Raw genomic sequence first — 72,089 nt, 5'->3', positions numbered from 1 at the left:
TCTCTGCAGCTGCTTAGATCATCTTCTTTTCCTAACTGTGCCTTTTGCCACTCTTTTTTTTTTTTTTTTTAATTTTCTTGAAGTTCTTTCTTCAAGAATACTTTCTTCTGTGGATTGAACTTTTGGTGTACCCAAATTGTCATTACCAAGCCTAGGGTCACCTAGAGACACTTCTTCATTATTTTCTAGACGTTTTGTTGTTTTCTATTTACTTTCCAGCATGTTTCTACACCAGTCTTCTGTGTGCATTTTCTTAAGTTCAGGCACTCCCAGAAGACGCTCTCTGACTGACGCAGATGTTGCGGTTTAATTACAGCACAAATGTAGAAAGTTAGGACGAAGTTTCTCCTGCAAATGCATTCATTTTCAGGATTATATAGTGCAGCTCTTTTACATTTCCATATAAATTAGAATCAGTTTGCCAATTTCTCCACAAAAAACCTGCTGGGATCTTGGTTGCGATTTCATCAATTGGTGAGAATTGGCTTCTGCAATTCAGGAAACAATTGCTGCTTCTGCCATTGGCTTCCATGATCTTGTGTTCAATACAGCAGCTTTGAAGTTGTTATTGTCCAGTGTTCAGGTCATGTGCATACTTCCTCAAGTTTGTTTTTAAGTAACTTGTAATTTATGTTTTTATAAAGGAAATCGGTTTTTTCAAAATTTCATTTTATTTAATGCATAGTTTTGGTGTACACATGATTTTTATATTTTAAGCTTGTATCCTACATCTTACTGGATTATTTTATTGGTTTTACATTCTGTCTTTTATGGCCTTTGAAACTAAGTAAATCAATGAATCCTCACAAAGAAAAATGAGAAAAATAAGTCTTCCTTTGTAATCTGCAGCATTATTTTGTCAATTCCTTGAGCTTCACTACACTATCTCAAATCTTCAACAAAAGGTTAAATATGAGAAGATAGTGTTGGCCTCACCTTACCCTTAATCTTGGTAGGCAGGTAATCAGTCTTATACATAAGATGTTTAGTTGAAAGTTTATTCTAACTTTTTTCATTGTTGAGGAACTTCTCCTTTATTTCTATTTCTCTGAGTATTTTAAATAATAATGCACAGTCAATTATGTTACATGCTTTTTCTGCCCCTATCAAGAAGATTGTGAAATTGTTTTTCTTTTTTAAAAAAACACTATCTTGGGTATATTCCCAATAGTGGTATTGCTGGGTCAAGAGGTAGGTTGAACCCGACTTTCCTGAGAAACCGCCACACTGCTTTCCAAAGTGGTTGCACAAGTTTGCATTCCCACCAGCAATGGAAGAGAGTGCCCCTTTCTCCACAACCTCTCCAGCAGAGGCTATCATTGGTGTTTTTGATTTTAGCCAGTCTGACCGGTGTAAGATGGTATCTTAATGTTGTCTTGATTTGCATTTCCCTGATTGCTAAGGAAGTTGAGCATGATCTTAAGTGACTTTTGGCCATTTGAACTTCTTCTGTTGAAAAGCCTCTGTTCAGCTCAGTGCCCCATTTTATAATTGGATTGATTAACCTTTTACGGTCTAATTTCTTGAGTTCTTTGTATATTTTGGATATCAGACCTTTGTCAGTTGCGGGGTTGGTGAAGATCTTCTCCCAGTCAGTGGGTTGCCTTTCTGTCTTAGTGACAGTATCCTTTGCTTTACAGAAGCTTCTCAGTCTCAGGAGGTCCCATTTATTCAATGATGTCTTTAGTGTTTGTGCTGCTGGGGTTGTACGTAGGAAGTGTTCTCCTGTGCCCATGTGTTGTAGAGTACTTCCCACTTTCTCTTCTATCAGATTCAGTGTGTTTGGACTGATATTGAGGTCTTTAATCCATTTGGACTTGAGTTTTGTGCATGGTGATATATATGGATCTATTTTCATTCTTCTACAGATTGACTTCCAGTTTTGCCAGCACAATTTGTTGAAGATGCTCTCTTTTTTCCATTGTATACTTTTAGCTCCTTTATCGAAAATCAGGTGTTCATAGGTTTGTGGGCTAAAGTCAGGGTCTTCTATTCTATTCCATTGGTCGACTTCTCTGTTTTTATGCCAGTACCAAGCCGTTTTCAGTACTGTAGCTCTGTAATAGAGTTTGAAGTCAGGGATGGTAATGCCTCCAGACAATCCTTTATTGTATAAGATTGTTTTGGCTATCCTGGGTTTTTTGTTTTTCCATATAAAGTTGATTATTGTCTTCTCCAGATCTGTGAAGAATTTTGATGGGATTTTGATGGGGATTGCGTTGAATCTATAGATTGCTTTTGGTAGAATTGCCATTTTTACTATGTTGATCCTCCCAATCCAAGAGCAAGGGAGGTCCTTCCATTTTCTGGTTGGGAATATACCCAAGAGATGCCCAAACATACAACAAAAGTATATGCTCAACTATGTTCATAGCAGCATTGTTTGTAATTGCCAGAACCTGGAAACAACCTAGATGTCCTTCAATGGAAGAATGGATGAAGAAAGTATGGAATATATACATATTAGAGTACTACTCAGCAGTAAAAAACAATGACTTCTTGAATTTTGCATACAAATGGACGGAAATTGAAAACACTATCCTGAGTGAGGTAAGCCAGACCCAAAAAGAGGAACATGGGATGTACTCACTCATATTTGGTTTCTAGCCATAAATAAAGGACATTGAGACTATAATTCGTGACTCTAGAGAAGCTAAATAAGAAGGTGAACCCAAAGAAAAACATATAAGCATCCCCCTGAATATTAACCTTCATCAGGCGATGAAAGAAGACAGAGACAGAGACCAACATTGGAGCACTGGACTGAAGTCTCACGATCCAAAGGAGGAGCAGAAGGAGAGTGAGCACGAGCAAGGAACTCAGGACGGCGAGGGGTGCACCCACACACTGAGGCAATGGGGATGATCTATCGGGAACTCACCAAGGCCAGCTGGCCGGGGACTGAAAAAGCATGGGACAAAACCGGTCTCGCTGAACATAATGGACAATGAGGACTACTGAGAACTGAAGAACAATGGCAATGGGTTCTTGATCCTATTGCATGTAATGGCTTTGTGGGAGCCCAGGTAGTTTGGATGCTCACCTTAATAGACCTGGATGGAGGTGGGTGGTCCTTGGACCTCCCACAGGGCAGAGAAACCTGCTTGCTCTTTGGGCTGAGGAGGAAGGAAGACTTGATTGGGGGAGGGGGAGGGAACGGGAGGTGGTGGCGGGGAAGAGGCAGAAATCTTTAATAATTAAATTAATTAATTAATAAAAAAATCAGCAAGAAAAAAAAAGAAAAAAAAAGAAAATAAAGTATATGAATTATAAAAACAAAAAAAAAACAAAACAAAAAAAAAAAACACTATCTTTTTTTCATTTTCCATATAATCCCAGTTCCCACTCCCTCCCCTCCTCCCATCTCCTTCACCTTTTCCCCACTCTACCCCCATCCACTCCTTAGAGAGAGTAAGGCAAATTGCTTGAGGAAGGACCAAGGCCCTCCCTACTATATCTAGGCTGAGCAAGGTATCCATCCAAAGAGAATGAGTTCCAAAGAGCCAGTACAAGCAGTAGGGATACATTGTGGTACCACTGTCTGTGGCTCAGTCATCTGCCTTAGCTATAAAGCTGTCACCCACTTTCTAGGGGCCTAGTTTGGTCCTTTGTTGGTTTCTTCCCTGTCTGGCTGGAGTTGGTGAGCTCCTATTAGCTCACGTAAGCTATTACAGTGGATATCTCCATTATGGTCTTGACCTCTTTGTTCATATTCTCACTCCTCCCACTCTTCAACTGGATTTTGGGAGCTCAGCCCAGTGCTCAGCTGTGGCTCTCTGCCTCTGTTTCCATAAGTTTCTGGATGAAGGTTCTATGGTAACATTTAAGATAGTCATCAATCTGACTACAGGGCAAAGCCAGTTTGGTACCCTCTCCACTATTGCTTAGGGTCTTAGCTGGGGTCATCCTTGTGGATTCCTGAGGATTTCTTTAGTGCCAGGTTTCTTGCTATCCTCATAATGCCCTCCTCAATCAAGATATTTCTTTCCTTTCTCTCTATCTCTGTCCTTTCCCCATCTTGACTATCCTGTTCCCTCAAGTTCTCCTCCCTGTCCATTTCTCCCCTCCTCCTTCCCTTCCTGCCATCCCTTCTTCCCCCACCCCCATGTTCTTAGTTTCTCAGGAGATCTTGTCAATGTCCCCTTCCCAAAGGGATCTACATATGTTTCTCTAAGAGTTCTCCTTGTTGTTTAGCTTCTCTGGGGTTGTGGATTTAAACTTGTTATCCTTTTCTTACAGCTAGTTAGTATCCACTTATGCATGAGCATATGCCATGATCATTTTTCTGGGTCTGGGTTAACATACTCAAAATGTTTTTTTTTAGTTCCATCCACTTGCATGCAAATTTCAAGATGTCATTGTTTTTACCGCTGAGTAGTACTCCATTGTGTAAATGTATCACATTTTCTGTATCCATTCTTCAGTTGAAGGGTATCTAGGTTGTGTCCGTGTTCTGGCTATTATAAATAATGCTGTTATGAACATAGTTGAACAAATGTCCTTGTAATATGATTGAACACCCTTTGGACTTATGTCCAAGAGTGGTATTTCTGGATCCTGAGGTAGGTTGATTCCCAACTTTCTGAGTGATTTTCATACTGATTTCCAGAGTGATTGTACAAGTTTGCATTCCCACCAGCAATGGAAAAGTGTTTCCCTTACTCTGCATCCTCTTCAGTATAAGCTGTCATTGATGTTTTTTATCTTAGCCATCCTGACAGGCTTAAGATGGTATCTCGTGGTCATTTTGATTTGCATTTTCTTAATGGCTAAGCGCTGTGGGAGATCCTTTGATCAATAGCATTTAAGATACCAGGCTACTTGGGTGTGATCTCCTTTACTATAAATACAGCCATAAAGTGTGCACTCACATTCTTGCTTCCTATGTCTCTTTACCATTCATGCAGAGACTTCATCAACTAGCAGGGATAGACCCAACAGAGATTATAATTCCTTTTACTGCTGATAAAATTAAAAAATTATGGGAAGACAATGAACCATGGCAGAGAGCTTGTGCTATTTTTGGGAAGAAATTAATAGCAATTATCTTAAAAGTGATAGAATTAACCTTATAAAGAGAACTACTTGGATTCTTCCCCAAATTGTACATGATGCACCAATAACTGGAGACCATACATTTTATACCGACACAAATAAATCAGGAGAAGCAGATTACAAACCAGAAGAATTAAGTAAGTTGGAACAAGTTCCTTATAACTCTGTCCAAAAGGCAGAGTTATATGCTATTTTAATGGTATTAAGCGATTTTAAAGAACCTCTTAATATAGTTACTGATTCATTCACAATATACAGAAAGAGTTGTTTTGCATATTAAAAACAACTGAATTTATACCAAATAATACAGAATTGACTTCATTATTCATTCAGGTTCAAGACATAATCAGGAATAGGCTTTGTCCCATATACATAACACACATCCAATCCCATACAGGTATGCCAGGTCCTCTAGCTCAAGGTAATGCAGAAACTGATCAATTATTGATTGGAACTATGTCTCAGAATTTTCTAAAAAACATCATGTCAATAGCAAAGATTAAAAGAAAGAGTTTTCTATTACATGGCAACAAGCTAAGAAGATTATAAAGAGATGTCCTACTTGTTCTTTCTATAACCAAACACTGTTACTCACAGGGAGTAACTCAAAAGGTACTTAAAGGAATAAAATCTGGCAGATGAAAGTGTTCCACTTTAAAGAATTTGAAAAATTAAAATATGTATACCACATCATTGACACTTATTCAGGTTTACAGTGGGCAACTGCCTTGAGCTCAGAAAAGGCTGAATCAGTAATCACACATGTATTATTGGAAGCATGGCCATCATCGGTATAACTGCACAAATAAAGACAGATGATGGTCCAGCATATGTGTCCAAGAAAATAAGTTTTTTGTTTATTATAATATAAAGCATATTACAGGTACACCAAACAGTCCTACAGGTCAGGCAGTTATAGAAAGATCAAACTGAACTATAAAGGTTATCTTAAACAAACATAAAGGGATCGAAAATACTCCCAAACATTGATTGCATAATGCTTTATTAACCTTGAATTTTCTTAACGCTAATAAGAGAGGGAAGAACAACAGCAGAGAGACACTGGGTAACAGGAAAAAAAAACTCTAAATTAAATCAAGGATATACTGACCTCACAATGGAAACCAGGAGATGTGTTATGTTGGGGAAAGGGTTTCACTCTTGTTTCCAAAGGATAAGAAAAGCTGTGGATACCATCAAAATTAATAAAGATTCAGTTTGAAAAAGAGAAACCTCTTGAGAAAGAGAAATGACAGCTCTTCCACAGAGGTGACAACCATACAGGTGGTAAGAAAACCTTATAAGAGTTGGGGCAGGGTTTTGTTCTTGTCTTTGCAGAAAAATCCTCATCTTCAAAGAGTTGAGAGACCTTGGACATCTAGATGCCTAAAGATGAAAAGATACCTATTTAGAAAGAATCAACAAGCAAAGAGAAAACTGACTTATGATGCTGTATCATCTGCATGGTAAAATTTGATTATCTGCACATGTATACACCTCTAAGTAAAATTAAGAGCTGGCTTTGGAGTTGGACAATGGCTATCCTTCTCTAAATTTAAGCATATTGTTAAAAGAAATATTCAGAATTTCTGTCTCATGTCAGGAGTCATCTGGTATGGGACAGAAAGAAGATAGATTTCAAGGAAATATTTTACTTTTCTCCATGTCCATTTTTTGTCTATATTGTATCTTTCATTGAATATATGTTTATATGCACAATGTTTAAGTTTTCAACAGTAGATTTTCCTGCAGTAATCTTCAAAGCTTCCAGGAAGATTGCTCCTGGCAGCACTGATCTATTCCTGAGAGTGTTGAACACCAAAGGGGAGTTTGTTTTCTTCTTGGCACAAATGACCATTGGGCAAGGAACTGCCCATGCTTTGGCCAATGACAAAGTGCATCATGTCTGGACTGGCCAAGCAGGATACAAGAAATGCTTCTTTTACTTATGTGGATGTTCTTGTATTTGGGGCACAGATGTTCAGGATTGAGACTTTATCTTGATGGATTTTTTTTCCTGTGATGAGTATAAAGTGTCCTTCTTCATCTCTTCTGTTTGATTTTAGTTTGAATTCTGTTTTGTTGGATATTAGGATAGCTACAACCACTTGTTTCTTAGGTCTATTTGATTGAAAAAATCTTTTCCCAACCCTTTACTCTGAAATAATGTCTGTCTTTGAGGTTGAGGTATGTTTCTTGAATCCAGCAGAAGGATGGATCCTGTTTTCATATCCATTCTCTTAACCTGTGTCTTTTTTATAGGTGAATTGAGTTCATTGATATTAAGAGATATTAATGATCAGTGATTATTTATTTCTGTTATTTTTTGGTGGTAGTATTTGTGTGTTTCCCTTCTTTGGGGTTTGCTGGTGGGAGGTTATCTGTTGCCTCTGTTTTTGTGTGTAGTTAGCTTCCTTGGGTTGGTGTTTTCCTTCTAGTACTTACTTTCTGTAGGTCTGAATCTGTGGATATGTATTCCTTAAATCTGGTTTTGTCATATTTATCCATCGATGGGGATTGAAAAACTTGCTGGGAATAGTAGTCTGGGCTTGCATCCATGGTCTCTTAATGTCTGCAGAACAGCTATCCAGAACCTTCTGGCTTTCTTAGTTTCCACTCAGAAGTTGGGTGTCATTCTGATAGGTCTGCCTTTATATGTTACTTAGCCTTTTTCCTTTGTAGTTCTTAATATTCTTTCTTTATTCTGTTTGTTTTGCATTTTTATTGTTATATGGCAACGGGACTTTTTTTGGTCCAGTTTATTTGGTGTTCTGTAAGCTTCTTGTACCTTCATAGGGATATCCTTCTTTAGGTTGGGAAAATTTTCTTCTATGATTTTGTTGAATTTATTTTCTGTGCCTTTTCTGGAGTTTTTCTCCTTCTTCTCTCCCTATTATTCTTAGGTTTGGTCTTTTCATGGTATCATAGATTTCCTGTATGTTTTGTGTTCATAATTTGTTGGTTTTAACATTTTTTTGACTGATGAATCTATTTTCTCTATAGTATCTTCAACATCTGGGATTCTCTCTTCCATTTCTTGTATTCTATTGGTTATACTTGTCTCTGTAGTTCTGTTTGTTCACCCAGATTTTCCATTTCCAGAATTCACTCAGTTTGTGTTTTCTTTATTGCCTGTATTTCAGTTTTCAAGGCAGAAACTTGGAGGTAGGCATTGATGCAGAAGCCATGGAGGGTCCTGGTTGTTGGCTTGGTGCACATAACTTGCTCAGTCTCCTTTACTATAGAATTCAAGATCACTAGCCCAGGGATAGTACCGATCACAAAGGACTGGGCCCTCCATCAATCACTAATTAAGAAAATGCATTTTCTCAACTGAGGTTACCTTCTTTCAGATAGCTCTAGCTTGTGTCAAGTTTACATAAAACTAGCCAGCACACACACACACACACACACACACACACCTATATATACACATTCACATATACATGCATATATGCATATATACATATGCACACACAAATCTATATACACACATATGTATACACACAGACATATCAATACACACATAGTCTATACACACACTCATATATGTGTATACATATGTGCATATCTACATATGCACATACAAATATATACATACATACACATGTAATATATGCATACATACATTCATATCAACACACACACACATATACACACAGGCTTTCCTGATTTTCTCAGATATTCTCCTGACACATTTATCAAGCCTCTGGAATACTAATGCAATATAAACTGTTCTTAATGGTTCCAATATAAAAAATCCAACTGTTCTTATAGAAATAGTCCTCCCTGTTAGGGGCTGAAATATCAATAGTCAATCAATATTAATTTTATGTTACAAGCTTTGAAATACAACTGGGGAAGACATTTCAACAGGCCTACACATTCATAAGAAATAGGTAACTGTCAATATGTCATGAGTGACGAGGTCATACGGATTTAAGACTCCTGGATGTACTGTGAAACTGGAGCAATCCGGGAGACAGAGTCAAGTTTATTTGAGAGAACAGGGCACAGGTTGCTTAAGTCATTTTGTTAATTGTCTTCCATTAGAATTTCATACTTGGAGATGAAACATAAAGTTATGTTTTAAAGGGAGAGGTTTATTAAATACAATATTTGGGGATGCCATCTCCTGCCTCACATTTGGACAGGTCAATTTTGAGCTTTTCCAAAATCTCTGAGGCATTTTGCGCTGCCTACAGAGGCTGCGTTGTTATCCATGGTCTTCCAGGATTCGATTTCCTTGATAAGGTTCCATTTCTCCCTGAAATATGTATCAAAATTACAAAACATTTAATGCATGCTCCATAGCTACCCATTGGCAGCATCTGACTTCTTTCAAAATTAAAATTATATTTTTATATGAGTTCCAGTTATTGGCATCTTGAACTAATATTGAAGATTCACTACGAGTAATCAAGATGATAATAACTTTTTTTACTTAATGTTTTTAATCCAAACTATTTTTTTTTTTTTTTTTGGTTTTTCGAGACAGGGTTTCTCTGTGGTTTTGGAGCCTGTCCTGGAACTAGCTCTGTAGACCAGGCTGGTCTCGAACTCACAGAGATCCGCCTGCCTCTGCCTCCCAAGTGCTGGGATTAAAGGCGTGCGCCACCACCGCCCGGCCCAAACTATTTTTATAGATATTAGTAAGGATAGTAATCTAAAGTCATGGAATTAGAACAAAAGGATCTAGTTTTCTTTTGTTGGATATTACCAATTTTTAAAATTTAGAATGAGAGTCTAGTTGAAGAAGAGAGTATATTAAATAGTTCTTAAAATGAGCTTGTTTACAGCAGTGACTTTTGGGCTAAGTTCTATGATGAGGCGTGATGAGATATTTATTGCTTGGGATCTTTTCTCTTTTCCCTCAAGTTGTATGACTAAGGATGGGATTCTAAATGCACCCAATACATATTTTACTACTTTAATATTTGATATAAACCCCAGCAGCACAAACACTAAGGACATCATTGAATAAATGGGACCTCCTGAGACTGAGAAACTTCTGTAAAGCAAAGGACACTGTCACTAAGACAGAAAGGCAACCCACTGACTGGGAGAAGATCTTCACCAACGCCGCAACTGACAAAGGTCTGATATCCAAAATATATAAAGAACTCAAGAAATTAGACCGTAAAAGGTTAATCAATCCAATTATAAAATGGGGCACTGAGCTGAACAGAGACTTTTCAACAGAAGAAGTTCAAATGGCCAAAAGACACTTAAGATCGTGCTCAACTTCCTTAGCAATCAGGGAAATGCAAATCAAGACAACATTAAGATACCATCTTAAACCTGTCAGAATGGCTAAAATCAAAAACACCAATGATAGCCTCTGCTGGAGAGGTTGTGGAGAAAGGGGCACTCTCATCCATTGCTGGTGGGAATGCAAACTTGTGCAACCACTTTGGAAAGCAGTGTGGCGGTTTCTCAGGAAAGTCGGGTTCAACCTACCTCTCGACCCAGCAATACCACTATTGGGAATATACCCAAGAGATGCCCAAACATACAACAAAAGTATATGCTCAACTATGTTCATAGCAGCATTGTTTGTAATTGCCAGAACCTGGAAACAACCTAGATGTCCTTCAATGGAAGAATGGATGAAGAAAGTATGGAATATATACATATTAGAGTACTACTCAGCAGTAAAAAACAATGACTTCTTGAATTTTGCATACAAATGGACGGAAATAGAAAACACTATCCTGAGTGAGGTAAGCCAGACCCAAAAAGAGGAACATGGGATGTACTCACTCATATTTGGTTTCTAGCCATAAATAAAGGACATTGAGACTATAATTCATGATTCTAAAGAAGCTAAATAAGAAGGTGAACCCAAAGAAAAACATATAAGCATCCCCCTGAATATTAACCTTCATCAGGTGATGAAAGAAGACAGAGACAGAGACCAACATTGGAGCACTGGACTGAAGTCTCACGATCCAAAGGAGGAGCAGAAGGAGAGTGAGCACGCGCAAGGAACTCAGGACCGCAAGGGGTGCACCCACACACTGAGGCAATGGGGATGTTCTATCGGGAACTCACCAAGGCCAGCTGGCCGGGGTCTGAAAAAGCATGGGACAAAACCGGTCTCGCTGAACATAATGGACAATGAGGAATACTGAGAACTGAAGAACAATGGCAATGGGTTCTTGTTCCTATTGCACGTAATGGCTTTGTGGGAGCCTAGGTAGTTTGGATGCTCACCTTAATAGACCTGGATGGAGGTGGGTGGTCCTTGGACCTCTCACAGGGCAGAGAAACCTGCTTGCTCTTTGGGCTGAGGAGGGAGGAAGACTTGATTGGGGGAGGGGGAGGGAACGGGAGGTGGTGGCGGGGAAGAGGCAGAAATCTTTAATAATTAAATAAATTAATTAATATAAAATAAAAAAAATTGATATAATCTGGTTTGCAATTATCAAGCCAAAGTGGAACAAAAAAACTATGGTTTCTACCTCCCACTTAAAAACATGTCAAATGTTTTCATTTAGGACAATGATGGCCCCTGTGCAATATGGTACAAGAGTGAATTAATTATTAGTTACCTCTATTCTTACAGCTGTAAGCATCCTTATCAAAAATATGGACTAAGTGTTCACCATTGTGTGCAAGTGGGTCTTCCGGCCTCTTCTCTAGCTATGGGATTAGCAGAAGGTCAAAATGGAAGTCTATTAAGAGTTTTGTCATAGACATTTTACACAGCAAACATGGGTGTGCATTATGTTATTTTTGTTGTTATTTTATTGAAAAGTTACTTGAAATTTTAGATTGAAACAATAATCGTTTACCATATCGCACGGTTTCTAAGGGTCAAGGAACTGGGTAGCTGTGGCTGGAATTGCTTCCTTACATTTGCAATGCATAACTTGACCCAGGCCGCTGTCATTTGCAGGGTTCACTGGAGTAGGTTAACTCCCTGTAATTATCTGGAGGACCCAGACTCAGTTTTTTACTAGACAGAATTTTTTTCCCATAAGGCTGCCTGAGTGTCCTCAATCTATCAAAACTGGCTTCTCCCATCTGTCTCAGAGAAAACAAAGTGGAACCCACCATGTTCTTTATGAGCTTGCTCATCTCCACTTTCACAGATTATCACTTCTACTGTGTTCTTTCTGCTGCCCCCAGCACACTCTGCTACAACACAGGAAGGAACTAGATCACGGGAATGCGTCAATACCACGAGGAAGGGAAGATCCAGTCATCACAGAGCTGGAGGGTGAATTCAGTGTGAGATGACAGACATGACAGACATTTTCTACTCCTCTTCCAGATCTCTGTCTTCTACCTTGTAATTTCTGAGACAAAAAAAAAAAAAAAAAGCAACAAAAAACACGGTAGTTACAAACCAGAAGTCCTCATATCACATAAATAACCTAAGTATGCCAATAGAGTAACAGAGCCGCTTGCTTGCAATTTACCACAGCAGATTTCCCGACAACTCCGTCTCGAGTCTAGAAAGGATCCACATGTAAGCAAATATCACTTACTATCTTACTGAAGAAAATGCCAGGCTGAGTGTCTTTGTTGATAATGACAGTTTTTGTAACTATCCTGTTACTTATTCGGCTATCGCCGTTGTTTCTGAACACGGTTAAATATCTTAAAGCTTATTGTGACACAATACAGATTTCTCATCACTTGAACAGGTCTTTTCAGCTCATCTGCATATTGTAGGCTATTGTAGGCAATGGAGAAAAACATAACGGGAAGAAGTCTTCCTACAGAAACTTTCCCATTTGTGTTTTCTGTAGTGTTTGTCAAGATGGTCTTTCCAAGTATTTTTTGAGACTCACGAATGGTCAGTATCAGAAACATCCTAATTCTTTCTTATTTATTTTCTTGTCTGTCTGTCTCTCTGTCTGTCTGTCTGTCTGTCTGTTTAAAGGTGGTTTTCAGCCATGGTAGCCATCCCCCAGAAACTCACCAAGAAGACAAATACAAAGGGAAAGAGGAGGGATACTCGCTGGACGTTCTCTAGGCCCTTTAGGAAGCATGGGGTTGTTCTTTGGGCCACCTATGTGAGAATCTACAAGAAGAGTGGTATTGTAGACATCAAGCGAATAGTCACTGTTCAAAAGAGGAATGCCCCATAAGTGTTACCATGGGAATATCAGAAGAGTCTACGATGCCATCCAGCACGCAGCGGGCATCAGTGTAAACAAGCAAGTTAAGGGCCAGATTCTTGCCAAGAGAATTAATGTGCAGATTGAGCACAGTCAACACTGCAAGAACCAAGAAACCTTCCTGCAACAGGTGAAGGGAAAGGATGAGAAGAAAAGGGAAGCCAAAGAACAGAGCTCCTGGGTTCAGCTACAGCGTCGGCCTGCTCCATCCCGAGAAGCACACTTTGTGAGGCCTAGCGAGGAGTCTGAGCTGTGTAGCCCATACTATACGAAATTTTGGACTAAAACCAGACAAACAACAACAACAAAACAAACAAACAAAAAAATCAAGCAAACAGACAAAACAAAAAAGACACCTGAGATCCAGCTTTAAACTTTGGAACTGTGCTTCTGCAAGGTCTTAGATGATCTCAGTGTACACTAAAGTAGGGGAGGTGCTGCCCTTAAAGTATACTTGATCTCCTATTTTCTTTTCTTTCTTTCTTTTTTCTTTTTTTCTCTTTCTTTTTCTTTCTTGGTGCCGGTGAGCTGAAGATGGAAAGCAGGGCCTGTGTTTGCCAGGCCAGGGCTCCACCAGTCAGCTATATCTTTCTACTTTTTGGTTTTGCTACAGGGACTCACTCTATTATTGCCCAGCCTGTCCATGAACTCAGTCTCTAGACCAGACAAGTTTAGAATTTGTGATCCCCCTGCTTCATCCTAACTACACGCTTCAGTGACAGACCCAAGCCACCAGGTTGGGCTTGCATTACAACTTTTAGACTTAGTACAACCCTGTTCTCCACACGTCCCTTAACCGTGCCCTTCGGAGACTGAGTTCCCATGCTGTCTAGGAATACGTCTCTATTGCCTGATCATAAAGTGCATTTCCAATATGAAGCTGTCTGTTCCACATCCGCAGAGCTGTAGGCCAGTGTGTCCTCTAGGCACCCTTGCCCGGTTGCTTCCTGTTCCATGGGAGGAAAGAATCTGCAGGCCGGGACTGCGCTTCTGAGCGAACAAGTCACTGCAAGCCTCCTCAGCGGGCGCCCCTTTAAAGTGGTCTTCAATTTTAAATGTCCCGGGTCTCTCCTCAGTGGAAATCATAAAGCAGCTTCGGATAAACAGCTTTCTCCCTTTTAGAAAGTTGTGTATTTATCACAGTGCAGCCAATCAATGGATTGCAAAAGGTTTATAATTTTTCTGACTCCCATGGGGCAATCAAAGGCTAAATTTTAAAGGATTTGTAAATGTCAACTTATAATACAAACTAGGTTGGCCCCAGGGCCTGAGATCAGAGCCATAATTCACCGTGTTTACAAATGATATCATTCCGTCTAGAGCGCTCACTGTAAACTCACCGATAATTAGAGGAGAAAATGAATCACACCCAGGCCCTCCTTTTCTTCCCCCGTGTCTGAACTGTCGTGACATATGGATTCCCCATCAGCCCTCAAATCACACACAAGGCCTCCCTAGAAGGCAGTCTTGAAATCAATAGGCGGCCAGGCTTTCGGATGACACACGGAATGACTATAGACTCTTTAAGGGAGGGGGAGCAAATGGCTTCACTCAATGGATCCCCTTTGTCATCTGGGTGGATGGGAGCATGTCTGTGAGCTTTAGCAGAAAAGATCAAAATATTGCATTCCTGCTAGGTAACTCGCACGTTTGAGAAGTCATTCTTCTTCAAGGGATTAGTTTTCTCTTTGTTGTTGCATTTCAGCCGGTCCCCTTCCTTTGTGGTCAGAAAGGCGCCATTGTGTACAGCAGCCTCTGTGGATAGAAGGCTGCATTCCTTTGTTCACCTCTTACTTACCTCCTGCTCTGGCTACACCTCTTCTCTCTTCAGTCATTTAGTCTCCAAGTCTGCATTCTCATTTTCTTCTGACCCCTTTTAGATCATGCAAATAAGAAGGGGTGAGTGGCATGTGGCTCCTTGGCACCCTGCCTCCCGCTGCCAGGTTGTGCAGTCTAGGGACTGCAGAAGTCTTCAGGTGTCAAAAGCTGCCACTGAGCTTCATGTCCAAAGCATAGTGCTTGTGACAACTTCAATGCAGCAAATCTCTGTGTATCCGCTGCAGCCAAAGAGAGACCGTACGTTGGCTTTTAGAATATTGGATTCGGTTTGGATTGTATTGAGATAGAAAAAAAAATGTAAATATAACCAAATCCAATTTTGGAAGAGTTAATAAAGGTTGAAGAAATAAAGAGACAAAGAGAAGTAGGAATGAAAGATGTGTCCAAATTTGTATTCCTATCTTGATGACTGTGTTAGCTGGTGCATTAGAGATATTGTGTGTGTGTGTGTGTGTGTGTGTGTGTGTGCCTTTCCTGTGAAAACTGATTTTTCTGCCAAAAGGTATAAATAACTATCAACCCTCAAGTCTATGGATAGCTGGTTCTGATATATCCCTGGCATTTTGGGCAAGAGCCTGTTAGAGATTGTAAGTCCAGTTGAGAAACAGGGCATGTGGATGGGGCAGCAAAGATGAGTTTGGAGAAAATTATCCTTGAAGCTCTAAATCATTGTACCTTGTTTAAAAAATTCTTGGAAACCGGTGTGTTTTAGAATGTTTTCTGGGATATCACAAGGGAAAACCAGCTATAAGAAAGCAAGGTGTGCCTGTAGTTTCAAAATACCTTGCACTGACTCATCTTTTAGCAAAACTGGTCATAACCACTCCTGAGGAGTGAGGGCGAGGTAGGATAGTCTTTCTCAAGCGCTAGCCCAGTGGTTCTCAACCTTCCTAATGCTGGGACCTTTTAACACAGTTTCTCAAGTTGTGGTGACCCCCAATCATAAAATTATTTTCTTTGTTACTTCATAACTGCAATTTTGCTACTGTTCTGAATCGCAATGTAAATACCTGATATGCAGGAAATCAGATATGTGACCCCTGTAAAAGGATCATGTGACCCCGAAGGGATCAGGCCTCACAGGCTGAGAACAACTGAAGCCGGTCTGATCAGGTCTGCTGGCAAAGACGCCTGAGTGAGTGACTGCAAGCTTTGCGGCCTGACGCAAACACTTCATACTTGTTGCTCTGGGTCTTCATCTCACAGTTTCTGGCCCTCCACATTCAAGGTCCAGGCTGAGCTCTTCCTTCCTATCCACAGGCACCTTTTAAAATCTCCCTCCTTCTTCAGGAACCTACCTGGTGTTCACTGTAATGGGAGAGAAGGTAGAAAGACTTGGAATTTTCTTCAAGCACCCCCAAACACTTTCCAAAATATAATAATAGAGGCTTTATTATGTTGTACTGTGAGTGTTAATGCAATGCTAATGTGTTTTAAAAGTTATTTATCTGAAGGTTAATGATTAGTAAATTTTCTTCATTAATAGTTTCTTGCTTGTCTGCTGGGCTATAGCCATAATACCACAAATCTCTTTAAATTCAATAGTACTGTATTTCTTTAGCTTCTCTTGTTGATCTATAGAATTACAAAATGAGGCAACAATGTCTGTCCTGGAGTTCTATGAATACTGGTGTTTCTTAAAGCAATGTCTTTGCTCCTCAGGCCTTCTGTGTGAAAATATGGAAAAAGCTTCTGGCTCCTTTTGGAAAAGAATCAATGAAAATATCAAAATGAGGCATGATGTCAAATAGGTCCAATAATCAGGACAAAGCTAATGGCGAGAAATATCATGAGGTGGCAAAAATGAATTTTTATGTCTGTCCAGGTTGCTACCACAGTGAGTTGACTGATTTTTTAGCCGAAGTGAAGATGATGTTGAATTTATTGTACACTTCATTAGGCTTTCTGAAAAGACATTCAATTAACAGTGTGTGTTAACTCTGCCCTTTGATTTGATTCTAATGCATGTGCATGCACACACACAAATACATACACACATGCACACACACACACACCACACCACACAAACTGTTCTGCAATATTATTCTCAAGATTTATAGTGATTAGGATCTAAACATGATAATAGTTTTAAAAACGTTGCAAACTACCTAGGCTCCCACAAAGCCATTATGTGCAATAGGATCAAAAACCCATTGCCATTGTTCTTCAGTTCTCAGTAGTCCTCATTGTCCATTATGTTCAGCGAGACCGGTTTTGTCCCATGCTTTTTCAGACCCCGGCCAGCTGGCCTTGGTTAGTTCCCGATAGAACATCCCCATTGCCTCAGTGTGTGGGTGCACCCCTCGCGGTCCTGAGATCCTTGCTCGTGCTCTCTCTCCTTCTGCTCCTCCTTTGGATCGTGAGACTTCAGTCCAGTGCTCCAATGTTGGTCCCTGTCTCTGTCTTCTTTCATCACCGTGGAGGTGGGTGGTCCTTGGACCTCCCACAGGGCAGGGAAACCTGATTGCTCTTTGGGCTGAGGAGGGAGGAAGATTTGATTGGGGGAGGGGGGGAATGGGAGGTGGTGGCGGGGAAGAGGCAGAAATCTTTAATAATTAAATAAATAAAAAAACAAAAAAAAAACAAAAAAAATTTCTGTAATATTAAACAAGGTTTTCAGAAAAAAAAAAAGCGTTGCAAAGAAGGAGGCATCTTCCCTCCCCCCTAAAGAGATGACATGAACAATGTCATAGCAATGTCAGAGGAGATGAGGCCACTGTGGAGACAGCTGGGCATTGTGTTGAGTGATGTGGATGCTGGACAAGGATGCCCACAAAAGCAAGATGATTGTGGTAGAAATCATCAGACACCCAGTGCACCAGGGACCTTCTCATTGTAGAGATGAAATAGCTCTAAGGAAGCAGGTGAGGAAGAGGGGTTTATTCTGGCCCTCAGATGAAGGGACTCATTCTATTATGGTGGGTAGAAAGCAAGGGATAGAGGAAAGAACCAACTTCTTATGGGGCTGGATTATAGAACCTCAAGGGCCACCCCCAGTGACCCACTTCGTTCAGTAAGGCCCTGCCATCTAAATATTTTAACACCTTCCCCAGCAGTGCCACCAGTGGGGGACCAAGTGTTTGAACAAATAAGCTAACATTGGAAACACAACACCCATGGCTGAGTTAATTTTAGACTAAGGGCAGAACTGAGTCCTAATTTTGCCCAGTTGCTCATACCTGTTTGCAGAGTTGCCTCACAAAAAAGATTGAAGAAACCACTTGTATTTGAGAATGTAGTTTCCCCAATGAAGTATGATTCCTACTCCTGCTTATCATGGGAGTTGAAATTCTACCATAATTTAATATGATATTCTGAGTTGCTACAAGAAATAACCTGGGACTATGGAGCAGTGATGATAAATTAAAGTTGGGCATGAAAATTGATAAAATATTTACCTATCACCCAATACAACTTATAAGCTGGAGAAGAGAAAGATTTTAGGTTGGATGTGGTTTTATTTATCGAATAAACATGAACTGAATACCCCAAATATTACATGTGTTGTGTCAACCACTAGATCCTGTTAATGATCCCCAACTCAACCCCCCAACTTGTATATCTTTTCTACCTTACGTATTAAACATAAAAGTAGATAAAGTTTAAAATCAATTCATATTCCCCTATTACTGTCTGAAATTTCAGTTTAAAGACCTGTCATGCCCCCCAACTATCAATGACTTTGACCTCTTTGGAGATTGCATGCTTCTCAGTGCTGTTATTGACTACTTGCCTACCAGTTTAGACCCTTAATCAGGGTTTTCTTTGGTACTTTTTATTAAAATATGCTAACTGTACAGTGTAGTGGGTTTTATATATTAATACAATAGATAGGCTATGATCATATCACATTTTTTAAAGGCAGAATTTTTCTACGTAACAACTCTGACTGTCCTGGACCTAACACTGTAGACCAGGCTGACCTTGAACTCACAGAGATCCACCTGTCTCTGCCTCCTGAGTGCTGGGACTAAGACGTGCGCCACCACCACCTGGCTCCTACCACATCTTAACCCTCCTTCCTCCACCACCACCTGGCTCCTATCACATCTTAACCCTCCTTCCTCCTACTCCTCCCTAAGTGTTTACTGTTCTAGTTGGTGGTGTGAACCTGGGAGAGTACAGCCTTAAAACCAGGTGGATCAAAGTCTCATACAATAGCCAAGTTTATTCAGAGCATCAGACAATTTATACTCTGAGGGTTAAGAGGAGTCACCTGAGTAAACCATACAGTCACAAGCACAAGCCTCACATGACAAAAATATGTTTTTCCATAGATGTATAAAAATAATGATAGCTGAAGTAAAATCATCCCTATCCACTACACCTGGAAGAAGTACAAAAGTACATTTCAAAGAACAATTCAGTGTTTTGAAAAGCTCAAAAGACTCTTGTCCTGTTTGCCAGGAGATTTCTCACAAGCACTCAGAATTCTCCCATGACTCCATTCTTGGACTGTGTTCTGACACCTAAGGTTCTCTTCCTCTTCCTGTCTAGACTCCCTTTTCCTTTTGCATTTCTGTCCCTTAAAATCTAGAATCTGTGTATGAGACAAAGCATTTGATATTTATCTTTTTAGGTCTGTCTCATTGGCATGACATGATGATTTTCATTTTCAGTTCTAGGTACCATGTTCCTAAAAATGGCATGGCTTTGAAAGTTCTTTATGGCTGAACAATGCTCCATTGGGTATGAGTGCTACACATCATATAACTATTCAGTCATTGATGGGCACCTAGGCTAAGTCTGTAACTTGTCTTTTGGGAGTAGTTCTATAGTGACCACGAGTATACAGGTATACAGGTATTGTATATGTATGCTGACTTGGATTCCTTCACTCATGGACCTGGAAGTGAGATATATCTATATCTATATCTATATCTATATCTACGTCTACGTCTACGTCTACGTCTACGTCCACGTCCACGTCCACATCTACGTCCACATTCATATATCTATATCTATATAGTGGGATCTTATGGTAGCACATCTATTTTTATGATTTTATTACCTTCTGACAAGAGAATGGTGGATTTGAATGGAGGGATTACTGGTCGCTCCTTTCAGCATGACCTCTTTGGGGACTTCTCTCTGTAGCCATCTGTCCATTATTTCTATGGGGTTAGGCTATCCACTGCTCTCAGTGTATCGGACATTACACAGAAGAGAGAGTCTCCTGATTCAGAGTTCCTTTGACATTGGTCAGAAGTAGAACTGTCATCACACCTCTGCCTTCCGGATGGAGGACCTTCCAACTAGGCCACAGCCTTACGGAAAGCTTTCTGTTTCTCCATAGGAGGAAGGTCTGGTGACAGCAGTCAAGAGCAAGCAGCTAGTGGCCTTGCAAACAGGAGGTAGACAATTATGTGTCTTATGAGAGACAACAAGAGTGCTAAATTTGGGGTTCAGACATAATGAGTTGATCAGAATTATTCCAAGGGTGACCCCTGATTCCAGCTCATTCTTCTCAATCTCATTCCTTAGACTCCAGTGAGGATATCATCACAGGATGAGTGCAGCATAGTCCTTATCCAGGCTGGGAACAGTTTCTTGTGAATTCTAAAGCTGTGTGAATGTGTTAACACAGTGATGAAGCTCCAGGACAAGACAGGAGAAGGAGACAAACTGAATGAATATTCAATCTGCACAGAGGAGACACAGAAACACCTTGGATCTTGGAGTCATAGCGGGATGAATTTCCTTTCAGAGCTCTTTAACTAATAAAGAGATAGGATAGGAGACACAGCACCACCAACTCAATTTAAAAATAAACAAACATCAAGATGAAGATGCCATTGCGTTTAAAGTTAAGGGGGCTGAGTTCCTCACTTCTTGATGGTGATTCTGAGTTATTCTTTATTTCAAAGACAGAAGTACATTGCAGTTTGGTCTGGATTAGTTCATCTCTTATGCTGAAGTACTCTAAACCTATTTGCAATCAAGCCTTTGCCTGTCAGTAGATTACATGGAGTGTGCCTGGAGACTGAAGCGCAAAGTTTAACTGTGGAGTGGAAATACCACCTAAGCAGTCAGCATTGCGTCTGGTCATGACCAAGGGCCGTGGAGAACAGGGGAGGTGCGACCTCTGCTTCTACCATTCGTCATGGACCTATGCCAGAACCAAGCTCAGTGATACATGTTTGTAGGCACAGGCTGAGCTGTCTCCATTCTAAGCACCAGGTACTTCGGCCTTAAAAGTTCAGAAAAAAAGGTATGGGGACTCAAAGCGCATGTATATAAAGAATCCCCCCCTTAGAGCATATGACTGGATTTTATTGGACACATATTTTATATTTTCACAGCATTTCTTTTGAATGTGACTGGGCAGTGGGTATTTGAGGAAATTGGGAAATTTGGTTAATGGGAGTTAGCGCTTACATAACTCCTTGGTTCCTTCAGTTTTTCTTGCGGAACTTGTTTTCGTATTAGTCAATGAACTTGCACAATTCCATGTGTCAAATGTTTTGGCAAACTTCGTAACTGGTTCTTATCCAGCTTTAATTTTTGCATCTGGCAAGTGTTTCTGCGAACTCCCCGCGGTAGACAACCAGCTGCCTTGCCGTTTCCCCCGGGCCGTGGGGTAGAGCAGTTGCTCACGGTGGCTGCCTCAGCAGAGGCCATGTGTTACTGGCTTACTCCTTGCATCTCGTTAAAGCTACGAGGCTGAATTCTGATTAATAACACAAAGTCAGAATTGATGCTTGTCACATATTGCCTTGGGTCATGTAAGATAAAGCCACCATTTCAACTCCTAAGGTTTACCTCTGTCCCCGGTAGGTGTTGTTTCTGGAACCGAGAAATTAAAGACAATGGTTGGGTCCTTCTGGATCTCCCTGTCCCCCATGTTAGCAGCAGATTGGATGTTCCGAGAACAAGAAATAAGTCATTGTTCAAGGTATACAAGGTTTACAAATAATAATGACTTTATTTCCTTTCTTATCTAGTCAGCATTAACTTGTGCACAGTGGGATCCCTTTCTGTTTGTCTTTCATTTTTGTGCTGTATCTACAGAGCTACAGGTCATATTTTCTCTGCCATGAAAGCTATTAATAGCTTCTAGCCAATTGTGCACACCCTTAGCTAGATACGCCCTTCCAAGAAAGACAACCTTATAAACACGGCAACTGAATGATAAGACTTGATCAGCAGCAGCAGCAGGGATTTGGGGGATTTAACTTCAATACAAGCCCGAGTATGGTGGTTTCTCCAAGGTCGTTTACAGACGGCAGCATTAGCCATTACGCAATTACTCTTGGATTCTAAAATAAAGTCCAAAAAGGCCAGGAGATTCGCTTTCATTTTGCATCTCTTCCCTCTTAGCTGTGAAGACAACACTGAAGAAAGTATGTTCGGGTGTGCCGGTACCCCAGGTACTCTGCCCTGACTGCCATGGGATGTAATCACAGCAGGGATAGCCATGGCTGGAAAAAAAAATGTGTTGATATTCGAGGCTTTGTAGGGACAAAATAAAAAACAAAATGCCACACAAAATCCCACATGGTCTGATAGTCACAGTCCATTTTGCAATCATGAGCCTTGAGATGTATTTAATAGAAGAGAGAGAAATGATTAACATCATGGTGAGTCAATGACAAAATCCATTCAAGTAGAATCAACTTAAAATGAGCAAGGGAGAAAATGCCCCAATTAAGAAGAAATCGCATTAAGTCACTGCTGTGGTCCCATTTCACAAGATACTTAGACTGGTTTTAAAAGGGGTTGGGAAATGCAGAGGTCATCTCACCCACCAGGGCTTCATGCCAATCCACCAGTCTTTCTGGTCGAAGACAGGCGCTCACAGCTCATGGCCGAATCAAGTAAACTTGGGAAAGGAAAGAGATTTTTAATATAGTATTCAACAAGGATGAGCCCGTGATCACTCACTTTCAGTCTTTATGCTCAAATGTTAATTCGTGAGGCTATTTTAGCCATGGTAATCTTTATTAATAATTGACTGTTAAAATGGTTCTAAACCAAAAGGTAAAATAATTCTGATCCTTCATCTTTTTTTCTTTATGTACCGAACCATCAAAATTCACTCTAGAAGCTATTGGCATCCCTTGCCTGCACTTAAAGAGAATTGTAATCCCTTGTCCAATGTCAAAACCTGCACAATGCTATTCAGGAAGGGAAAGACTTAACGTTTCTGGATACACTTGTCTGTGTTAAAGACATTTGACCACTTGAGATGTTTTCTTCATCTTAACACGAGTACATATATAACAGAGGCTTCAGTGACTTTACAGGATGGTTTTATTTGCCTGATATTAAAGAAATGGGAACATGATATTTAACAGCTAGTGGAGAGATGTCTGAATGGTTTAGAGTTCTTGCTGTTTCTACAGAGGACCCAGCACCATCCTGGTGGGGCACAATTAACTGTTGCTGCAATTCCAGGTTCTGGCTCCATAGCTACTGCCTGCATGGGGTATATATATATATATATATATATATATATATATATGCAAAATTCTCATGCATATAAAATAAAAATATAAATATTTGAAAAATTAATTTAGTGGAATCTCATATATATCTTACACACACACACACACACACACACATATGGAGATAGAGCCTCACAAGACTGACAGGACCTAGATGTGTGTCATGTGATTGGATGTTTGTAAAAATACGACCATTTTACAATCAGTCACTTGCTTTTCTACAGTACTTCCCAGGTAAATCCTTTTCAGACTTTTCAGGCTTTGATCTAAGTTTTACCTGGATCATATCTAGATCAGAAAAAATAGTTTTGCTTAATGGAAGTTGCATCCCATTTTAATACTGAGCTGTGTACTCTGTACAACACCGGCATTGAGAAAGTCTTCCCACAGGCAGAGGCTTGTCCACAGGCTTGGGGAGCAGTACCCACAGAGAGTGCCATGATTGAAATGGTAGGAAGAGACTTGAGCTTTAAAAAAATAATAATAATGTTTTCTTCCTTTTTTTTTTTTTTTTTTTTTTTTGGTTTTTCGAGACAGGGTTTCTCTATGGTTTTGGAGCCTGTCCTGGAACTAGCTCTTGTAGACCAGGCTGGTCTTGAACTCACAGAGATCCGCCTGCCTCTGCCTCCCGATAATAATGTTTTCTTATAATATTCCTCCATTGGCAAACCACAATTTCTCTTTATAACTGGAACACAAGAGAAAGTAAGATTTAGAGGAAAATGCTTCTAGTTTCTTAAACAGACTTGGTAGAATTCCAAAATGTGCCAGTCTTGACCATGAATATCCAATAGCTAAGTTATGGGCAATTTCTTCAACTGTGACTTGATTTCTTTCTATCTGCACATGTAGAAATGTTGCTCTATCAGCGTATTAAGCTAACACAGCCTTCACCGAACGTCAGAGAGAACGACAGAATGACACAGAAGGATGCCGGGCAAGTGCCACCATTTGTTTGCCCTCCATTACCCAGGAGCCAGAGAAATCCCAAGATCTGTCCTCCTGCTCAGTTGTGATGGGTGATCAAGCCTGGAAGCAGGAGCAGGGAACATCCCCTTGGCCTCCCAAACTGGACTTCGCCCTCTGGAAAACAGACATATAGGTTCTGGGGAACCCTCCGTTTGTTACTTCTGACCTTTGTAAACATTGCTTCTGGGGAGTGGCCCAGCGGCATGAAGAAGGTACTGAATAACTAAACACCTTTGCCATATTTCCATCTACTTGGATACGTGTGTAAAACACACAACAAATATCTGTGTGTCGTTTGTGTGCATGGCACCTGCTTAACTGAACACACATTCATTCTCTTCACTGTTGCACTCCTCTGTACCCAGAAGAGTGTCAGGGGATTTCCATAAGCCTGGCCTGACCTCTCCAGCCCCATCGTTTCAACCTCATGCCTACCTCAAAGGTAGCTTCACCCCTCCCACCTCTCCTCTCCTACCCCCTGCAACCCCCACCCCGTCTCCAGCACCTTAAACTTCCTTTTTCTGTCCTAGAGTGACAAAAACCACTTCCGGCTATGTGATATTTACCTCATTCCTACCTGTTTGATCGGCTAGTGATAACATCTAATCCTTGGTGTAACTGCTTGCCCTTCCAAACCTTCCAAACCCTTCTAGATATGGCTTTCCCCCAGCATTTCTCTCATTCTTCTATTTTCATTTACTGTAATATTCTTAAAGAGGTAAGTCCTCTCCCCCTACCGTGTGTGTGTGTGTGTGTGTGTGTGTGTGTGTGTGTGTGTGTTAGTAAATGTGGACTGCCTTCATACTTTCAAGTATTCTTGTTAGACAAAAACATGCACCTTAGGTGAGTAAGCACATGTGTGATTATTCTAGACAATTGTCTTCACAGTCGGATATATAATAACTATGCATTTCTCTACAAATTTTAACTAAGATTGAAATGGAAGCCATATGCAAGTAAAATGACATGGAGACTAAAAAATTAATTCCTAACTTTGGAGTTGTGCTCTTATGTTTGGAACTGGAAATGTCTGCTTCAGATGACTCGTCCACTCACCTGGGGAGTTTAGAGTGGTTGATTTGTTTTATTTTGCCTTATTAGGTTTTCCTTTTGTAGACACATATCTTCTTATACTCTGTAGGGAAGGCCATCGTGGCGCTAATCTGTAGTTTAACCTCCATATTCCCATTTTAAAATGCATCAGCGACATTTAGGGAGGAGTCAATTCAAGGAAGTGTAAATACATGTTTCCCTGGGGGAATTTGTTATGTTTAGGGCCAGAAGTTGCTAAAATTTACTTACAAGGAAGTAAATATTATTTAGACACATATACCATTTCTTAACACATTGACCACAGCATCTGTTGTAGTATTTTAATATTTCTGCTTAAAATTGTTGACTTCGAAGCCAAAATTTCAACGTATCACTGGCTGATCTGTGAACAGGAACAAGAAATGGTGGCTTTGCGCCTTTTCTGACTTTCCCAAGTTATGCTTTAAGATGGGCATAATAAGCATATTACCAGCCCATGGGATGAGGGAATTATAAAAATGAACATACATACATGTTGTCTGCTGTCTGAGGTTTTTGTCTTGCCCAGTTCCCACAGTGGTTAAGAAATAACACAAAGGTATACATTAGTTATAAAATGATTGACCCATTAGCTCAGGCTTCTTATTAACTAATTCTTATAACTTACATTAGCCCATTATTCTTGTCTATGTTAGCCAGGTGGCTCAGTACCTTATTTGGCAAGGCAGTCACATCTTGGCTGCGGAAATGAGCTTTCCTCTTCCCAGAATTCTCCTGTTCTCATCGCCCCACTTCTACTTCCTGCCTAGTTGTCCCACTTATACGTCCCCTGGCTACTGATCAATTAGCATTTATTAAAATACAATTGTCAGGGTATAGATCATTGTCCCATAGCACATGCACACACACACACACACACACACACACACACTATATTGTAACTAAATTTATTTGTAGATAAAAATGGCTGATTACCTTGCATTGTCATTTGCCTTCATTTTGCTTCCTATGCTTCTGAAAATGCAGACAGGAGGATGGGCAAACCAACCTAATAGTTAAAACCGTGACCCATTTATCTGGATTACTGAATCCAAAACTCATCCCTGCTAGATTCCAGACTTGTGGCTTTGCTAACCCGATATGCACTCTCTCTGTGCCTCTGTCTGTCTGTCTTTCTGTCTTTCTCCCTCTTCCCCATGCTCGAATATGCATATGGACATGCACATGAATGAACACAAGCATCCCTGCATGCATACATGCAGGCCACTAAACTAAACTCAGAAATCAGCAGCTGCTCTGCATTGGTAGAAAGTCCAGGAGGCAGGAGAACTCTTTAAGCGAGGGGGTAGAAAAGATAAGCTGCTTCTTTGGACTGTCACCAAAACTTCAGAGTTTTAAATATCGCATCCCCCGACAATTAGAAATATGCTTGCAATTTTCACAACCAAGAAAGAATATTCTGAGAAACACTGCAAACGAAGCCACTGGAAGTGTCTTGGGGCCCTGGGCCACGGGACATCCCTGGAGAGCACTAGCCTCCTGCTGCACCTTCTAGAAAAACACATTAGTTACATTTTTAATTTAAACTTTTTCGTATATTTTGATAATTTCCCCCTTCTCCCAACTCCTTCCAGATCTTCTCCACCTCTCTCTACCCACCCAACTTCATATTATATCTCTCTCAAATAAAAAAAAGGAAATTGAAACAAACAAATAAGGCACTAAAACGAGCAAATACACAAACAAAAACACCCCCCCCCAAAAAATTACAGTTTGGTTTGTGTTGCCCAACTACTCCTGGGCATGAGCCACCTCCCGCATCCCCTCCAGTGCCCTGGCCTGGGTGGATATACACAGTAAGACATTAGAGAAAATTGATTGTTCTTTCACCAGCAACTATCATTTGCAAATAGCTTTTTGGTTAGGGGTGGGACCCTATGTTCATTTCCCTCTCTCTGTAGGGGTCCCTATCTGGCTTGAACCTGTGCCAGTCTTCCAAACGCTGCCACAGTCTCTGAGTTCATGTGTGCGCCAATCCTGTTGTGTCTGGAAGGCAGTGTTTCCTTAGAGACAGAGATCACCTTCGGCTTTTCCAGTCTCTCACTCCCCAGCCCCTTTCCCATAGATTCCTGAGCCTTGGGGACAGAGAAGGGGCACTGATAAAGAGAACCCATTTAGTTATTTTTTGTTGTTGTTGCAACAAAAGAACCCACAAAACCAGCTTAAGGAAGAAAGAGTTTCATTGGGCTCACAGCCTGAGGATACAGTGCTTGAGGCTCAGGAGGGCACAGTGGCAGTTGCATGAAGCAGCTGGAAACACCGCATCTGCCCTCAGGAAGAGGAGGGATGAGGCTGCTGTCCAGCTTACTGGGTCTTTTACGTCTGGGTCCCTGACAATTCTATGGTGGCATCCCCATTTTGGGTGGGGCTTCCCACCACAATTAGCTGAGACTAGAATCTCCCTCAAATATGCCTGAAAGGCTGTCTACCAAGTTAGTCTAGTGCCTATGAAGGTGTCAATCTCTATTAGCCACCATCCTGCATTTAATTTTGCTCCCTCTCAACAGTGTGACTCAGTGATGAAGCAGACCCTCGGTGCATTTAGTTTCCTTCTTAACTGACCTTAGACCAGGGAGGTCTAAGAATAGGTTATCTCTGGGGAAACCCCAGGATATTAAATTTCTCTGATTATGACTTTGTGAGCAATCTTGACCACAGACAATCCTCAAGTGCAGTGCAGGGCACAGTTTGTGTGGGAGGAATTGACTTTGAATGCCTCGCCCCATCAAAACATGAGCAAGACAATGAAATAATATGGATATTGAATGAGATGGCAAGGGGTCCAGTGAAATGGCTGGGTTAGGAAAGGTACTTGCCACCAAACCTGATGGCCTAATTTCAGTCCTTGGAGTCCACACCGTGAAGGGGGTAACCCACTCCTGTAAGTTATGGGCCTCTATTTGCATGGCATGGCACTTGTGTGTGTGTTCACATATAAATGTCTCCTGCAGCAAGTTAGTCAATAATGGTATTCAGATATCTGTATTTTGCCGTCTTTCATGTTCAGCCTGTCTGTGCTTTTATATCTGAAATTTCTTTCTGATGAGAAACTTAAAGCTTATACCTTCTGCTAATTATTTCTACCTTTCCGTCGGAGCTGAAACCCAATACCATGTACCATAATTCTTGGCGCTGTTTGCCTAAGTCTACCACTTACTCTTTCCTGGCTATTCCTTAGCGCCCCATTCTTCTATTCTGCCTTTTCTCTCTTTTTCTTTGTAATCTGAATGCTTTTTAACGTTCTCCTTTAAGTGTTCCCATGTTAGCTTTATTTTATTATATGTTTTAGTGTCTGCTACACTGTCATGTGTATTATGCAAATGTAGACTAAGTTACTCTTCATGCATGCCCATCTGAACATACCTTACCTGTGTTAGTCTGGTTTGTTTGTGTCTCTGTGATAAACACCTGAGGAAAGTATTCAGAGAAAGTAAGAGAGACTGACTTTGGCCTAAAGGTACAGAGTCTTTGTGCATGTTCAGCTGCTCTGTGGAGATGGGCTTGTGGGGAGGGAGAACTTAATGGTGGAAAGGGTGTGACAGTGGAGGCTGATCATCTATGGTAGCCAAGAAGCAGGGATGGGAAGGGACCAGGACATGAGAAAGTACACATACTTCTTCCTCCAATCAGGCCCCACCTCAAAAAGCTTCATCACCTCCCAACAATGCTGTTCATTATGAACCCTGCCCTTAAGATCCATCTCCTTTCCAGGAATTGATTCCGGAAGCTAAGGACCAAGCCTTCCACCTGTGAAACTTTTGCTGGGACACTTTATATCTAAAATGTACCTTTTACCCACCTGATACATTTATAGAATTATATTTCACAACCTGGCCCCATTTTTTACACTAATTTAATCAGGTCTATGGTTTGTTGATTGCCAAATTCCTGCAAATGGGTACCATCCTTCTGGCTCTTTCATGGTGAAGACTTTGTTTTTGACTTTGTTCATGTTATAACATTATACTTTGTATTCGCTAGAGACAGGCTTCTCTAGAGAATTATGAGATTTATACTTTAGCCTACAGTTTGTCCAATTGGGTTCAGACTGCTAAACTTACCTGCCTTTGAGCTGAATAGACTTTGAATAGCCACGAAGTCCATGCCTGTTGTGTCTACGTATAAACCTTAAAACCTGCATAGGTTCTGGACCGGAAGTAACTACCCATCCTTTCATGCATTCTTCACCCTACAAACAACCTGTTTTCCTGGCTTCAGTGCTCAAAAACTTCTGTCTTCTAGTGCTCAGCTACATGTCCTACTGATACAACCCCATTTGGAGAAAGGCTCTTCCATAGACCAAGCGACATGTGAAAAAGAGTGAAATTTGCCTTGCTTACTTCTACAGGACTTGATTTCCCTAAGCAGCACACCCATTAACTTGGATTTTGACATTTTGTTCAATGGGATCTGGTTGCTTTTGTGAGCTTAGACTCCACCGTGTTGAGGCTGAAACATCCAGACAAGGATATTATAGGTATTTTTTTTTTGTTTTCAAATCAAAAAGAATATATTTGACTATCCATGTTGGGTGAAGAGAAGTGGTAATTTTCATCAGAAGCCCACTGTATTTTGTTGGTGTTTTGCGACATGTAATTAGTATTCAGCTAGCTATGTATTCTCTTAATTATTATTTTAACATTATTGTCATTGACTTTGCTTCCTCCTGAAATGAAGCCCAAACTATAAAGAACGTTAAAAAAAAAGACACTGAAATTTTACTTACTATTTCAAAATAAGGTTTTTAAATGATCCCAATAAACACATTAAAACAAACGGATTGCATAATACCCTCACCCAATCGTACTTGGTGCCTTAACCTCTTCTTTACTATGCCAGGTTGCAAACATACTAAAATGCTAGACTGGAGAGTCTTCTCTGTCGCTAAGCTTCTTGTCACATGAGACAGGAGATGGTAAGGATGCAGTGGTGTCTCCGAATGCCCACAGCTCATTCTCTATTGCCCCATGCTTTGCTCCGTTCGGACTAACTAGTTCAATTCTCAGTCTTACGCTGAGATATTCCACCCCTTAACCCAAGGCATTGCAGACTCACATCATGAGAAAAATGTCATTGTACTTATATAAGGCAACATCCTGATGAAACAAACGCCTCTACAGGAAGCATCTGTCTTTTCCTGGGAATATTTAGTAAATAACTTCACTCAGTCAGCAGATATGCTTAACTTGGTATCAGTTTCTACTTCAGCTTCCCGGGGTGGAAAGTGTTATGAAATTAGATACAGTAAGGATGTTGGCAACAGCAAAGCAAGTCCTCGCTGTGCTTGGTCTGACTCCAAAGCTGGTTAAGCTAAGCCCATTTTTTATGCTAACTTAAGCACATGAAAACATGCTAGAAGTGTCACCATTAGTTTTTACTCATGTCAAGTCATCGTTATTTGAAGAAACAGTATTCTACATGATATGACCCAGCCTGAGAAATAATGACAGCAATGCGTGTATAGCCGTAGAACGTATAGTTATTGAAAATAGTCTCCATTTTCACCTTAATTATCACTACTAATAAATACAGTGATGCATTGGTCATCTACAATCATGCACAATTCTGCATTCTTCACGAATGTTTCCTGGTTAAATTTTCAGGACTGTGGCATGTGTTCAAAGGGAGGCATCAAAACATTGACTAACTCTTGAGTTCATTCAGGTAATAAGTTCTGAGAGCGGAAGTGAAACCCAGGCAACTCTGAAACAATATATTCCACACTGTATAAAGAACATCCAACAGCCCCCTTTCAGGGGAAAATAACCCTACTACTGACTTTATATTTGTTGTGACTTTGTTATTTAGTTTTGTGACTTCAAAGCTCCTCGTCTCACCTTCTTAGCTACTGTTCCCCAGATGAGAATAACATGTAAAGACTCAACCCTAGTTCATGCTGTTCTTTAGTCATGAACATTTTACTTTCAAAGACATTTTAAGTGAAGACAGACCCACTTACGTTAAGCATTGGGGTGGTCAATCGCCATCATCGACATGAGATCTAGAGCTCTTAAGGGGACAAGATCTAGAGCTCTTCTGGAAACACCTGTGAGGGTTTGCCTAGATTAGGTGAGCCCTGTCCCTGCCTGTGAGGATTATCTTGATTAAACCAACTAATAAGAGAGGACCCATCCTAAAGAGGGTGGCCATCTTCCCTGAGCTTAGAAACTGAATTGCATATGAGGGAGAAAGAGAGCTAAGCACCAGCTTCCATCACTCTGCTTCCTGAATGCAGTTGCAACATGACCCACCCTCTACCACCTCTTCCGCTGGTGACCTTCCTGCCATGGTGACCAGAGCCCTTCAACTGTGAACTTTCCTTCTTCCTCAAGTTGCTTCTGCCCAGCAAAGGAGAAAACAACAACAACAACAACAACAACAACTAATCAAACACAAAGCAAGTCTTTGTTTTTTAAACATCACAAAAGTTTCCACAGGTCCATCCTGTTGGTAGTAGAGTCCATTTCCTTTGTGACTTCCTCACAAGAGTTTGTCTTCATGATAATCAACAGAATGGGTGGGTGGAAGGTTTCTCTCTCAACAGCTGGATCCTCTGCATTTTTGTGGGAACCACTTCCATCTTTAGGAGTCTTTCAAAGCTGACATTTGTAGTTGGACCAATGAAGAACCATGTGCTACTTTTATAATATTTAGTATATTTCTTACTCTCAAGTTGTTCAGAGAAGTTTTGGGGGATGTATTTGAATAAAGTCTGTTGTGGGGTCAACATCAACCTAGTAAATGTTAAAGCAATCCAGAAAGAGCTTCATAGAGAAATGATTAAGATTCAGCCTCCATTTCTTCACTTTCCACAGCTGGTTTTAACTAAAGAGAGTCTTTCACTGTTTGTGTCTCCTGGTCTCACCCTCTCCCCTCATCATTTAGCATTTTTTTAAGTTGTCTGAGGGGCAAAGTTGTTGTGTCTAACTCTTGTTGTCTTTTCTAATAATGATTTTCATTTGTTTTTTTTTTTTTCATGTCTTAGGTATTTCTTCAGAAGAGTTGACTCAAGGAGCCACTTACTCTAAACAAAACCAAACTATTTTAAATGCAATTCAAACATGGCAGGGAACAGATGTTTAGTTCAAGGTCGGGACATCTCGGGCAGATTTTGGAAAAGCAGCAATGGGATGCGAAAACTCAAACCCGAAATATCCTTCAGCAGATGCAAGTTAGAAAAAAACGAAATGTTTGGCAAGTGAAAGCCCAGACTTGCTAATTATGTTTTGAAGAAATATTAATAGGTAGGATAATATGTAAATTAATAGCTTGTTCAAAATAAAAATTATTGCTTTGGCATCAAGGGAGAAAAGATAAAGGACTTGAATTTCATGTGTGTCCATGCTCATTATAAAAGAAAAGGAAAATATCTTATAAGTTAATACTGCCTAAGGTATAAGTCATTCCCCAGATTTGACTTTTCTGTAACTCTTCTGGGAACTCGGGTGGTAACAATAATGTGAGTTAGAGGTGGGAAGGATTTTAAATAACCCCCTTCGGGGTCTCTGAAACCATTTCGGTTTAGGTGTATATATGTTTATGAAACTCATGGTGGATTTCGTGGGTTCTTGGACATAAAAGCAATAAATGACTGACAAGGTGGTGACCTTTTGTAGCGGGCTTTGCAGGCCAATAAAACGACTCAGTCCCCAGCTGTGTACATGTCAACTGGTGAACCTCAAAAACAGGGTCACTGGCCAGAGAGAAAGACTTAATTTTTGTGAGTTAAAAAAAAAAGAGAAGGGAACACATGGTGAGGGTTGAGATATGACAAAATGTGGACCAGGCTCCAGGCCTACAGCTAAAGGGGAGGCTGGAGTCAAGAGCCCAGCTGGCTTCTTAAGCAGGGAAAGGGGGAAAGCAATGGCACAATGGATCACTAACGATCTGAGCATGGCCATAGATCCTGAGGCTGGGACGATTGCAGGCCAATAATGAGCTTTGGGGCTTGTATAGTCTTTTATTTGACTTTGCTTCATGGAGCCCAAAGGCACTAATCATTAGGAAGCAGACGCTGTACCTCAGGCTTGTTTGTTTCCGTCTTTCTTGCCAGGATGAATTGTTCACTAGCCTCCAAGGGAAATATCCCCCCTTCTTTTCTACAGATAAACTGTCCAAAATAATAAAACTTATAAAACTTGTTGATTGGGGTTGAGGTAAGCAGAGGAAAAGGGATATTCATTTGAGAACGCTGGAACCCCTTGACGACAGTTGAAAGACGAATGAGCTTCGGCAACATAAAGAAATCCCAGATCACTGTGTGGCCAAGCTGATTCCATTACTGAAATGTCGAACTGGTGCTGCATATAGGTAAGTTACTTGGTTTGTCTTCAGGGCAAAATCGGATTGGCCAGGTGGCAATCTACTTCTTAATGCTAATGCTCAGCTGGTGAGCCCATTGGCTAGTCACCGCACCTGCCTGCCATCAACCATGCCAGGCACTTTGTGTAACAAGTTACTTTGTGTAACAAGATGGGTAGTTCTGAGATTTGCAGTGCTAATGGTGTGTGGACGTTGCGCCATTCAGGGACTTCAAGGTTGTTCTGCATGGTTTTACAGGTGGAGGTCTTTTGTGTTTTCACTGGGAATCATTTAGTAATATTAGAAAAGAAAAGTTTTGTTTCTTTATGCAGCTTTTTTCAGTTATGTCATAGAAATATTAGTATGTTTCTTTGCTCCTATTTCTACTGAAATTTCCCAGAGTATGATCTGGAGAGTTGAAAAGATATTCAATTTAGATCTAATGATCTCAAAAATAAAGGGAGGGGCTAGAGAGATGGTTCTGTGGTTAAGAGCACTTACTATTCTTGCAGAAGATCCAGGCTCAGTTCTCAGAACCCATTTGGAAACCCATTATCATCTGCAATTCCAAGTCCAGGTTTTCTGTTGCTGTCTTCTGGCCTCCAGCAGTACTGCACACACATGGTGTACATACAGACATGCACACAAAACACTCAGACACAGAAAATAAAAATAAATCTTTAAGTATAAAGAAAATGAAACAAACGAAATAACCCCAGATAGGCATTCTTTGCAAATGGAGACTTTCATGTTCTGGAATGAAGAACACTGGAAGGTTTGTGTGACTGACCAGGAAGGCTTGAAATAAATGCTAACCTGCATGAAGGTAGATGCTGAGGAGAGCAGTTCAAGTTTGACTATCCCTCTTGCAATGGCTGAAGGAGTTGAGTGCCACAAATCAGAGAAACAACTTTGTCCTAAAGGTTTCTTTTAATTGAAGTTCTTTTTAATTGAACTGCCACATTGTCTTAATTACTGTGTTTTCCCTAGTTCTTCTAACAAATACTCCATTGACCCTAACTCCTGCACTCTCTTTCAATGTTGTAAAATTACCAATGATGGAAAGAGATAGTAGCACATTAAGAAAGACCTTAAAGATAAGATTAGTTCTTGAGGGCTGACTGCTAATGACTTCCCAACACGTTATACTGAAGAGATTCAAGGTGCACACAACATTTTCTTTACAACAGTTTTGTCAGACATAGGAAGGCATAAATGCGTTGTAGCTCAATATGATAAATTGACATTCTATATTAATTTGTAGATATCTTTCTTTTCTCTCTCACTGATTGTTATTCTTCCCCCACCTTTTCTTTCTTCCTTTTTCTTAAGAAGCTCTTTTCTGACCAGTCTGTCAAGACTGGACTCTCAGAAGGCAATCAGGAATATCCTACCCCCTGGATAGCCACAGACCCAGCAGCTGCATTACATGGTTTTCAGAACCATCTGCTGAGGTTGATGCCTTCCTAGCATCTCATCTCAAGTGAAAAGTCTGTCCTGCTTCTCTCTGCCTTCGGCCCGCACAATCTTATCCAATGAACAGTACAACACTATCACTCTTAGAGGCTGTAAAAATCTGTGAATGTACAATCAAAAAATATTGTCAGTTTATCTAGCCTCTGTCTATTTTACTTGGCTTAACATGAAGCAAACTATCAGGGCCAAGCTCAATAATTGGAACTGTCTACCTGAAGAATGAGATCAAAGAAAGGAGAAAATAATGTGTATTTCCTCCAAAGCAAATGTTTGTCATTTGCCAAAATATTTGCAATTTCTTAATATTTAGTAGAACAATGAGCTATGAGTCAGTAATATTTGCTTTACTATTTAACCATATTAATAGTGCCAGTCACGTACTGCCAAAATAATGGCTGTCCTTCTGGATATGGGCCGTGTATCACTTTCATTTGGGACTTCCATTATAGCAGACAGTATTTAGATCCTTGGGAGGTGTTATAGACTGGGATTCAAATTGATTTCTTTTCACCATGGCTACTTTCTTAGAAAACTAATTTCTTCATGACTATAGTCTCTGGATACCTGCCATTTATTGATTTCATACAGTGACTCCAAAACTGTCAGTTTAGTTATGAATTAATAAGGAATCTCAAGGGAAAAGCACTGCGAGCAAACTGTGAGCCTTCGTCAGTATGCACCATCTCCTCCCACACTGAGCAAAGGAAAGAGTGATGGATGGCAGGCAATGCATTTTCCTGAACTTAGTAAACATGGGAACAAAGGAAGAATTCCAAAAGTAATGTTAAGGTCCTCATATCCCCAGTAACCAATGTTCAAGATGATCGAATATTTTGCGATGACAGGATTTATATTTTTACCAAATATAAAGCTTTTCTGCAGGTTTTAAGTTTTGTTTTTCCATATAAGCATTGTGTGCATTTGTTAAGAACAATGTGCTAATTGGATGTATGTGTGTACCAGTAATAACCAGAGCAGACTAGTTAGCATTTCATCTCTGTAAGCAGCCACATTTCTTCTATATGTTGAGAACGTTTGCACGCCTTGCTTAGATTTTTATGAAATCTAGGAATTGTTGTGAATTATTAAGTAAGTTTGACATTTGAGCAAAAATGATCCTGTCAATTAAGCCTCATTCTTAAAGTCACCATTTCCTTCTTTCAAATGGCTACTATCAAACATTTCTCTATGTCGCCAGTCCAGTAAAAAGCACCTGTTTTCTTGGGAGAGGGTTGAAGGGGAAGGGAGAGATAAAGAGGGGAGCAGAGAAAAATGTAGAGCTCAATAAAAATCAATAAAATTTTAAAAAAGAGTATAGACTGAGTGCTGTAGGAATTCCTACTGCCAGTAGTCTTTAAGTTACCCGCCTACTTGAGTGTGGCTTCTTATACTATAAATGCCAATGTAAGATCATGGTCGCCCTCTCTTCCGGCTGCAGGATTCGGTTCCTGTTTCCCATTTGTGCAGAGGACTATGATCTGTAAGTCTATCCCTAAATAAAAAAAAAAAAAACTTTATTATACAAAAAAAAAATCACATGTCTCCAAACTCTGTGGCTGTTTTTATGAAAATAGAAGGAAGTATTTATAGCCATCTTCACCTCCCTTTATTTCATTAAAGGTGTCTCTGGTGAGGATTTTAGACGTGAGTGCTGTATTTCTATCAATTCTACCCATCCCTTTCCCCTCTGCCATTTCTCTCGTGCCTTCTACTCCCTTGCAAACCCAAGACCTTTTCTTTTCTAACTGTTATTATTTATTGTTCACACACAGACACGGACTCCTATTGGGTCTATATAGTGCTGCTCATTGGTACATATGTTTAGGACTGGCCGCCTGAGATTAGGTGACCTATCAGCAGACTTGTCTGCGGAGAAGACCGATTCTGTCTCTCTCGTCAGCCACTGTTCGTAGCACTTCATCTAGGAATGAGGCCTTGTGGGATTTTTCCCCATCCATATTTTTGTTTCTGTCTATGGAAAACTGCAGCATTCACTTGCACATCTTAGCTACTGTGTAGTCTTCTATTATCATTCCTCACGTGTACATAGATTTTCTTGAACCATGGCTTCAAGGGTAGTTATTGTCTAAATAGCTGATCGTACGTGTAAGAATTTCCTTGTACACTCCAGAAATACAGATCTGCTCCAAGAGTATTTTTAGTTTATTAGGTATTGACATATTGCTCTCCAAAGGAAGACTAGCAATTTGCTCTTTTAGCAATCATGACTGTTTTTCTGTATAGCCTACAAATTCATCAAGTTCTAATGTTTTATATGTAAGTATATTTTCCAAACCAGTTGCTATGAGACAAAGTATCGAAGCATGTATGAATTGCATTTTCCTGGTATCCTGTAAGAGTCACACAGTCTTCAGAGTACTTTTCTGTGAGTGACCTAGGGTCTTTTGTCCATATCCTTCCATGTTCATTGTGTTTTTCTCATAGACTTAGAGGGTTATTTTCAGATTGGATGCTGTTTCAAGTTGGGCACTCATCCTGTGTTCTCACTGTCAATATTTTCCTCCACTTTTCCATCACTTTTCGTTGTGCTGGCATGAGAAGATTTTAATGTGGTCCTTTTCATATGCTTTTGCCTGGTGTGCTTTTAGCAAAGAGATACTTTACTATCACAGTTTATAAAGAAATCCTATTAAATACTTTTTAATAAGAGAGTAAAGTATTTTTAATATCACCCTTTTAATCCCCTAAACTAATTTGGAGATAATATACTATAAAATAATAATTTCATTTAATTATTTTTGCATAGAGGGAACAGCATGGCTCCACTCCAACCTTTACCCAGGGTAAGGCTATGTCTCTTCTATATGCCAAATTCTTATATATGCCTTCTTTGTCTGTAGGTTCTCAATTATCTTGCATTAAATCTCTTCTCTGCGAGTTTGCACAACACATATATTATTATATTATTGAGTTCTTTGAAAAACTAAATCTTACATCTTAATTTGCTATTAATTTTGTTTGTTTATTTATTTGTTTGTTTGTTTTGAGGCATGGTCTCAGTGTGTAGCTCTGGCTGCTCTTTAACTCACTATGTGTGGATCAGGTTGATCTCAAACTCATGGAGATCTGCTTGCCTCTGCCTCCCACATGTTGGGATTAAAGGCCTGGCCCTTGTTGATTCTTTAAAATTGTTTTGGCTGCTGTTGAATGTTTGCTTTTCAATATGTATTTCAATGATCATTGTTCTGGGTCCCTGAAAAAGTGCAGTGAGATTATTGTAGTAAATGCCAACATATGTACCAGAATGGCAAGAATAGGCTCCTTATGATGCTCCGTGTCCGGACCCACAGGTATGATAAGCCTGCCTGGGGTTCTCTAGGAATCTGCAGTGTTATTTTTCATATGTCTCCATTATGCTGATCTTTTGTTTGATTTATTGTCAATATCTTACCATTTTTTAATATCATTTCACCATATATTTGAAAAAAATGTTTTCAGTAATAGTCAGGTTGTTGGTTTTCCTGTGTCTATTGGTCAATTGCAGGGACATTTATGAAAGTTCTTATTATATTATAAGACTTTGTTTTAGATTTTAATTTTCTTTATTAAAAAATGCACCTTTGTCATGCTCTATCCCCTTTCCTTATTATTTGCCTAGAAAGTACAGCCAGGGAAAGATTGACTGGAAGTGATCTGAGCATCCTTGTCTCACCACTGACTCTATGAAAACCTCGTCCTGTAATAATTAGCACAATTTGATGCAGATGAAATTTGCTAGAGAGAGCAGCACTTTTCCATTAGTAGCTCATTGAGGACTTTTTCAGAAGGGCATTAAGCTGAATGATAGCTTTCCCTCGGTCTTCAAGATAGCGATGCATGTTTTCTTCCTCCTAATCCATCAGTCCGGGGAGCCGCATTACTGCATTGCCATGTAATGTTGCAGCCTTCCCTGAATAGCTGGCCATAGGCCTTCTGTATGTGGACTATAGCGAAGGACATGGTATTCTGCAAACTGTTTCTTCTGCTTTCCTCATGTTTTATTTAGATTTTTATGCTTTATTTTCATAATGAGATTAGTCCTTTATTTTATTCTTGTAATCTCTACGCCATGTTTAAGCATCAAAAGTACACTAGATTTGTACTTCTGCAAGAATAGATCTTGTACTCATTCTATTTCCACAAACAATTCAAGTAAGATAAGAATAATAAATTTTTAAAGACTCAGTGAGACATTGATACTATGAAATTCATGGTTATGATGTGTGTAAAAAAGCATTTGCTACCAGCTAATTCTAGCCATGTTATAGTCTGTCTAATTCCATACACCCGTTGTCTATAACAAATAATCATGGTTTTCTTTGAACTTAAGCGGATACCTCTAGACATTCACTGGCATAAATTTTATAGAATTCTCTTAAGTGTGTTTAAATCTCTACTATGGTTGTAATTACGACCATAATGGTTTTGTTTCTGTAAACATTTTGCTTTCTTGTATTATTTTCACCAGGGTTTGTTTATATGTTAAGAGACACTTTTGGTGCTCATTATGGGTTGCTTTCTAAGAATCACATGTTTCCTTTGCACTTGGTAATTTCTAATATTGGATTTTCCTTTTTTAGCTACTATGGCTATAGATTGTTCCATTATTACCATGTCTTACCAAGGACGAAATAGTTAGGAAGTAAAATCTACTTCTATGTAGTTTCTGTCACTTTTGTTTATTTCCTAATTCTTTGGACACATCTTTTCTGGAACAGTTTACTCCCTGGATCCATTCTGGAAGGGAATCTGGAGAATCCATGGTTCCTGTTAGTGGACTACGATATTTAGGGATTAAACTGACATGGTTGTCTGCCTACTGCTTGTTTGAGTGTTATTCTCCAGTTGAAGTACAGAACACAGATATGTGACCATGACATGGGACACTGCACACATCCATAAGCACACACAAAAGCTTTTATATCTATAGATTGAAAACCTTGTTCCCAACCAACCCTTTGTCCAGTTCTCTTCCGACATCATAGGATTCAATTCCGTTCTCTCCTTATGTTTATACATCTTCGCCCACTAGCGAGCGCTGGTCCGTATTACCTCCGCTATATCGACTTATTTAACTGGCCCTTCTGCCACTGCTGCTGTACAGTCCAGGGTCCTCCACACTCCCAGCCTTCCTAGGTTCTGACACCTAATGGCAAGCTGCCCCACACCCACCATGCGGGAAAATTCTCTTCTCCCCATTTGTAGCCTCCAGGGCCAGCTATTTCATCAGCCCACAGCCCTCCTCATTCTGCTCAGGCTCCCAAATCTCACTTGGGTACATCTCTTTTCATGTTCATCCTTTTCAGTTTCTTTTAAGATCGCAGCCCCACTCCACGGCACTCTTTTGTGCAAAGGCCTTCAATACTTGGTTTTGTTTCTACATCTTTTTTTATTGAAAAAAAAAATTTCTGCTTCCTCCCAGCCTCCCATTTCGCTCCCCCTCTTCCCACTCCTCTCCCCCTCCCCCCACTCCTTTCCCCCTCCTTCTCCAGTCCGAAAAGCAGTCAGGGTTCCCTGCACTGTGGAAAGTCCAAGGTCCTCCCCCCTCCATCTAGGTCGAGGAAGGTGAGCATTCAAACTGGCTAGGCTCCCACAAAGCCAGAACATGAAGTAGGATCAAAACCCAGTGCCATTGTCCTTGGCTTCTCATCAGCCCTCATTGTACGCCGTGTTCAGAGAGTCCGATTTTATCCCATGCTTTTTCAGTTCCAGTCCAGCTGGCCTTGGTGAGCTCCCAATAGATCAGTCCCTCTGTCTCAGTGGGTGGGTGCACCCCTCATGGTCCTGACTTCCTTGCTCATGCTCTCCCTCCTTCTGCTCCTCATTGGGACCTTGGGAGCTCATTCCGGTGCTCCAATGTGGGTCTCTGTCTCTATCTCCATCCATCGCCAGATGAAGGTTCTATGGTGATATGCAAGATATTCATCAGTATGGCTATAGGATAGGGCCATTTCAGGTTCCCTATCCTCAGGTGCCCAAGGAACTAACTGGGAACATCTCCCTAGGCACCATTAGAGTACTACTCAGCGCTAAAAAAAACAATGACTTCTTGAATTTTGCATGCAAATGGATGGAAATAGAAAACACTATCCTGAGTGAGGTGTCCTTGACCCAAAAAGATGAACATGGGATGTACTCACTCATAATTGGTTTCTAGCCATAAATAAAGGACATTGAGCCTATAATTTGTGATCCTAAAGAAGCTAAATAAGAAGGTGAACCCAAAGAAAAACATATCGTTATCCTCCTGAATATGGGAAGTAGACAAGATTGCCGAGCAAAAAAAATGAGATTTTGGTGGTGGGGTGGGATAGGGGTAAGGGGAGATGGGGAGAAAAAAGTGAGAAGGGGAGGATGGGGGAACTTGGGGAATTGGGGTGGTTGGGATAAAGGAAGGATGGATATGGGAGCAAGGAAGCATATATCTTAATTAAGGGAGCCATCTTAGGGTTGGCAAGAGACTTGTTTCTACATCTTATACACAGACACGCCCCTTAAGCCCTCCTCAAGTTGAGCCGGGATAGCTGGCCACGCCCCCCTCGTCTGCCATGCAGTGATGAGGAGAAAGATGCCCTGTGCCCCCTTGCTCCTATCATCTGTGGTAGGCAAGGGAGTTGTCCCTGCCCCTTACCAGCTGCTGCACTCAGGAAAGTGGTGCCTGCCTCTCACCTGGACAACACAGTAGAGCCCACCCTGAGGATGGGAAAGCAGAACTGGGCCCGTCTCTTGCTCATCACTGCAAGGGGTGAACTAGCCAGGGCAATGAGGGAGGGCTCACCCTGGTAGTAAGGACAGGGGAGAGCTGGCCGGCTGACCAGCCCTGCAACTACCCAGGCCCAGAACCAGGTTTATGTGTTGGGGTCACTCCAACATCCGCCTCATCTGTGATCTGCTGGAGCGTGTGAAGGAACTCGTTCTGCAGACCCAAAGCTGCAGGATCTCCATGACACAGGGCAACGACAGGATAACCAAGAGAAGTCCCAATGAGAGTCCAGCAGCAATAGTGTAGCGGAAACCAGAGGCCTTGAATCAGACCAGTGACTCTGCAATGAACATTTGCTAGTAAAGATACATGGAGAAAAGGGTTTACTATGTGGTTCACCGTGTCGCACTACAACTTCCACGGCAAAGTTAATTTTTCTGTTTTTTTTCTCTTAAATTTTATCTTATTTATTTTGGAGGGGAGGTTGCAAGGGCAGAGGGCGGATCCAAAGGGAGAGGGAAATGAAAGGGATAGAGACACAAAGAATAAATAAAAAGACAGACAATAAAAATTATTTAATTAAGAAACAGTGGTGACTCCTCATGGGAGGTCTCACCCTCTCTGAGGAGTAGATTGGGTTGGGGGGAAGGTGGGGGTAGCAGGAGGAGGGGAGGGAGAGGGGACTGGGATTGGTATGTAAAATAAGATTGTTTTTAAAATAATAAATAAATAAAAACAAAAAAAAAGATCTGCTCCAGTGGAGCATCCACCTTGAACAGACGACTTCCTCAATGTGCTTGTCTCTGTCAGCCACCCTGCTGGGGTTCCAGGGCACACTCCCAGGTTTTCCCTCAACCCCCAACCCCCTGCAGATGTCTTCCTCTCCGATTATGTGTTAAAGCCTCCTATAAGGCCACCTCCTGGGTATTACACACTTGGGAGTATTTTTAGCCCTTATTTTTGGTGCAGTTCTCTAGTCACCAAGATCTCACGCTGGTGAAGAATGTGAGACTGGGGCCAGGTCTCACGTTCTTGGCCACTTCCTCACTGAATTCCTTTTCAATGGAAATTCCTTTTCCTCTTGATGCCGAGTCTCCTTTGCCACCCATTTTATAGTCGATGAAGACACGGGAGCCTTGTCGGATGTAGCTGGTGTTCAAATAGTGATCCCCCAATTGTGGGGGCATTTCCGGCAGAGTGATGTAGTAAGACTTATTCTTAATGACTTCCCTAGAAATCTCCTGATATGAGTGAGGGCCTCTTACCAAAGGCCACTCTGCTCCTCAACAGCATGGCACAGTAGTATGAGCCTCTAAGGACGTTTTGCAGGTGTAGTTTGAGAATCTTGTTAAAGTGTATGTTAAATAAGTATGTTAAAATGATTAATTACTTGGGAATTTGTTATATTTGAAGTAACTCCTTTTTATTTTTTTCTTCTCTCATACATTACACCCCAGCTGCAGTTCCGTTCCCCTCCCCCACTCCTCCAAGTGCCTCCTCCCCACCTCCCCTCCCGCCCAGATACACTCCTTCTCGATTTCCCTTCAGAACAGAGCAGGCCTGTGTTTCTCTGTGCAGATGTGTGTGCACACATGGCATGGTGTGCCTGTGCAAGTGAGAGACAACCTTAGGAGTTGGTCCTCACCTGCTACCCTGCTTGAGATAAGCCGCCCTCTTCTTTCTCCTCTTTCACAACAAGAGTCTGGCAATCAGGCCTATGAGCATCCGGGGATCCTCTTGTCTCTGTCTCCTATCTCCCTGTTCAGTGCAGGGATTATAGATGCCAGTATTACCACATTGAACTTCACATCCGTTCTGAGGATTCAAACTCCGGTCCTCATGCTTGCACAGGATCATGTCTCTGGCCTGTTTAATTTGGAGGTTCAAATAAAAATATAAAATATAGTAAGAATGTGATCAAAACTTATCATAACTTTATTATGTATCTATGTGATGACATTTAGAATAGGGCTAACTACTGAATTGTATAGCATAATCCTATTTCAGGAATACTTCTGAGGGATTTTAACTTTTCTGAGTCTCTCGCTGCCTTAAGAAACTAGTTAGAGATTACAGTAATTCACTCAGAAATAGGAATTGCACTAACTGTGGAGATACTGTGATCTTGAAGTCAAAATCTGAAACCAGGTTGTATTTGATGATTCTCAGGCATTGGAATAGTGGTAGCAACCAGAGAAAGCAAACATTGTACACTATTGTTTTGAGGTCATGTATCTTCCCTCTAGGTTTTCCGAAATCACACATATAAGGTTAGGGATATAACTTTAATTCTGGGCCTCTAAGCAAAATAAACAAATATGAATAGCAGGTGCCTTCCTTATGCAGAGCACAAACTGCTGATTAGCATCTGCAAAGTCTTTGCTTCCTCAGTCCTCTATCTCTCACTGGAGATAGGTGACTTCTACCCCCAAGGCTTACAAATCCTGTGTTCTGCAAGATTGTGGTTTATTTTTCTAAATCATTATTTTGCATTATTAGATTCATGCAGCTTTAGAATAAAATAGACCTTGGAGCATAAAGTCACATGTGAAATAAAATTTAAATCTATTTCTACTTACTACTTTGTGATTTCCCACTAAAACATGTCTTTCCCCTACACTTTCTTCTCATTGCACACATAGAAGTCCTATTTATAATACTTATTTTTAACTTAAATGAGTGTCATAGATATTGGATTTTTTTTAAGAAAAGAAAACATTTGTGGAGATTTTCTTAAAAGCTTTTAGGATAATTAAGGTAGTGCGTGAGTGCCATGAACCACTGTTGTTCATATGGATGTATTCATATTGAACCAACTGCTCTGGAACGTTGCTGAGTGAATTAATGTCATTTTGCACTCCCTTAATGCTTTCAGAGTATTATGGCATTTTACAAAATCAGAATAACTCATCTCTATGTAGCAGACAATTTATTCCACCCATTAAAAAGGGTCTATTAGGTTAAAAGTGGTGTTGCCTATAATCTAAACAAACCATTTGGCTTTTTACAAATAACACTTATTAAGCCTCCATCAGAAATGGAAAAGCAACATGCGAAGTTTCTGAACAGAACTCTACTTTATGAAACAAATAATGGAATGTTAGTGTGATTATTCATGACACTTATTTGTGAAGGGCACTGTAATTAAAGGACACCCCAGACTTCATGGGTATCAGTTTGGATTGCTTTTCATGTGAATACCTTGATACTCATTAGGAATAATCTTTGGAGTGATTTCTCAAATTAAAGATTGTGTTGCAGTTAATACATCTTGTATGCAATAGTACACCATAAAAGAAAGGCCACTTTCTTTTGATTTTCGAGACAGGATTTCTTGGTAGCTTTTGGTTCCTATCCTGGAACTAGCTCTTGTAGACCAGGCTGGCCTCAAACTCACAGAGATCCGCCTGCCTCTGCCTCCCCAGTGCTGGGATTAAAGGCTTGCGCCACCACCGCCCAGCGAAAGGTCACTTTCTTAACTTACGACATTTTCCAGACTATTGAAAGGTTTGTCATGGATGGTTCTGTTCTCTGTGCTTGCTTTGTTAATTGCCCTAGCAGAATGTGGACAGTTTTCCCTGCTGATGGTAGTTTATGTTCTTTAAGACTGTGCATAGTTCCTTTTAAATGATCTCCATAAGTTAAGATGTAGGTCGGCCTTAGTAACTAAGGCAAAGCATCCAGCAATGTCAGGCTGGTGTTCATTCCTTGTGTAGGTACAGTGCAGCTTAATATTGCTCTGCAACACATTGATTTCTGTGACTCTTTGAAAGTCACAGGTGTGGATATGTGTGAATTTCGTCTTTGGATGATGGCTGTGGCATTCATGGCTGACTTTGTCTACTGAAGAATTGAGGTTTGACATCTGCTGTCATGTAAGCCATCATCCACTATGTTAAACCCCCTAAATGGGGAGTTTTGCTGCTTACATCCAGTCAGATTTTGAACAGTTTTATCTAAGTTTTTATTATACTCTAATGTACAAAAGTTGTCCATACATCACATCTGTATGCTGTGAATACCACTGGTTAATAAAGAAACTGCTTTGAGCCTATAGCAGAGCAGGGCAGAACAGAGCTAGGGCGGGGAAAGCTAAACTGAAGGCTGGGAAGAAGAAGGTGGAGTTGGAAGAAGCCATGTAACCCCGCTGGAGACAGACACCGGAACTTTAGCCGGTAAGCCACAACCTTGTGGCAGCACACAGATTAATAGAAAGTGGTTAATTTAAGATGTAAGAGTTAACCAATAAGAAGCTAGCGCTAATGGGACAAGCAGTGATTTGATTACAGTTTTTGTGTGGTTATTTTGGGGCTGAGCAGCTAAAAACAAACAAGTGACCTCATAGTACACAACACAAACTGGGTAACTTTATTGCTTACACATCTTTAAGTGCAAGATCAAGATACAATTATACCTAGAATAAAAGAGGGTATCTTTCTATTTCACACACAGTACCTTCTTGCCTGTGTTCTTATGTAGTAGGCAACAAAGGAGTTCTCTGGAACCATTTTGTGAGGAAACTAACACCCTTCATGTAAGTCCTATCCTTATGACCTGATCACCTTCCAAAGACCTTACCTCCTAGTATACTATGCTTTATATGCCAGGATGACAACATATTCATTTTAGGCAACACACAAACATTCAGACCATACCAAGAGAAGGCTAACAACCACTGACTTTCTTATTCATCAACTTTCTCCAAAAAAAAAAAAAAAAAAAAGAGTTCATTGGATGTAAACCTTTCAGGAGTAAAAACAGTCTAAATCTATTGGGCAAGCTAGAAGGTGTCCATCAGCTTCACTAAGGGGAAATACTGGTATCTGTCATCAAACATGTGGTAGAGGCAGCTCCTCCTAAGTAGGAGAACCAATTGTTAAGTAGTCAGGAATTCTGTGGGGCAAAAGCTACAGAGTCAGAAAATTGAGATTATTCATGTTGAAATGTTTATAGCATGACTGCAGCCAAAAGAAATTGTTCTAAGTCAGGGCTTTTGAGTTCACATAACTTCTGCCTATCATCCACACTTGCTAAACTCACTATAGAAACACCCTATGTAAAATGCTTTGTGGAACACATGATACAAGATGAGTGTTTGTTCAACACTTCTGATTAGTAATTTATAATAAGTGCTATTAACTATGTATTGGAAGTCAGTAAATACGTATTAAATGAGGCGAACTGTTCCAAAATCTGTTCTCTATAAATTATTTCAATGATTTTTAAAACTTTACAGAGGACCTGGAGAAATGGCTCAATCGTAATGGGCATTTGTTGCTCTTACAGAGAACCCAGGTTCAGTTCCCAGCACCCACATGGCAGCTCACAAGCATCCATAGTTCTAATTCCAGGAGATCCAACGCTGTCTTCTCATTTCTGCACACACACATGGTACACAGACATACATACAGGCAAAGCACTCATAAGTATAAAATAAAATAAATTGCTCTTTTAAAAAATGTATTTATTTATTTTTAAAAACTATCTTTTCTCATTTTACATACCAATCCCGGTTCCCACTCGCTCCCCTCCTCCTGCTCCCTCCACCTTCCCCCTATCCCACCCCCATCCACTCCTCAGAGAGGGTATGGCTTCCTGTGGAAAGTCAACGAAGTCTAACATTTTGCCATGAGTCAGGACTAAGGCCTCCCACTGTATCTTGGCTGAGCAAAGTACCCTCCAAAGAAAATAAATTACTCTTAAGAAAGCACAGAGGGAGCAGACTTAGTGGGCCCCAGGTCTCCTGTCAGTGTGCTTTCTTTCTACATCATCTGAGGTCTTTCTCTGTGAGCCCAGAAAGGCTTCTTCTCTTTTTTTTTCACTGGTGCCAGTCAGCATACGCCTCCATCTCCATCTGGCTGGGCTGGTGACTCCAGCTTCAGTCCCAGAAGATGCATAATGAAATCCACTGGTGCTGGACATGTGTGGCAAACTGGGTTATGTTAATGAGGTCTGTTTTGAGAGCACACGACCATGGTTCCCTCTCTGTAACTCATAGCATTACCACTTGCTTTGCCTTTGTCTACTGTCTAAGTCTTCCCCTTAATTCTCTAATCTCCAACACTTCTAAAAATGCCTTTTTTTCTTTGGATTATAATTTGAGATTTCCTCTGATATAATTCTGTTAGCAAACACAATATAAACAGAGCGTAAGTCTGGACATCAAAGTCATTCTAGCAAAGGTCTTTGCTTTTGCTTTAAGAAAATGGGGCCAAGAAGGTGGTTAGAGGACATTCTGGAGTTTGGAGTAGTTCAGGAGAGGGAAGGCCTGAGCTAAGAAGGAGTCTAACAGTCTAGTGTGAAGAATGGGGGAGGGACTGGTTCTTTGGATGAAAGAGAAAATGAAAGTGGGCAACAGATGATCAGCTGGTGTAACATTGAAGGCAACAAAAATTGAAATGGAATAAACATCTCCACGAAGCTTAGCTGACAGCAGCCTCGATGTCTGAACACGAAAATTTGCCTTAGAATAAATGTGTCTAAGTCATTTTACCCATGATCCCTTAGAAAGCCTATCATGCACAACTGAAGACTCCATACCCAAGTGAACATGTGATGAAAGAAGCCTTCTGCCCCTTGCACCTTAGCTCATCTCTTGAGGGATCTGTCCTCTGCCCGGCTCTGTCAGTAAGCCAGCAGGCATTCCCTTCTAGGAAAGAACAGATCAATCCCTTGGGATGGGCATGTTGATTTGTGCTTAAGGGCTCCACCGTCTCCCAGCAAGACATTACAAGGAGAATCAGCATGTGAGCCAGTCGGTTCCTTCTCGGTGTTGAGGGGTTTCCAGCTGATTGCTCTGATTACTCTCATATAGATAATGTAACATCATAAAAGAGGAATTCTGTGGCAGCTTGCTTGCAATCAAAGGCAGCCTGTGGCTATTCAGTATTCCCTGATGTGAACGCTACTTTCAGTGCAGAGCTTAAGAAAGAAAGGGAAGGAGTGGCTGAGGGATGTGTAGAAGAATTTCTATCCAAACCTAGGATATTAAAAGTGCTGGAGTAGAAAGAAGGGCAATTGGAATCAGCAGCTGTCTGGGCATTCTCAGGCTACAGACAAGCTTTAGACACCCACCCTGGGTTTTGTAAAAAGATGCGATCTGTGTATTGAACCATATGTTCTCTCCTGTATCTGTTTCTATTCTCTCAATCCTTTCAGTGGTCCCATGGCTTTTAAAATTATCGACAGAAAGCTTTTTGCTTCAAGTCAATTCACTTCAGAAATTCCCGTCCCTGTGTGGCCAGCCTTACACTCTGTCTACAGACCTCACCGCTTGGTCTCGGTGCTTTTGCAGCTTCAGTTAGGTTTCATCCACTTCATGCTCTTTTACAACATGAATGGCTGAATGATGTCACCAAGTCGCGCGTGACTTCATATATAGAAGAGCTCGCTGTAGGAGAGGAAAAAATGACATAGAGGCTCTGGTCTTTCGTGGGCATATTAAAAATCATAAAACAGCACATAGTGAAAAGGGAAGAAAAGAAGTCTGAGGCAAGGAAAAGAAAATTATGAAAATCACAGTTATCAGCATGCTAACTGAGTCTGGTATTTGTTAGTACAAACGATAGATCCCAGGCTGCTGTGGAACCTGGTTCTGCCTGGGGAGCTGTTAAGAGTTAGCAAACAGTCTCTTCGTGGGCAGATCTTTTTCTCCTAGAGCCTATTTTCCAGAGGAGCAGTGGATTAATTATTTAAAAAATAGTTTTAATTATAGATTGGTACAAGTAGGAAAACAAAAGAGGATCAAGGGTAGTGAAAGGTGCTTGGGGAGAAGACTCTTAGAGTTAGAACGCTCAGGGAAGAATAAATGACCATTTTACACTGACCTAAAGAATTAAACAGACAATAAAAATGAATGACACGTGAAAAGCCAGGACAGAGCTTAAAAGACAGAGAGACCAAGGCAAGGCCTCGAGACAGGACACATCTAGACAGGTTAGCATCAGTCCTGATGTCTCACTAGAACCCTTGCAGAGCTTTTAAAATGATGTGTTTATAATTGGGCCCAATCCCAGAGAACCTGAGTTTATTGGTTTAGGGAGGTATTCAGACATGTTATTTTGAAAATCTCCTTTGAAGGAACAAATGTCAGTAAAATCTTGGAATTACTGTGATAGAGACCAGGGCTTCTCAAATTCGTGCATTACAATCTTGGAAGAGGCTTTTGAGTTTTCAGGGTTGAAACCTGGCTCAGATTCTCACTCAGTAGGTCTCAGATGGGACCACTAAAGGTTAATTTCCATTACGTTTGGTATAGAAGCCATGTTTAAAAGATAAACTTGCAGTGGAGATTAGGGAAAAAGAACCAGGGAAGTGATAAGAAGGAAGGAGGAAGTGCTCGCTACTGTCTCAGGAAGGAGGAAATGTAGAGTACAGTTCTAACTTGGACCTGACTATGGTGGAGGAGAGTTTGGAAGAATGGATGGCTCTGTATGGCTAAGCAGAGGTTCTTCAATGTAAAACTGCAGCTGTCAGGTCAAATGGGAAAGCTGGGGACTGTTCTGGGTGAGTAGGGTTGGTAACATATAAGGAAGGACAGGCATAGCAATGGCCAGGGAGAGAGTTGTACTGCAAGAAATGTTCTGAAGTTTAAGAGAGAGGCCATCTGCAGAGGCAGTGATAGGAGTTATAGGGAGATGTTGCGTAGACAAGAAGAGTCACGCATGAGTGGGGATGGAAAAAAAGCTGAGTGGGGTGACTGGAATCAGGTGCATAGCTTCTACACCAGCTGCAGCCTCCTGATTCATTCATGAAACTAGACAGGGAGTGGACGTGTGGGGAAGGTCAAATGTGAGCAACTGGAATAGATAGATAGGTATGCTCGCTGTACATGAGTAGCTGAGACTTAGCTCCAAGTGATTGTGATTATTCAAGTTGACAAGTCATTGCCCTTCAGTGAAAGGTGCCAATGCACTTATCACGTGAAATCAAGCTTAAATTTGCTACTAATGATCATACTTATCAAACCCCTATATACTAAATTAATTTGATTTAACAACCAATTTTCTATCTTTGGATAATCTTAGTATGTATGAGTCCTCTACTTCTAAGTATTTGTCATATTGGTAAAGGAATAAAGAGATTCACCCAAATTTGTTTCCAATGCTTAAATTCTTAAGAGCTGAACTTATTTATGTGAGTAGACCAATTTAACCATAGCAGGAGGAAGCACTATTCATTCAGACTCTGCCTTGACCAAAACTCAGAATTTAACAGAAGGAAGGTAATAGTTGAGATGACCCTTAGCTTAGGGTGTTGAACATAACAAATAACAGGGAAACACAGAAGCCATTTAGAGAATGGTGACCAGGAATATGAATTTCTATTTTCCCCAAGTCAGAAGAGAAATGGTTGAATGGCTTGAGAATAAGTTGATGGATGGGGTGACAATATTTTTCACATTTTCAGAGAATGCCATTAGGTAATGGAATTTGATTTAGCTACCACAAAATATTAGAAGCATTGTGAAAGAATTTCCCTCAGTTTACTAGAGAATTTTCCATGACAAGAACCTTCTGTGATGGAGTGCCTGCCACCAGGAGAAGTGATCTCCCCACTTTCAAAGGGGACCAGGCACAGTCTGCACAGCCCCCGGGTAAGGAATTAGAAAGAATTCAACTGTGCAGTCGATTGCTAAAAGACAATCACTTAGAGGTCTGTATTCATTAGTCTATAACTTCTGGCAAATGAGCAATCTTCCAGATTTGTAAGGCAAATCAAGTTATATATCTCAAGGACCCTGTAGGTGCTTGATACCATCATTACCCTGAAGACCTCAGTGAGTCTTGAAGCAAATGGCTAAAGTGTTGGGTCAAGTTCAGTCTGGACACCCTTTCAAAATCTGTAGTACATTCATGGCATCAAAGGAAGCAAGAGGCATAGTTAGGTGAAAATTGAGAGTCACGCTGAACTCTTTCTTCTACTTTTAATATGGAGCATTTATTAAGCTTGTGCAAGGTAACAGTGTTTGTGCTAAGCCTTTGCTTTATTATCTCATTGTTCTTTGAACATCCCCGTGGAGTTGCAACTCTTTCAATATATCCTCTTAACACTCCAGCAACTGGAGTCAATGAATAACTTAGGTGACTCTGCCACCTTTGCAACCTTGGATAAGCCAATGAGGTCCTCTGAAAATTAGCATCACAATTTGCAAAATGAAAACATGATTTTTAGTTTGCATAATTGTTGTTTTAAATGAAAAAAATTGTAGTAAATTCTGTAAAGTGTAAAAAGTAGCTGTCCGTGGGAAATGTATGAGTCTGAGAAGGACTGCTAATATCTTCGCTGTTGCTGCTTGGGTAAAAGTGGGTATCTTGTGACTATGGGATTTTTTAATTAAAGGTGATTTAAAAAATCTTTCATAATTCTAAACTATGCCATGGAAATAATGAATAAAAAAATTAAAAAGACTGACCGCTATGCAGGAAGATTTCAATATTTAAAAACAAAGCTTATAAGCAATTATCTCTATGCGAGACCTGGCTGTTTAGATATAAATGTCTGAAAGCACATTTCAGTGGAATGATCAACCAGAAGGCTCTGTTGTCTTTAGAATATCAAAAGATCTTGACACTGACATGTAAAAATACAGTTATGTCATGTTTTTGCTAACAATTGTGGCTATGTATCAGTAGCCAGCATGCCTCAAGTCAAATTTGTTCTCAACTAAAATCAATCTGCTCTTCAAGGAGTCTTTATTGAGTGTGCATTTTGTTAAAATAAAGCTGCATTCTCATTTCCAGATATACATAACTTTTTGCCAACTTTCTTATAACATGAAATTCCATTTTATTCTATTCATATATAAACCAGAACAGTTATTTAATAAAATAGTTGAGAATCTACATATCTAGCTGAAATAAAAAAAACCTTGGAAAGTCTCTTAATTTAATTGTTCTTGTCTTTTGAAAAATATCTGCACAATTTTGTGCTTGTTTATCAGCCTACTTGGACTGTTCAGGGCAGTGTGGATCATTCATCAGACATGTCTTTGTGAGACCTACTGATGTTTCCTTTTAATGATTTTTTGTAGGGTTTTCTTCCATATTAAGCTTTTGTCTCTGCTCAAGCCTATCCATGTCTTAATTCTGACTCCATTCCAATCAAATGCTCAAGTTTGTTTCTTTTCCTATTTCTATAGTGACTACTATCTACACCACCTACAAAACCACTCACGAAGTGTGGAAATCGATCAGTTTCTCCACACAGAACATCCATGACTGTCTCTTCACATAGATGCTAAACTGCGCAGCAGAGGAGCATCTAACAAGTCTTTGTGGTAGGATCCATTTTGCTTGATTTGAAAATTTCTCTGAAGCTGAGCGTGGCACACTCTCATCAAAGCTCCTGGCATTCTACAGAGCAAAGCCTTAGCCTGAAAACCACCACAGGGAGGGAGTTGCACCCCACAATTTTATTGGGTGTAAGGTGAAGAGAAGAGTGCAGGTGGAAACTGGGGTAAATGAGGAATGTTCAGTCAGTAGGAACTGCCGTACCCCACACTCGTCCATGATATAAAGTAGAAACTAATGGGCCGATCTTGCCAGATCATATAATCCTTCCGGAGAAAGCAGACTTCCCGCTTGTCTTTAATATAATACTTTCAACTTTTGGATGTTGGCAATAAAATTATATATTCTTTAAAAAACAATGGGCAGGCCAAAAAGGCACATCTGCTGGCTAAATCTGGCTTTCAAGCTGCCAGATAAAGACCCGCTGCATCTTTGCCTGTAGACCTGAGAAGGAAAAGACCATGCTTGTGATATTTATGGCTCTGCGGTTGGAGCCAAGAACAATCCTTGGTGCAGAGCAGGTGGCCAAGTTTGTACAATGAGAGGATAAATGATGGATGGATAGATCAAATAGACCATTCTCACAGTGTCTGCGCTCTCTTCATTGTTTCCTGAGTCAAATAAAAGCAGTGTGGTGTCTTACAAAGAACACGTGTTTGGAAGGGAGAAGACATAGTTCATGGTCTAAATCTAGCACTCTCTGCAGAGATCTGGGCAATTTGTTCTTCCTCCACCTACCATCTTTGTTTCCACACCTACAAAGCGCTGAGCTGGCAAAATGAAGCAATTTGTTTTCGAACACTGTTTCAAGGAGCCTTTAGGATTTGGGTAAGAGCTGATTCAAGTAGTTCCTGAAAGGATGGCAAGGGTGTCTGTCTGATAAGGAGAGGGTCTTCAGGACTTAGAGGCTCTGAAGATTTAATTAGCTTTTTGGTAAATGAGAGCAGTGCGAACGTAATTACTTTTCTGTCTCTTCTCAGAATGCTGCCAAAATGATAAGGGGGGTGGGGTGTGTGTGTGTGTGTGTGTGTTTAGGGCATAATAACTTGAAAACCAGAGAACAAAGAACATTATGGAGACATAAAGGAATTAGAAACTGGTGTTTAGCGGACTCAAGAATCCTTCATTCTTAGCCATACTGCTGCTTCTTACCAAGCCAAGTCTTTTAAGACTCACTTTCTCTTTGGGCTCATCCATAACCTTCAAAAGTGAGCTTTAAAATGTATTTGAAAAGAAACTTGTAATAAAGAGAACTATTGTAAGCCCCTTAGCTGTGAGTCTGGAAGAGTTCCTACTCAGGCACTGTACCGTGTGGGGATGAGTACAGCCCTTCTCTGACACAATACCCTCTAAGGCAGTCATTCTGAACCTATGGGTAGCGACCCCTTTGGGTTAGAATGACCCTTTCACAAGGGTTGCATATCAGATATCCTTTATATCAGAGATTCATGTTGCTAGTCATAATAGCAGCAAAATTACAGTTATGAAATAACAAAACGATTTTATGGTTGAGGGTCACCACAACCTGAGGAACAAGGTTACAGCATGGGAAGGTTTAGAACCACTGCCCTTGTACAGCATGCTAGGTGAGCACCTGGCTTTGAGTCTGAGAATAGTCCTAGTCAAGAGCACATTTCTTTAGCACGTTTATCCACAAAAGTCAGACGTGGGCCTGGAAAAAGAAACAATAGTACCCCTTCGGACTATGCCTTCTTTGAAATCCACATTCTTGAAGTTCATTGTCCAACCTTTAATTTCTAAAGGATCTTTAAGAATATAGTTCCCAAAACACATATTTTTGTAATTCAGTAATTATATTTCATAGCGGAGATGTGAATAACCAAGGAATTATTTTTCATGGTAACTTATTTTTCCCTTTTCTTTCTCTTTCTTTTTCTTTTCTTTTCTTTTTTAAAGACAGGGTTTCTCCGTGAAACAGTGGCTGTCTTGGAACTCACTCTGTAGACCAGGCTGGTCTCGAACTCACAGAGATCTGCCTGCCTCTGTCTCCCAAGTGCTGATATTAAAAGCATGTGCCACCACTACCAGACTTTGACAGTAGCTATTTATTGCCTTTTGTTGCATGTGTTGGAGTGCCTTGTCTTCATGCATGTCTGTGCACCATGTGTGTGCCTTGCGGAGGCCAAAAGAGGGTATTTGATACCCTGACAGTTTCAAATTGGCATAAGATGCCATGTAGATGCTGGAACTGAACATGAGTCTTCTGCAATATCAGCAAGTACTCTTAGCTGCTGAGCCATGTCTCCGTCCCCCAGAGAAGCATTTCTGATGAGATATCCAAGAGCCAAACTCAAGTGATCTCTTATTTGAAACCAAGAAGAGCTCACTCACCTAAAATTTCTTCACAAAACTAAATCATATGGGCAAAGTAGTATTTAGATCGTGACATTTTACTATAGCTGGAAACTTTGCTAGAATTAGGAGAAGCTGAGTGACGGGTAAATGGTGCCTCTCTGTTTAGTACCCACAGCTATGTGTATCTATCATTCTCTCTAAAGGGTTAGCAATAGTGGCTTCAGAACAGACTCCAGTGGTGTAGTGATCTGTGACCATCGCCAACTCTATCTCATGTCTTTCTGCTGCTATGGCATCTTCACAGACTGTGAGCTGAGCTGAGAATGTGGCTCTAACTCTTTGCACAAGGGCTTTGCCTGGAAGAGCACCACTCCAGGAGTATGGAGACTTCAGAATACCATCACCGCTTGTAGAATTTAAGTTAATATGTAATTTTGTTTTCTTCTGCCTCTCATGCAGAGCTTAATATTATAGATCAGAGGACAAGAATGGCAATATGCACCGCAGGAGAATATGCTGCTTTGATTTTGTTTAGCTCTGGTAGAGGTTGGGGAGAATAGTAGCAAGGGTATTGGATACCTCTGAGAGCCTTATATATTTTTTCATTGTTGTTGTTCTTTTTATGTCCTTGACCATGAATCTTTGTTGACCTCTCTCTAAATGTGACTTTGTTCCTACACTTTGATTCTAGGTGTAATTTAATCCAGTGACTTACTTTGGGCAATGGTTTGTTAAGAGACATAAATAAGTGAAGACAAAGTTATGCATGTGGTTGAGCTTGATCTCGTATTCTCAGATCATAGTAGAACCAGCCTTTCACCAGATTTGCCTGTTTATGTGAGCAGGTTACAAGAAAAACACAGCACAGAGCTGACCAGTCAAACTGCTGCAGTCAAGCCAAACACACAACAGAGACACTGGCTGACCAACACAGGTGTAAGAAAGCAGAAGACACTGCAAACATATGCATTATAACTTGTCTTTCCTTAAAACCCTGCAGCATCAACTGGAAAACCACTGTCTATGAATATGATGGATGTTCTGGATGCCAGAAGGTGAGTGGAGTCTAGAGGTTAAAAAAAAAAAAAAAGGACGAATGTGCTAGTTTGTGCATGTGTGTGTACATGTGTGTGTGTGTTGTGTATGTGTGTGTGTTAGTACTCTAGGCTTGAATGAATTAGAATGCAAAAGTGATCATATTGCCTATAGATATTTCAAGCTGCATCTATTAAAGCTGAAAGTACAAGGTCATGAACCTAACCTGGAAATAGGACATGAGGGTGATCCCTACGGTACTAATGGAGTAGTCTGAGTTGTAAGGTTTGGAGAAGAATGAGCAAAGCGGGAAGATTTAGCTCCTGTCTAAATTAGGAAGCAAGACTGTTTTCCACAGAGAGCCAGCTAGCAAATGCTTTAAGCACTGTGCACCGCACAGCTTCTGTCACAGATATTTAAGGTCAGTCGCAGCATACGCACATCCACAGACATGCTGCAAACAAGTGAGCATTTTTGTTTTGCTAAAACTTTATTTTCAAAGACTAGGTAGTGGGTAGAATTAATTTACATGTTATGCTTTGCTTATATTTTAATCTTCTAATTTAGTTGTCATTGTATAAAATGTTTAAAATTAAGTCTTTATAAAACAAGTAAGAGAAATATGCAAATGGATGACATACATGCCCAAAGCTTGATTTCTTGAGCCTCATTGTCCCAGGTCAGAACTGTCGTCACAATTCAGTCATTGTCAGTCTCTCATGGCTTGTAAGGACTCAAAAGAAAATAAGAAAAGATATTTTTTAACTTCAATGCAAAAGTTTTTCTTTTTTTTTATTTTTATTTTATTTATTTATTTTTATTTTATTTTATTTTATTTTATTTTTTTGGTTTTTTGAGACAGGGTTTCTCTGTGGCTTTGGAGCCTGTCCTGGAACTAGCTCTGTAGACCAGGCTGGTCTCGAACTCACAGAGATCCGCCTGCCTCTGCCTCCCAAGTGCTGGGATTAAAGGCGTGCGCCACCATCGCCCGGCCAAAAGTTTTTCTTTTGTAAACCACAAAAAAAAATATCATGTCTGAAAAGAACGAATTCAAGGACAAGGCTCTGATAACTGCTATAGGATAATGATCTTGTACACTGTACAGATTTGTCATCGGTATTGGTTTAATAAAATGATGACTGGTCAGTAGCCAGGCAGGTAGGATAGGCAGGGTAACCAAACTAAGAGAATTCTGGGAAGAGGAAAGGCAAAGGCCAGTCACAAGCCAGATGCAGAGGAAGCAAGATAAGAATGCCTTACTGAGAAGAGTTACCAAGTCTCGTGGTTAAATGTAGATAAAAATGAGAGCTAACTTAAATTCTAAGAGCTAGTTAGTAATAAATCTGAGCAATAGGCCAAACTGTTTAGAATTAATATAAGCCTCTGTGTTTTATTTGGGAATGAATGGCTGTGGGACGGGGAAGGAGAGAAAGTTTTATCTACAGACAACAAGTTGGAAGTATCCCTACTATAATAATAATAGTAATAATATAATACTTGTATAATATAGTGGAAGGGAGTGCAATTGAGTTAGAAGGATGCTTGCATAGCATGCACAAGGCCTGAGTTCAAATCCCACCACTGAATAAACCTGACTGTGGTGAAGGAAGAAATGACTTTTGGAAGAAATGTGTGTGTGTGTGTGTGTGTGTGTGTGTGTGTTTAATTTTTAAATTCTGAAAACAAGGATTGGTACACTTAGGCGTACAAAGATCCACCCTCAGGAGCATCCACTGAAGGTAACTTCTGGAGTGCAAAACTTCAGGGATGAGAGACTTTTGCTTGGAATGTAGAAGGTGTGTATAAAATAAGGGTTGGCAATGAGATGCTCTGTAAATTTAGCTCATCAGTGCCTCTGCAGATATTGAGACCTGAAGGCAAGTATGATTGCTAGTTTTATGTCCATTTGATCCAAGCAAGAGTCAGTTTGGAAGAAGGAATCTCAACTGATATAATGTCTCTATCAGAGTGGCCTCTGTGAAATCCTGTGGTCCATATTTTTGATTGATGATTGATGTAGGAGGGCCCAGATCACTGTGGGCAGTACCACTCCTGGGCTGGTGGTCCTGGGTTCTACAAGAAATCAGGCTGAGAAAGTCGTAAAGAGCAAGTCAGTAAGCAGTGCTCCTACGGCCTCTGCATCAGTTCCTGCCTCCAAATTCCTACTCTGTTTGAGTTCCTATCCTGACTTCTCTCAGTGATAGACTGTGATATAGGCTGAAATAAACCCTTTCCTTCCTAACTTGCTTTTGGCCATGGTGCCTTATCACAGCACTGGAAACCCTTAAGAAAACAGACAGATTGTATTTATATTTGTGGCATATTCCCTTAACTCATCAGAAGTGAGTGTGGTCTTTGTCTCCAGAACTGTGATGGCTTTAGATCAAAGAAGTTTGGAGAAAAAACTGCAAGCATTGCAACCCATTTTGAAGAAATCTGTCAAAATGGAAAGGATATTTTCCTAGGCTGTCCTCAAATCTGATACAGATTATTAATCATGGTTTTGGTCACATCCCTTGGACTAAGTCTAAATCACCAGGCATGCGCTCGCTACTGCCAAAGTAGTGTTTCATTGCAAAATCAATACCACAGCACCATAGCTTCTAGCCAAGCTCTCTTTGCTAGCAGGTCCTGAATGTGTTGCATCTGGCATAACCTATAAGATACGACCCTGGCCTTCTGGATTAATGATGGCTTCTCTTCTTTGCAGCTGTTTCTTTACAGGGCTCATCCCCTGGTAATGGCTTGTGAACAGCTTGAACTCCAGAGGCAATTCCTGTAAAATCTCTCCCGCCATGCTGTTGTAAAGAAGGCCAGCCTGGAAACTTGCAGTTTATTACCCGAGTTGATCAGTCTGCCAAGAGGGCTGGGAAATGCTTTTGGTACTAAACTCAGGAAGATTTAGCCGCAGCAGGTGGTTCAAACGTCAGCAATATAGTCATTGAATAATGCACACTTGGAAACACTGAGCACAAGCTTAAGGGTCACCGTGTAGAGTAAAATAAACTGAGTAGATGGGACTTCTCATGTGAAGGAGCCCCTGAAGGCCTAGAGAAGGAGAAACATGAAATTTTGCATGAATGCATGGAATTTACTGATACCTTGAGCCACAGACAGGGTTCTGAAAACATGAGGCTTAGTGATGTTCTTCTTATAAAGTTGAATTACTAGTGGCTTAGAGTCATATGGGATTTGGTGGCTAAGAAATCCAAGACCTAATTTTGATCTCCCCATCCCACATGTAAGTGAAAGCTAGGGATTCTGGGAACAAATGATGCTAACCTGCCTGAGTAGAGGTTCACTGGCATTCTCATCTACTGTTCTTTTTTTGAACATCTCCCACCCTTCCCAAGAGTTGCACAAATATGAGCTTGAGACCAGGAAATGTTGTGGTGGCCTTACTCTCCTTTCTACTCCATATCCTGGCCATGCTATCCAAAACAAGTGGTGACTGTGGTGGCAAGTGTGATTGATTTCCAACAGTGCCAAATGTCTGTATTTTATTATGTTTGATCTTTTCAGACAGGAAATGACCGTCAAACTATATGTATCCCTGTATGTCAAAACTGGAAGTTTCTGGGCAGATTTGCTGAGGTCTCCAGAAGAAATACTATGTTGACTGATCTTCCAGATCCTGTAACATTCTCCTTCCTGTTCTGAGAGCCTTCAGGGACAGGGCCAGAAGAGTACAGGACTGTGTTGGGGGAGGAATAGGAAGAGGGTCAAGACCTGCATGTGTGTCATGTCTCAGTGATAAAGCACCATGCCCAAAAGCAACTTGGGGAAGAAAGGGTTTATTTCAGCTTACAGTTCTACAGTGTAGTCAATCACTGAGGGAATTCAGGACAGGAACCCAAACAGGACAGAAACCTGGAACAGGAACTCATGCCTAGTAGACATAGGAATATTGCCTGCTGGCTTGCTCCTCATGACTTGCTCAACCTTTATCCTTACAGCCACCAACACCACCAGTATGGGAGTGATACCACCCACAGTGAGCTGGGTTCTCCCCACACCAATTATCATTCAAGAAACTGGACCACAGGCTTTTCCAAAGACCAGTCTGGTGGGGTGGCCATTATCACATTATCACTGAAGTTCCTTTTCCAATATGCACTAGCTGGGGTCGGTTGACCTAAAACATCCAAGCACATAAGGATTATGGGGAACTTTTTTTTTTTTAGGATGATAGTTTTATTTTATTTCTTGTTAAAGGTTTTAAGTAATTTTATTTCTCGCCTGACTCAGGCACTTGCAGTTTGACCAGATACCAAAATGCCTGTTTACAGAAGGTAGCAAGATATACGAAGTACCAGGTATTTGTATGTCTACTCTGCCTTTCTCAGTCCCTTTCCACTGGAAGCTCAGAAGCTTTCCTTGATCCTTCTCTAAGAAGATGACCAACTGGAGAAAGGTAAACTTGAGTGGACCATGAATGAAATATGGGAAAGTATCGGGTGTGAGGTTGTCTATCCAATCAAACATATTGTGGAAGTGGGAAGTGATCTACGATGTCTGTCCACGAGCAGCAGCCGGACTATAATCTAAATAGGAAGACAACAAAGCACTTCTCAGGGAACCTATTTGAAAGTTTATTAACACTGCTGTCTTTACTCTGTACAACCGCTGGCAGATCATTTTATTGTCAGTGTTGGAGTCCTACAAAACCTACCAAGCCATCATTATTGTCTTGGCTGTTTTGAGAGTGGCATACAGTACACCCCAAAGTGTGTGTCATCTGATGCATCATGGGACTAGATGGAACAGTTCTTTTTTTCTATAATGAGGTTTACAGCCTGGAATTTATAGGGCAAATAATCCTATAAACTCTAAGATGCCAAATATTTACATCCCAACGAACGACCATGTGGTCTTTCTCTCGGTGTATCCGCTAACTGTACTTTTTAACATAGCTGTAAACACAGTGTGTACATATGGTTTTGTGGTTTTACTTTCCCTACCTAGCATATCATGTACACAGTTCCATAATTGAGTACCCAACACAGTTTTAAAGCCTACAGACGGTTAGGCATATTGATGTATTTAGAGAATATTTTAATACTTCTGTGTTCCGAAGCTAATATTCTAACATCTGCCGATTGGAAGTCATTTTTAACTGAATTAAATATGTATGTATTGGCTTCCCAGGGCACATAAGGCTAGAAAAAACAAAACACACTGTTTATGCTTCTAACAAAGGAGAACCACTTTCCCTGAGTCCCATCACTATAATTCTACACCTCCAGTTGCAAGTCCCTCCTTTAGGATGGCAGGATTTTTGGATGGGTCACATGTCCTTTTTGCGAGCCATTATCATTTTTTCCTCTGCCCCATATGGCTTTCCATCTGCCTTGCATGGAGCACACAGTATATTTCTATTGCCCCTTTACTGCCTTGGCAGATCTTGGGATGTTGGTATTTATTTCCTCGGTGTAGTTTTAGCTGCACTGATAGCAAACCAGAGAAGAAACCTTTTCAACTTCTCATAAACTGGCTGTGGGTCCTCTGCATGAACACGTTTTTTCATCCATGTGCTTACTCACTGACTGGTCAAATGCTAAGGAGTGCTTCCTGAGGCTTCATTTAATTTTATCTTATCGAGAATTTTATTCCTGAGTACTGTATTTGCATAATTCCCACCCCTCCTTTTCCCCTACCCATTGCCTCTCGTGTCCCTCTATTTCACTCCAGTTCCATAACCTCTTCTTTAATTAAAGAAGGTGTGTGTGTGTGTGTGTGTGTGTGTGTGTGTGTGTGTAAAATTACCTAAATTAGCCAGGCGGTGGTGGCGCACGCCTTTAATCCCAGCACTCGGGAGGCAGAGGCAAGTGGATCTCTGGAAGTTCGAGGTCAGCCTGGTCTACAAGAGCTAGTTCTAGGCCAGGCTCCAAAGCTACAGAGAAACCCTGTCTTGAAAAACCAAAAAAAAAAAAACCAAAAAAAAAATTACTTAAATTACTTGTAAAAATTACTGAGTCCCTTTATGGTTGCTTTTCTGAATGTGCATTTAGGGATGAACACTTGAGATTGGATGACTCTGGGTATTTATCCTTGGGAAAACTGATCTTCCTCTCTCAGCATCCATTGATGGCCTGTAGTACTTCATCTCAAAGTGGGGGTGTGTTCAATTTCCCCCAGCCATGTTGGCTTGTCAAGTGGTGCTGCCCATCATACAGGACTTGTTTAGGCAATACTCCACAGTGGAGAAAGAAGGCTGAGTGTACAGATTCGGTCTCTATTCCTCAAACAGCTCAGTGTTGTGCAATTAACTTCCACTGCTTCCTGAAGGGACAGTGGTGTTGTGGTGGGCTGCGGGTTGTGTTCCTGCCACCCAGCTCCCGGTCACCTGGCTAGCTTATGCCCCGAAATAACAGCACACAAACTGTATTCTTTTAAACACTGCTTGGCCCATTATATCTAGCCTCTTCTAGGTTAATTCTCACATATTAATTTAGCCCATTTCTAATAATCTGCGTAGCACCACTAGGTGTGCTTACCGGGAAAGATTCAGCATGTCTGACCTGGCGGCTGGCTGCATCGCGTCTGGCCTGGAGAGCAGAGGCATGGCATCTGATCTCACTTCCTCTTCCTCCCAGCATTCTGTTCTGTTTACTCCACCCACCTAAAGGCTGTCCAATCAAATGGGCCAAGGCAGTTTCTTTATTAGCCAATGACCTTTCTCCATCACAGTGGCTTTAGGTTCTGATTGGCTTATTTAAATTTAGCCTCTACCTTAAATAGAGCATACATGTAGCTACCTTCTCTTGGGGATTGGCTGCACACACACACACACACACACACACACACACACCACAGATTTCCAATCAGTATTCCCAGGCCATCACGGCATACTTCATGCCATACCAAGTAGGGTTTCTCCTCATCTGACTTTTCATTAGCATACAGAGTAAGACATTGTGTTTTCACTTTCTGAAGTTCACTGTCATGCATGCATACTTGTGCCTAAAAAATGTATATACAACATGTCAACTTGAATTGCCTTATAGATCCCTGCATTTCATAGGCTCATAGAAATATAATGTGCTAAAAATAAAAGCTATTGAAATGAAGTAGCCATTAATATGGGGTTTCTAGAGGCTGGTAACAATATCCCAGCAACTACCTGAGGCCATCAATGAGAAATGCAAGTTCTTCATCGAGAGACAGTGAAGCTGTCTATTTGTAATGTAGATTCCTAACTTAGAGACAGTGGGGCCATCTAGGTTCCTCATTGAGAGACAGAGGGAGAAGAGAGGAGGGTAAGATAGGAGAACAGCCTCTGAAAAGCCCAGAGAGGAAAGTTGTGTGCATTATCAGATAAACACAAGGCACAGGGCTTCTGCCGTAGACAGCTCAAGCAGGCAAGAGAAGAGAACATGGAGAGCTTCCCTCGACAACTTAGGAGCAATGAGGGAACTGAGGAAGGCTTACACAGCTTTCTCGGAACTCATTACTGAAGATGCCTTTAAATATTTAATTATCCACGAGCGCGTTAAAAGACAAAGAGAACATTCTGGCCTGAGCTGTGCGGGACTTGACTGTGGTTTCAATACGAACAAATAAGCTTTCTTAACTTTAGTTTCTTTGACAATCAGTGTACCTGTCGACTTGTGAGGAACACATTTCTGCCTCATCTGGCCTTTAGTTAGCCAGTGACTGCGTCCTCTCTGTTTCTGCAATCCTTTCCTCCAATTATGAAGTAGGTGATGAACTATTTCCTAGAGTCAAAACTAATTTAAATAGAAAACAAATTTTATATCTGAACATTAAACATTTTAAATGTGCAATTATTTATCATCTCACAAAAACAACGCAAGTTTTCATAACCAGATACAGAAAATCAAAGTCCTATGTATTATATGCAGAATAAAATAGTGACTATAGCAACAAGAAAAACACAGTGTTTATGGGAATTTACAGATACAGCATCCCCTTTGATATTGTATTCCCTCAACAAGGATTTCATTGACACTGATGAAAGACTTTTTTAAAAATCCAGGTAGCTGCCAGAGGAAGGTGGCTATAGAGGTAGAATTTGGTTCCTTTTCTGATTCTAGATTTTAAATACATTCTTCTCTGCACTGTTGTCTATGTTTTCAAATAATTGTAAAGACAAGCTTTCTCTTACAAAAATTAGAGAAGATTGCAGAGCTCCCTGGAAATTTGCTGACATCTTCCCACTATCCCCTTCCCTGCATCATCTGATACTGATTGGCAAGGGTGTAATTGTAGTGAACTCCCTTCTTGATTGAGCCTTAGCAGTAGCCTAACACAGGTCTCTGTTAGAAGCTATGGTGTCCAGAGACTACAGAGCAAGGGTCTTCAAGAGCTCAGTGTGTCACATTTCTGGAAAAAGCAAACCTTATTTAGTTAGAGAGTGATGGGTAAACTTTCCAGTTGTGCCTTCACTTGTAGACACAGTGGTAATTTGCACAACAACAAGCTGCGATTTCAGTTTCCTCTGTAGGTCCGATGGCATCTGTCTCTCTTGAACTAGGATGCAAGCAAAAGATTCACACACATATTAAAAGGATATTCTTCAGATATTGTGAAAATGAGTTCAATTTATATGAGATGATAGAAAATGAAACCATCCAGTTATGAGCACTTTCATTCTTCTCTGAGGCATGAAATGTCACAGCTTAATAGGAAAGTTACAAATGAGCTATGAGGGAGGAAAGAAGGAAATCATCAGACATATGGAGCAAAGTCTTGCCTTTATTGTTACCCTGGTAAAATTACAACCTATCAAGAAAAATTACCCTCATCACGAATTCTGATCATCCAAGTGCCAACCAGTGAGAATAAAGTGATGGCTAAGGACAGAGTTAAAAGAAGAGCTCAATGACTTACCACCACCCTGTATCCCTATGTACAAATAAGAAATAATAATTGCTTGACAATCATGTATGGCTTTTACATTGCCTCAAATAGTACATGTGTGTAGCTGCAGTGCAGAGATATGTAAGGAATCCACTAGCCAGTAAGTGCCTTTATTCTCATATCAGTCTTTATATTGGTCTTCCCATAATGTTATATTGAGTCTGCAAAATTCCAAGGGATCTTTCAGACAAATACATATATGTTGCCGAGTGTTTTTCATTTATTATGAGTTTTGTTTATCGTAAATGGAGACTGCTTTTTCATTCCCAGCCGCCCAGACTCCAATAATTACACAGAAACTATATTAATTACAGCACTGCTTGGTCTATTAGCTCAGGCTTTTTAATAAGTAACTCTTACATCTTAAATTAACCCATTTCTATTAATCTGTGTATCATCACAAGGCTACCAGTAAGGTTCTGTAGGGTATCTTTCTCCTTCAGCAGCTACATGGCCTCTCCTTGACTCCCTCTACTCTATCTGTCTGTCTGTCTGTCTGTCTGTCTATCTATCTATCTATCTATCTATCTATCTATCTATCCAGATTTCTTGTCTGGATTTACTCTACTAAGCCATTGGCTGAAATAGCTTTATTCATTCATTATTCAATAAAAGCAACACATATACAGAAGGACATCCCACATCAGTTTATTTATTTACAATTGCTTCATTGTACAATGTGCATTACTGTGACCCTTATGAGCATATCTACATATATATGTGTGTGTGTGTGTGTGTGTGTGTGTGCGTGTGTGCATGCAAACATACAAACACAGATTTTCAGAAAGAATCAGGAAAAATATAATTAGTTTAAGGCACTAAAAATAATTACTGGAATAATTAGAAAAGGAAAGAAATTTGTAGCAGAAAAATGGGACCCAATTATTTGAAGATTTTTTATTTTGTTTATTTTTTTAAATATTTATTTATTTATTATGGATACAATATTCTGTCTGTGTGTATGTCTGCAGGTCAGAAGAGGGCACCAGACCTCATTACAGATGGTTGTGAGCCACCATGTGGTTGCCGGGAATTGAACTCAGGACCTTTGGAAGAGCAGGCAATGCTCTTAACCACTGAGCCATCTCTCCAGCCCCCTTGAAGATTTTTTAAATCTAGCACCTGGAGTACAAAAGATGTGCCCCCATTGTTCTACAGTTGTAATTTGATAAAATGTAAGTAAAAGACAAACTCATACTAATTGTTTAGAGTAAAAATACAAACATACTCATATTGTCATTAAAATTAGTTTCAGTTTCAGGGGGTCTCATTTCTTATTTGTCTATATCAGTGTCTGAGCTATAGGTGTTACATTCAGGTGTTACATTGGTTTCCTGTGCCAATATGTTCAAAGTTACTTCTCACTTTCTCTTCTATGAGGTTCAGTTGGTTGGATTTATGTTGAGGTCATTGATCCTTTTGAACTTTAGTTTTCTGCATGGGGATAGATATAGATCTACTTGCATTCTTCTATGTGGCAACATCCACCTATGCCAGCACCATTTGTTGAAGATTCTTTCTTTTTCCATTGTATAACTTTAACTTCTTTGTCAAAAAAAAAAAGGTATTCATAGGTGTGTGACTAATACCAGGGTCTTCAATTCCATTGGTTCACCTTTCTATTTTTGTGCCAATGCCAAGCTATTTTCAGTACTGTAGCTCTATAGTTGAGTTTAAAGTCAGAGATGGTGATGCCTCTGGAAGTTCCTTTATCATTCAGGATTGTTTTGGGCTATCCAAATCATTTTTTTTTGTTTCTTGTTTTTCCACATGAAGTTGAGTATTGTTCTGTCAAGATCTGTAAATATTTTCCCTGGGATTTTTATGGAACCTCCTAAAACTGAGAAGCTTCTGTAAGGCAAAATACACAGTCAGAAAGACAAAATGGCAGTATGGGAAAAAAAATCTTCACTATCCCTGCATCTGATAGAGGGATGATTTCCAATATATTCAAATAACTCAAGAAACTAGACCTCAAATTACCAAATAATCCAATTAAAAAATGGGATACAGATCTAAACAGAAAATTCTCAACAGAGGAATTCCACATAGCTGAAAGACACTTAAGGAACTGTTCAACATCCTTAGCCATCAGGGAAATGCAAATCGAAACAACTCTAGATACCATCTTATGCCTGTCAAAATGGCCAAGGTTGAAAATATTAATGAAAGCTTATGCTGGAGAGGATGTGGAGTAAGGGGAACGCTCCTCTATTGGTAGTGGAAGTTCAAACTTGCACAACTGTAGTGGGAGACCACTTGTATGTTCCCAGGTGCTCAGCCCCGAAATAATCACACAGAAACAATATTATTTAAATCACTGCTTGACCCACTTGCTCTAGCTTCTTATTGGCTAACTCTTACATCCTATTTAAACCCATTTCTAGTAATCTGTGTACTGCCAAGTGGCTGAGGCTTACTTGATGAAGTTCCATCAGGCTCTGGTGGGACTATATGGTTTCTCTCTGACTCCGCCTCCTCTCTCCCAGGATTCAGTTTAGACCCCCCCCTCCGCCTACCTCTATTCTGCCCTGTGTAGGCCTAAGACAGTTTCTTTATTAACCAATGGTATTCACAACATACAGAGGGGAATCCCACTTCATACAGCCACTTTGGAAATCAGTATGTTGGTTTCTCAAAGAATTGGAAATTAATCTCCCTTGAGACCCAGCATTACCACTCTTGAGCATATACCCAAAGGATGCATACTCATACCTCAAGGACATTTGCTCAACTATGTTCATAGCAGCATGATTTGTAATATCCAAGACCTGGAAGCAGCCTAGATGCCCCTCAACTGAAGAATGGGTAAAGAAAATGTGGTACCTATACACAATGGAGTACTAGTCAGCAGAGAAAAAAAAGACATCTTGAAATTTATAGGCAAATGGATGGAACTAGAAAAAAATATCCTGGGTAAGGTAAAACAGATACAGAAAGACAAAGTATGTACTCACTCATAAGTGGATATTAAACATAAAGCAAAGAATAACCAGCCTACATATAGTCCAAAGCCCCAGAGAAGCCAGGAAACAAGGAGGACCCTAAGAGACCTACATGGATCTCTTTGGGTAGGGGAAATAAACAGGACATCCTGAGTAAATTGGGAGTGTGGGGGGAAGAGAAGGGTGGAAGTAGAGTGGGAATGGAATAAGGTAAGGCAGGGGAGAAGAAATGAGGGATTTGCAAGGTCAAGTTGGGGGAAAGACAGAGAGGAAAGAGATATCTTGATAGAGGGAGACATTTTGGGGTTAGTGAGAACTCTGGCACTAGGGAAATTCCCAGGAATCTACAAATATGACCCCAGCTAGGAATCTAAGCAATAGTGGAGACGATGCCTTAACAGCTCTTCCCCTGTAATCAGATTGATGGTTATCTTAATTGTCATCATAGAACCTACATTCAGTAACTGACAGAAGCAGATGCAGAGATCCACAGCAATGAACTGGGCTGAGCTCATGGAGTCTGGTTGTAGAGAGGAAGGGGCGATGATGTGAGCAAAGGGGTCAAGACTGAGATGAAGAAACTCACATAATCAGCTGATTTGAACAAATGGGAGCTCAAAGACTCTGAACTGACAGGTGGGGAACCTGCATATGACTGAACTAGGCCCACTGAATGTGGGTGACAGTTGTGTGGCTTGAACAGTTTGTGAGGCCACTAGCAATTGAACCAGTGTTTATCCCTTGTGCATGAATTGTCTTTTTGGAGCCCATTCTCTATGGAGGGATACCTTGCTCAGCCTATATACAAGGGAGAGGGCCTTGGTCCTGCCTCAAGTGATGTGACATACTTTGTTGACTCCCCATGGGATGTCTCACCCTCTCTGAGGAGTAGATGGGAGTGGGGTGTAGGGAAGGCAGGGTGGAGTGGGAGGAAGGGATGGAGAAGGAACGGGATTGGTATGTAAGATAAGATTGTTTTAAAAATATTAAAAAAATTAGTTTCAGTTCAAATGAAAGATCTTACGCTGCTGAGAAGCATGCATCTATTCCTGCATACAAGTGTAGGTGTTCTGTAGAGACAGTCCTGAAGTTACTAAGTGGGCTTAACTGAGAAGTGCAAGGTCACCTATGGCAACTATAGGGACCTTTTTCTTCCTATAGTTTTCTCTCTCATATACTAAGAATCCTGTTCCCAAAGAGCATTTGTTAGTGACTTAATTTTGTGTTTTGAAATATCATAGGGTTTGAATGCCAAGGTTTGCCTTTAGCATGGAAAGAGAGCGTTCTCCTTTGTTACATAGTCATCAGAAAGATGGTTGTCACTTGGAGTGGCATGACAAGCCTTCCTGGGGACTGCCTGTTTATCGAATTGTCGATTCCAAGTCTGTCAATGAGGAAGCACCAAATTTAAGAATAAAAGGTGAGACATCTATCCAATCTTCAATAATTAAAATGCTCCAAAGCTTTAGAGATTTGTCTCTTATGGATGACAAAGACCAGTCTCTACAGAATCTGCGTGTACTGTTGGCGTAAAAGGGGATTAAAAATCCTGAGCCCTCTATGGCATATTTTAGCAGCCAAAGTTTAGTGTCTACACAGACACGTCAGCAAAGAGTTCACCTGAACCACCAAATGCCCTGTTGCTATGGACAGCAGTGTGGTTTAAAGTGTAGACACCGAAGGAGTAGGCATTCTGTGTCATTTATGACCTTCATAACTGTTGTCTCGCTTCTTAACATCTGCATGGCATGGCTTCCTCAAACTTGAGTGAAATGAACACTTTAGATGACACATATGAAGTGATTAACACTATAGCCTGAACATTTTTATTCTCCACATTTCTCAATTGCTGCCAACACCACCCTATCCTTCAAATAACTTGGTTTTTCAGTTATTTGACTAGAAGTACAGTGACAATAAGCATGAAGACTTCCTGAAAAAGAGAGCATATCAAATTAGCATATATGTTTCCTGTTGAAAGAGTTTTGCTTGGAGATCATTTGGTAATAAATGCAGCGGTCTTGAGGGAGCAGCAGAGATGGCTCAGAGGTAATAAATGCAGAAATGAATTTAAAAGGTTTATGTAGACTTGAGGTTATTTTCAGGTTCCCTGACAGAAACAATGAGAACAATTTTCAGTTATTTCATCCTTGAGAACTCTAGTAAATCAAAATGGTTTGATTTGAAATATTTTATTTGAGAAAAGATAATTTGGAATTCTCAAAAAAAAAAAAATCAAGAAAACCATCAGATGGTAGACCAAAAGAAAACTGGGCAAAATCTTTAGAAAAATAAAATTCTGTCCTTCATTTCCATTTATTTTTGGTTAAGTTTCCATGGAGTTCTAGCTTCACTGGGTGATTATCTAGGAAGCAAGAACATTGTAGAAAAGCAACCCTGAGAGAGCCAAGGGAACTTTGCATCCCAAGTTACAGAAGTGATTAGGGGATTCTTAAGCCGGTATGCTTTGGAGACACCAAAGGCGCTTACTAAAAATGCAGACTACTAAATCCCAGAGAGATTCTCTAAACTATATGGTCTCGATAGTACATACTCCAAATGTCTCCTTATAGATCCATCCATAGCCTAGCGACTCCTCAAGTATATAGTATTCTTACAGGGCTGGGAGATGAATTACACTAAAGTATAAGCACAAGGACTTCAGTTGAATCCCTGAAATCCAAGCAGCAATATCTGGTGTTTGTAGCCTGTGAGCCTGTGAGCCTGTGAACCTGTAATCCTGGAACTAGGAAGATAGAGACATGAAGATTTATGGACTCATTCATAGCAAGTTTCGTCTATATGGTGAGTTCACAGCCCAGTGAGAGACATTGTTCCAAAGGTGAATGGCCTTCCTGAGGATGACATCAAGATTATCCTCCAGCCTCATACACATGCACGTGTCCCCTTATATTATTTAATAGCCAATTCTGTGAGTGTTGCAGAAATATTAATGGTATTTTGGAGAAGCATACTTCTTTTACTAGTGTTTATTTTTAAATTGTAGGAATGAACTTTTGACTTTTCTCTTATTGGTGAATGTTAGCATCATTTTTAGTAACACCCACGCTATATAAATGAATCAGCATAGTCTTAGTGGGTGAGAGCAGTGAACCACAGGATAGGACAGGGTCAAGTGACTTCCAAGGCATAGTGTTTGATCATTCATGGCCTTCTATCATGTTAAAGTGAGTCTATTTACTCAGTCTGCCTAGCATATTAAATAGGCATTGTACATACAAATATGGAGATCCCAGGTGATAAGTAACAGGACACACAGAGAACAATGACTTTTTTGGCAAAAAAAAAAGAGTGAATTACTATATTAAATGGTAGAACTAGTATTCAAAGGCTGGAAGATAGTGTAGTGGTTTGAATTCGAAATGTCTCCCTCACGCAGAGACAATCGACAACTTGTTCCCCACTTGGGGAGGCACCCTTTGTGGAGGGTACGGGGTGGTGAAGCCATACGGGAGGAAGTCCGTTATTAGAGGCAGATTTTGAGAGTTCATAGCCTCATTATACTTATGGTACACTTTCAGCCGAAGCTGTGATTGTCAACTTGCTGCCCACCTCCCCACGAAGATGGAATTGCAATCCTCTGG

At 40.5% G+C, this 72,089-nt stretch overlaps 1 pseudogene; it reads left to right on the top strand.

Annotated features, from left to right (window-relative positions):
- Nucleotides 1-12,962: 12,962 nt before the first annotated feature.
- LOC130869301 (60S ribosomal protein L21-like) lies at nt 12,963-40,447 on the top strand (annotated as a pseudogene).
- Nucleotides 40,448-72,089: the final 31,642 nt, after the last annotated feature.

This window comes from Chionomys nivalis, chromosome 2 (genome assembly GCF_950005125.1).
Source record: "Chionomys nivalis chromosome 2, mChiNiv1.1, whole genome shotgun sequence".
Classification (NCBI taxonomy): Eukaryota; Metazoa; Chordata; class Mammalia; order Rodentia; family Cricetidae; genus Chionomys; species Chionomys nivalis.
Note: the sequence above shows the minus strand (reverse complement) of the source record. Positions and strands in the feature narration are given on the sequence as shown.